The sequence below is a fragment of the Electrona antarctica genome (genome assembly GCF_951216825.1).
Source record: "Electrona antarctica genome assembly, chromosome: 14".
Lineage (NCBI taxonomy): Eukaryota > Metazoa > Chordata > Actinopteri > Myctophiformes > Myctophidae > Electrona > Electrona antarctica.
In genome coordinates this window covers 23,152,183-23,224,271 of record NC_136795.1, presented here as the reverse complement: position 1 = coordinate 23,224,271, position 72,089 = coordinate 23,152,183, and the positions used below count along the sequence as shown (strand labels likewise).

At 42.8% G+C, this 72,089-nt stretch overlaps 3 protein-coding genes across 4 annotated transcripts in view; all 3 read left to right on the top strand.

Moving 5' to 3' along the window:
• Positions 1-9,047, top strand: part of tsen54 (TSEN54 tRNA splicing endonuclease subunit) — a 12,724-nt gene extending 3,677 nt beyond the window's left edge. The window contains exons 5-13 of one of the 2 annotated variants that reach the window (XM_079519443.1): positions 1,281-1,379; positions 1,462-1,514; positions 1,621-1,728; positions 2,142-2,295; positions 2,604-2,852; positions 3,639-3,858; positions 5,225-5,285; positions 5,768-5,881; positions 7,615-9,047. In XM_079519443.1, coding sequence (XP_079375569.1) covers positions 1,281-1,379; positions 1,462-1,514; positions 1,621-1,728; positions 2,142-2,295; positions 2,604-2,852; positions 3,639-3,858; positions 5,225-5,285; positions 5,768-5,881; positions 7,615-7,765 — 1,209 coding nt within the window. In that variant the 3' untranslated portion in view covers positions 7,766-9,047. Of the gene's footprint in view, positions 1-1,280; positions 1,380-1,461; positions 1,515-1,620; positions 1,729-2,141; positions 2,296-2,603; positions 2,853-3,638; positions 3,859-5,224; positions 5,286-5,767; positions 5,882-7,611 lie in introns of both variants that reach the window. The other variant, XM_079519442.1, reaches the window with a different exon arrangement.
• Positions 9,048-15,163: 6,116 nt separating this feature from the next.
• On the top strand, positions 15,164-17,254 carry LOC306936813 (5-hydroxytryptamine receptor 3A-like). The gene is made up of 6 exons (XM_079520437.1): positions 15,164-15,191; positions 15,303-15,475; positions 15,955-16,103; positions 16,306-16,516; positions 16,626-16,782; positions 16,935-17,254. The coding sequence occupies exons 2-6, from the start codon at positions 15,325-15,327 to the stop codon at positions 16,960-16,962; spliced, it is 696 nt and encodes a 231-aa protein (XP_079376563.1). The 5' UTR covers positions 15,164-15,191; positions 15,303-15,324; the 3' UTR covers positions 16,963-17,254.
• Positions 17,255-46,514: 29,260 nt separating this feature from the next.
• On the top strand, positions 46,515-66,033 carry LOC306937087 (uncharacterized protein; the record flags this gene model as incomplete). Its single annotated transcript, XM_079520757.1, has 15 exons — positions 46,515-46,692; positions 46,804-46,962; positions 48,442-48,577; positions 53,318-53,373; positions 54,262-54,422; positions 54,527-54,571; positions 54,776-54,885; positions 55,483-55,655; positions 56,471-56,634; positions 56,743-56,953; positions 57,063-57,215; positions 57,355-57,566; positions 63,755-63,943; positions 65,411-65,455; positions 66,007-66,033. 15 exons carry the CDS (start codon positions 46,515-46,517, stop codon positions 66,031-66,033), a joined length of 2,019 nt encoding a protein of 672 aa, XP_079376883.1.
• Positions 66,034-72,089: the final 6,056 nt, after the last annotated feature.

Genomic DNA, 72,089 nt, shown 5'->3' with positions numbered 1-72,089 from the left:
ATAGAGTATAAAGAAGGATAGAGACCGGACTGGAGCGTTAGCCCCGCCGCTATTCATTTCAGTGTAAGTTGCTCAGTGGCGTTTTGAAGCACCCGGAAGACTTCCGGAAGTATAATTATAACTCAATGGCTCGAGCGAGCGGAGGTTTAGCCTAGCCTAGCCCCGGACCTCAATTTCTCACGTGACGTCATGAACGTCAGTCCACTTCCATTAAGTGCTGCAATTCCACATTTCGCCAGTAGGTAGTGGCATCTTCAACGTTGGATAGCCTTACTGGGGGCTTGGATATAACCCTGTAATTCCCCCAGTCTATATAGACCAATATCCATTTGCCATTGTTAAGCCATTATAATGTTCGTTCTCTATTTCACCTGAAAAGCCTGGTCTCGGCTAACTACGGTAATCGATTAGTCGATACCTAGTCAACTAAGGAGCGCTGCATGAGTCCGTGATTATATCCAAGTTCCAACTGAAAACAGGTGCTCTTTGGAGAGGGATGCATCGTGGGGTGTTAACGATTTAAGTTCCTTTGTAGACAGTGACAAAATTAAGTCACTAGAGGGCGTACTATCCTCATGTCTTGGTGGTATATAGTGCCTATAGACGCCTTAAGAGACAATGTCACACTGATAAGAAACAGCATGCTGCCCGCATAAGGGCTGCAGAAGAACACCACCTCTCATAAGATGCAATGGAAAAGTTCTAACTGCACTCTTTCAGATGCTGTTTTTCTCCCAGTGTGGAGGAAGAATGATTAGGATTTTTATTGTGATCTCTCGCCCTTGAAATATATAGTCCTTGGTTTCTGTTGTGTTTGAACAATAATAGCAATTCAAAACAAAACCACACCTCCAGTCGCTGTCATAAGAAAGGGAGGTGCACTCATGATCACGGCAGCAGTGCCTGTTTGTCCACGGCTGCACGCGCACCTGCAGCGCATCAAGTATAATTTATGCTTCGTCCCGCGATGGTGTCGCGCACACAGACCTCTACGCTCACAACAGTCGCATCTGTGATGCGATGTGAGCTTGTATATCAGCTGTTCTCTGTGATATATATATATATATATATCTCTCTCAATACATTACACATACATAGTCAATACATTTGGAGGATGGTTTTCCAACATCAATATGTTACCTTTATGTAAATACGTTTAAATCGAATATCACATTTCTTCCATCGAGGATAGTACTAGAGAACATAGAGAAGGAGTCAGAGTTGTAGTGAAGAGCACTTCTTGGCTATAATGGATGCCTTGTGTGTTGTTGTGCTTTCAGGGAAACCTGCAGGTGTTTTATCAGGACCTTCCTCTATCCATCCAGGAAGGATATGAGAGGTTTCTGTCCTCCAAGACGCTCACACTGCAGCAGTATCAGGTATCAGGGATGAGGGGAGCAGTGCTTCTGTTAACAGCAAAAAATATTTCTCACCTAATCTCACAACTTTTCCATCACCAAGGTGTTTGGCCATTTGAAGAGACTTGGCTACATTGTGAACCGGTTTGATCCCAGGTAATCAATCAATACTTGTGTGTTTTCTTTTTACAACGTCATGCTTGACCTTACAATGGGGGTGTGGAGGATTTGGAGGGGACAATGATTTTGGGACTCTTCACAGTACGGTGTCATCCTCATATGAGAACCAGCTGAACCTGGTGTCTTCTAAAGACCAAGCAAGGAGGCATCAGAAGAGGAAAAGAAGTGACAGCCCCTCCTCTATGCCAAGGTACCGTTGGCACAATGGATTTACGTAGAGCTGATAGTTTGATTTATTTGTTAAAAATGTGGACGCTAGGTGGGCTTGTTGCCTCTTCCTGGCACTTTTCCTTTTTATATTTTGTGTAGAGTTGTTTTTACAATTTGTGCTAAATAAATGAATCAAATCAAATCAAACACATACTGTAGCTGTAGGGTTTGTCCTACTGTATAATGCTTTGTTTTATTAAAACAATGGATGTGAAGTCAAATGCATTGTGACATTATCTGCGAAATCACAGATAATGACCGATATATCAGCCAGATATTGGTGTATTTCTAATATATATTAAATATAATATAATAAATATTGCCTACAGTATGTATACATAGATCTCCTGTAAAAGGGAGGTTTTGCATATGACAAAGTGTGTCCTCTTGCAGCCACACAGAACCTGAGGAGGGATCTGTCTGTGACAGAACAGAGGTGGGTGAACATGACGACACACGTGAGGATATGAAGACCCCAGAGTGTCCTGCAGACCTTCCAACCCATGATACTTCAGAGACCCAGAACGTGCTGCAAAGTGACCCCAGTGTAGGCCTGTTACATTACATAATAGTCAGAGCGCAGTTATTTGAGCTAAACTTTGTCGTTTTGCATAGCCGTCCGAATAGTTTACATTCAGAAGATTCTGAATGAAGATTCAGAAGATTATTTCTTTAAAAAATACCGTAAAAGGCAGATCTACAAGCTCAATAACGTGTGTGGTTTGAGCTGTTAGATCTGTTATTTACTAATTCTTTGATCATTTTGGATAAAATTATTTTTAAAGTAATATTTTTTATTTGTGTTTCATGCTAAAACACAATCAATCTTCAACTGAAATGTCATTATGGTGACAGCCCTGTCCCCGCAACGAGGGTAGGAGTTGGTGGGGGACGTCCATAGAGCCGGGACCACCAGAGCAGTCCCCCAGGGCCGCCTCCTCTGCTCCACGCTGGGACTTCCACTGCATTCCCTTCCCAGACCTGGGCTCCAGGCGGAGCTCCTCCAGGAGGCTGGCCTCCCCGGACCCTTCCCTGCTGCCTGGGGCTCTGGACGTGGGCGACTGTGACGTCGCCCCCTGGCTGCGCAGGCTGAACCTGCGGGAGGTGAGGATGAGTGGGGGACAAAGTGCTCAACCCCAGTACTTGAGTCAAAGTATAGATCATATATTGGTCAAATGATACTCAACTACAAGTGAGAGTTACTTTGTCAGATTTGTTCTTGAGTTAAAGTACTGGAAAATAATGAAGTATTCAAAAGTAACCTTTCCAGTACCTGGCACAAAACAAATGATTTTGGGGGTCCTCGACACGAATAGATTTAGAAGGATTTTTAGAACCGGCCTCAAGTCTTAATCGGTTGGGTCACAGTGGCACAGTCGGTAGTGCTGTCGCCTCACAGCTAGAAGGTCCTGGGTTCGATTCCCTCCTCCGCGTCATCGGTGCCCATACCCGAGGCGGCGTTGGCAAAATGGCCTTTCTGTGTGGAGTTTGCATGTTCTCCCCATGTCCCCTAGGGTAGGTACGCTCACAAAAACATGCAGTAATCCTGGTCTCTAAACTACCTCCCCTGGCCAGCCGGGGCGCCTGATGGAGGGGAAAGGAACTGGTCGGAATAACGTGATCCTTCCACGCGCTACGTCTGGCCGGGGAAACTCTCCCCTGTCAGGTGAAAAGAAGCAGCTTGGACTCCTCATGCATAGAAGGAAGCATGAGGTCAGTCCGCTGCCCCCCCCCCAGGTTGGCAGAGGAAGTATAGCGCCCAAGATTACATTAGATAATTGACACTGGGTGAAAAAATTAGTTACAAAATCGCGGGATAATAAGTCTTAATGGGTTAACCCACGAGTACTGTACTTAAATAACTGTACTTAACGTGCATGTCCCCCACAGGTGAGGATGTCTGCGGGGGAGCGCAGGAGGGAGGAGGACAGGCACAGGTACAGGTGGGACGTCAACGAGGACAGAGAGGTGAGACGCTGCAGCAACTGGACAGAGTACCACCAGCTGCAGGAGGGGAGGAGGAGACGCCGTCGCCACAGCAACAGGCCCCCCCACCTATGGGAGGGGTCTGTCGTTCCCTTACACGACCCCAACCATTACACCCCGACTGGTACGATCACACACTGACACACTGACAAATGACAGATTTTTTGGAATGTTTTGGGTATGATGTGATTGTGAACAAACGTATCACCCATGTTTTAATGTTCTGGGTGTGATGTGATTGTGAACAAACGTATCACCCATGTTTTAATGTTTTGGGTGTGATGTGATTGTGAACAAACGTATCACCCATGTTTTAATGTTCTGGGTGTGATGTGATTGTGAACAAACGTATCACCCATGTTTTAATGTTTTGGGTGTGATGTGATTGTGAACAAACGTATCACCCATGTTTTAATGTTCTGGGTGTGATGTGATTGTGAACAAACGTATCACCCATGTTTTAATGTTTTGGGTGTGATGTGATTGTGAACAAACGTATCACCCATGTTTTAATGTTCTGGGTGTGATGTGATTGTGAACAAACGTATCACCCATGTTTTAATGTTTTGGGTGTGATGTGATTGTGAACAAACGTATCACCCATGTTTTAATGTTCTGGGTGTGATGTGATTGTGAACAAACGTATCACCCATGTTTTAATGTTCTGGGTGTGATGTGATTGTGAACAAACGTATCACCCATGTTTTAATGTTTTGGGTGTGATCTGATTGTGAACAAACGTATCACCCATGTTTTAATGTTTTGGGTGTGATGTGATTGTGAACAAATGTATCACCCATGTTTTAATGTTTTGGGTGTGATCTGATTGTGAACAAACGTATCACCCATGTTTTAATGTTCTGGGTGTGATGTGATTGTGAACAAACGTATCGCCCATGTTTTAATGTTTTGGGTGTGATGTGATTGTGAACAAACGTATCACCCATGTTTTAATGTTCTGGGTGTGATGTGATTGTGAACAAACGTATCACCCATGTTTTAATGTTCTGGGTGTGATGTGATTGTGAACAAACGTATCACCCATGTTTTACCTAGTTTTTTCCTATTACGAGAGTACGTCAGCAGTCAGCACTCTCCAGGCACCAGGGATGGTGTTTTGCTGGTCTGAAATTGTTGATTCAACTAGTTAAATGTGTGTGTCTGTGACGGGTGGCAGGGTGCTTTGTGACTTAAACCATTTAGTTTTTACCCTTTCAAGACGGGAACCCATTTTGGGGTTCGTGTTGCTATGTACAGTATATAGGAGCATCATTTTTTTGTAATCTTTCTTTCAGAAAACTTCTGAATTTAGAATTGCCCTCAGTTCTAAATGGGTTAATATAATGTGAACATGCCAAAGCAATGTCATTGTCAGTACAAATCACCCACTCGTCACACTATGCCTAATATGTCTGATATCAATCTTTTTCATATGGTTTTGCTTGTAAGATATGAGTAAGAGAGTGACATTTCTTTGTCTCTTTTCTCAGCTGAGCTGCTTGAAAAAATCAGCATAGTCAAATCATCAAACTTGCTGGACGGAGCATCCAGGTAATGTTTTTTAACTTTAACTTTGGATTTCAGATGTCACAATGCATTTCACCATTGTATTGTAAAACAAAGCATTATTGAACCATTGAAACCATACAGCTACAGTATGCATTTGATTCATTTATTTAGCACAAATTGTAAAAACAGCAATACAAAAAACAGTACATAAAATATAAAAAGGAAACATGCCCGGAGGAGGAAAGAAGCCCAAAGGGCTTATACGAGGCCTCTACCTGTATAACACAACAAAAACATTAATAGAACATGATTTGCAAACAACAATAATAAAATTGGCTGGCACGCATGGTTATATTGGATTACAATTGACATGATTGCAGATGCAGTATAAAAATCTTCAATTTAGTTGAAAAACATATTACAGATTATGCCAATGACAAGATGTGTATTTTACCACAGTTACGTAATACATAATAACACAGTATTGAGGGAATATGGTGACCTTGTGCTTTGTGTGTGTTCAGTTTGACAGGCGACAAGGAGTGGAGGATAAGCTTCGGTGTTTACCAACCCGACACGGTGGCCGACTTCAAAAAGAGCAACCCGGGGAAACCCTATTCCCACCTGTGTGTCTGCAGGTAAGCAAGTCACCACCACTAACACGGGCTGTTTGCTCATGATTGATTGATTGATTATTGTATTAACAGTTTGCAGAATTACAGTACATTTCAAGCACAAACTCAACACAAAGGCTGTTAACTGTGAGTGGACGACCCAATTAAGCATTACACTTGTTTACAACAGGGTCCACCATGTTCAATTCATCAAAACATTTAGAGACGTACAAATAGACACTTCTATATAGACAAAGAACAGAACAGGAATTCATCATAGACCAGCTTACCGGAAACAACTGACACTAGTTAAACTAAATAACCACGGCCTTGGATTTAAGCATACGCTGCTTTCGTCCTGCTTTCAAGTCCTGTTCAATTCACACAGTGTACATTTATTTAAAATGTATTAAATTGATTTATGTCCAAATAACGCCTTATAAAGGACAAAGAAACTCTTAAATTTGCATTCAGCGTTCATACAAATTCCACAGTCATTGAGCCAGGGAGTATCGTCACTTTTCAAGTAATAAACGTTATTTATAGGGGAACAAATCCCATAGATTTGTTTAAATTACACACTGGTATCGGATCAATACTCGGTACTGATGGCATCAATATCAGGAAGGAAAACATGATATCAATGCATTTCTATTCTGGAATGAATCTGGTGTAATCACATGTCTAGTCTGGTTAATTCTGGTGTAGTCAATGCTCAGATGCAGCTGTCATTGTTTGAACCCTATAGCATCCCTATTCTGTGGGTTCAAAATAGCCAATCTACAAGCTCAGAAAGTGACACGTTGTGAACAAACAAGTCTATGAACCTATATATGAAACCTGTGAAAACCTTTATTCTGCAATACAATTTTATACAATATACAGTGTATATATAGTGTGTGTGTGTGTGTGTGTGTGAGGTGGTACTTTGCTTTGCACCATCTCTGCCGGAAAAAAAAGCATTGACTACTACAAATACAAATTGGCCGCTACAATAACCTTAATAATATAGAAAATACATCATAAATAAATACTGAAACCAGATATAATCATTAAAGAAAGTTTATGCATGCACTATATGTACTATGTAAACTCTAAATTTCCATTTTACAGCCATTCAGTTGCAAAACATATATATTGTTTTATTTATTTTTTATAATTTGGGGACCCCCCCAGGTTGAAAACCCCTGCACTACAGTATAATATAGCATCATGCATCTTTTGTCATGTTTGAATACATATTTGAAGGTTTTCAGAAAACCTAGATCAGGATTTAGAAGGCGTTTTCGGCCTCAGTCCTAAATGGGTTTGCCGTCACGTGCATGCACACATGCATGCACACATGCATGCGCACACATGCACATGTGCATGCATGCACACATGCATGTGCATGCATGTGCACATACCGGCTCAGCTCAGTGCTAGACATCTGTTCTGGGTGTAAATGAGTGAACGTAGCTACAGTCTATCAGTAATTATAAATGCATACTATTACATAGTAGATCAACTTTGAATGTATACATTCATACATGTCACCAATTAAAGAATGACTAAATTAATTCAGACTACTATTTAATGTCTGTCTGTCTGTCTGTCTGTCTGTCTGTCTGTCTGTCTGTCTGTCTGTCTGTCTGTCTGTCTGTCTGTCTGTCTGTCTGTCTGTGTCTCTCTCTCTTTCTCTCTGTCTCTGTCTCTGTCTCTCTCTCTCTCTCTCTCTCTCTCTCTCTCTCTCTCTCTCTCTCTCTTTCTCGTAGCAGCTTCCAGGGTCCAGTCCCTGACCTGCAGACTGTCAAACTGCTGTCCTTCCAGAGCAGGGACGTTCCTGTCACCTTTGCTGTGGTGGACCATGGTGACATCTCCTTCTACACCTTCAAAGACTTCCATCTGCCTACTGACGTGTTCCCCTGAGGACAACAATACAACAATCCTCTTCCATCTGCCTACTGACGTGTTCCCCTGAGGACAACAATACAACAATCCTCCATCTGCCTACTGACATGTTCCCCTGAGGACAACAATACAACAATCCTCCATCTGCCTACTGACGTGTTTCCCTGAGGACAAGAATACAACAATCCTCCATCTGCCTACTGACGTGTTCCCCTGAGGACAAGAATACAACAATCCTCCATCTGCCTACTGACGTGTTCCCCTGAGGACAACAATACAACAATCCTCCATCTGCCTACTGACGTGTTCCCCTGAGGACAACAATACAACAATCCTCCATCTGCCTACTGACGTGTTCCCCTGATGACAACAATACAACACTCCTCTGTGATGTTCTACTGACGTGTTCCCCTGAGGACAACAATCTGCCTACTGACGTGTTCCCCTGAGGACAACAATCTGCCTACTGACGTGTTCCCCTGAGGACAACAATACAACAATATGACTCTGTGTATACTGTACATACTGCATCTGAAATAACAGCTCCTTATTCAGGATATACTGTATATTTATATACGTGCCTTTAACTACTTTAGCCATATTCAAAAACATTCAAAAAAGAAAAGAAAAGTAGCTGATCTGCAAGTGATCTAGATCGGCTATATTTGAAAATCTGTGAAACGTTTTTGAAAAGTGGTTAATATCCTGCTTTCTAAATTCCCCATTTGTATCTACAGTATCTGCCCACAAATGTATAGATTTTCTAGTGAATCAGGGTTGTTAGTACATTGGTACTACATTGGTAGTATTCTGAACATTGTCAGAACTTTCCAGCCAGGTACATTTATTCCACAGTTGTTCTGAAATGTTGATGTTCATGTAATTATGACTCTCTTGTTAAAAGTGCCAGAGCTCTCAGGATCATGATGTAAGATTGCAGTTTATACTCACACTCATCGCAGCTGACAGGCCTCCTAAACATTAGCCGTGATCGATCATATACAAAGAATCTGTGGAAACGATCCACAACCAGAACCATTGAACATATTATGTTACTGTGGTCCTTGGGATGGTATCAGGAGTTTTTTTTTGTTATGTCTCTGTTCAGAAACTACTATGTAGGAACTGAACTACTCTGAAGTATTGAGCACGGAGTCTCTTCAGTGTTTTTGATGGTTGGACTTTTGTTGAGAATATTGAGTTTTTTTTCTTTTTACAATTATTGTCCACAAAGCTACAATCGAATCCTTAAGTTCTATGCCAGTTGTCTTCCTCTCTTAAAATAAAACTGTAGTAGGTAGGTATCTATAGTTTATATGATGTACATTACTACTACACGTAGTAGTCTAAATCAACTAGTGATAGACATGTTTATGACATGGTGTGGAAGCGACCTACAGTACCTGTGAAGAACAGAGTTTGTATGACCTTAATGTACAACCTATACTACGGACACTAAATATGACCTATGAGGCTATGACTTTGGTAATTATGGATTATTGACAATTGTGAAAGTAGTCGAACCTCTCTGGGTTGACAGGAAGCTGCTGTTCATCTCCGTATCTCACACTGGTCAGATCATCAGACAGGATGAGTTGTCGACGGGCAGTGTTTCAGATGTTTTAACACCCATAGAGTTGCAGAAGCACAGTTGAACTTTTCTCTGCTGGCTCCACCTTCGGCTGCAGTCACTTCTCTCCATAGACCAGGTTTCTCAAAGTGGGTGTCGCAGAATACTTTGATAATATTTGGAATTCATCAATGTCTCTTCAGTTTAACCACTAAGGGGTGCCCACACTTTTATTGACTTGAAAGCTACTTTTAAAATGACCAGCTGCTCAACAAGATCTACCCACCAAAACCAATACTGAAAATAGTTTAAAAAAGTACCTGAGGGGGCTTTGGAATAGTGGCACTGGCGTTACATAATGCTACTGACGTTTGTGCGAAACACAGTATTGGCTAGTGGGTTTGAGCTGACAGGCCCTTTTTATATCAATCAAGTGAAGTCAAGTGGCAGAGGCCAAATATATTTTCTTTCATTTTTACATTATAAATTTATTTAGGGGCATGTCATGTGGTCTACCTGTGTGATCTATAGATCGTGATCCCTTTTGGGCACCTCTGACGTAGACCCTCTATACTTAGTAAAACGGACTGAGTTAAAACTGCACTTGTTTTTCAGCCTACAGTACACCAAGTCTCTTCACCACAAATAGCTGATCTAGAAGCTCACAATGCGTCACAACACAAGCCAAAAAATAAACAAATAAACCAAAAAAAAGAAACTAATAATGCTTAAATTAAACAGAAATGGGTACAACAACTCTAAATTGAAATGGAAAACCTTTTGACATGACAACCGCATTTGGTGAAAGCATTCTGAGAAGACCATAAGAATAGTACGTTTATGACAAAAAGACAGAAGCCTATACCAGTAAGACCTAAGGGCGAGGTCACGTGCACGCATCCACATGGGGAAGGATCAACATAATGGCATGTCAGAACAGGTTCTTCTGGCATACAGTATATCCATATAGGGAGAGCTAAGAACAGAATAGCAGTCCAACTAGTGTATTGTCGGTACTGTAATGTTCCAGGTTAGATGTCATTGTGGTGTCAGAGCACACATACAGTAGCCCAGCAAACAACACATTCAATCACCCGGATTAATGACCTTTTCAGTAATGCACTTGAAGCAGAAGCGAAGATTGATTGGATCATGTGGCTGATACCTTTATTTACCCATAGCCAGCTGGCGGATTTCCCAGGTAAATCATTATTTCACTGCTGTGCAGATGTTTCAATAGCATTCATGACTTAGACAATATGCATTGCTATTGTACAAACACTGTCATGTTATTACGACATCTATGTTTTTGAATATAATCACTCCTTATCTTCCTATAAAACAAGTGGCCAGCCCTCTGCACAGGCACACTGCAATGCTGTTTCCACGGGCAGTAGCTTTCCTAGTCCTGATGGGTGAGTTATTATGTTAGTTGGTTATTATTAAATAACATAAGGAGTTATTTTATTGAAGTTAGTTTTGGTGTTACCCTGCTGCTGTCATTTCATGGTTCATCTGGGTCAGTCTGTCATCAGAATATGACTTTCTATTGAGTGCTATATGAGGTCACTGACTGTTTTAGTCAGGGAATATTTGCACATGATATGGAAAATCTGGCAACACATTCCTTACCAAGAAATGTCCACCATTTCAAAAAAGAGTTTTCTAACACTTTTCAAAAGGTTGAAATTCAAACCTTTGCCTAGCGGAAACCGCTGAAAGTTGCCGTACCCGCAAATGTTTCATTCTTCCATAATTATAAGTAGCTTGTGAATTAATTGCAACTATTTGTTTTGCACCAAAGCTATACTTATTGGTGGAATGATGGATCTGCAGCCTCTTCCCTGACCATTCGCAAATGTCTTTTTTCTGGAGCTTTTTAACACTAAAAGGGTAGAAGAGAACAGCCAAGGATGCCTTGGGTTCCAGTCTCCCCATAGGATCCTACTCTAATCAACCTCCATAAGTGGCTGTGTACCTGCTGCTATCTGTCTAAATATTTTTATTTTTTTCCCCCTGGAGCTGGTTATTTTGGAGAGGGGAGAGAGGAACAACGCTGGACTATCCGGGCCTTAATGATGAGTCAATTGAGAGCCGGGGATCCCTGGGAATGTTACTGGTCTTAGAAAAAATCACACCCGTGTGAAGTGAGTGGTGCAACTCCGTGTGGGGGTCCCCAGGGGGAAAGCGGGAGTTCCAGGCCCACAGGAACGTGGCCAGGGTGCCGGCCCGGTTCCGGCGAGCCGCACTGCGTCCGAAACGGTCGAGAAATGACAGTTAACATGCGGAGGTCCCTGGGGGGGTCCTTGGGGGTCCTCGGAACATCCAGACCACCAGGAACGTGCCCAGGGGGCTGGCCCGGTTCCAGCAGGCCACCCTGTGTCCGAAACGGTCGAGAAATGACAGAGTTACCGTGTGGGGGTCCCAGTGGGGTCCCTGGAACATCCAGACCCCCAGGAATGTGACCAGGGGGCTGGCCCGTTTCCGGCGAGCCGCCCCATGTCCGAAGCGGTCGAGAAATTACATTGTTACCGTGTGGGGGTCCCCGGGGGTCTCTTGGGGGTCCCTGGAACATCCAGACCCCCAGGAATGCGCCCAGGGGGCCGGGCCGGGCCCATGACCGTTTCCGGCAAGCCGCGCCGCATCTGAAACGGTTGAGAAATGGTGAAAACCAACCAAGCTATTTTCATGCTTGGACAGACAGACCCAGGGACAGACAGACCCAGGGACACACATAGCTGTGTAATGGAGTGGTTGCACCACTCAAAAATATCAAACAACCAGACACCTGGTGACATATGGATATCTCTGCCTGTCTGACATACAGATATGGAGGTCTTCGAACTGTCACGACCAAAGGGAACAGAATCGCCCAACAATGCCCACCTATGAGCAGTAGCACTCATCGGCACTCTTTTTTATTCTATTTTCTTATGCGTCAGGAATATGGTGAAGACATTCTTTTGATAATGAATTTGTTCCTGGATTTGAACAGTATTTGTCAGTCAATTCATCAATATTGATGCCTTAGGCCGAATCTGGGAACGCCTTCTAGGGCCTGACCTAAGGTTTCTAAAAACCTTCAAATTCTGATTAATTATTTTTTAAATAGTTATGTTGCTACATGTATAGCAATAGCTGATGAGACGCAGAGAGCGCGCCGGCATCAAGGGTAGAACAACGTATACGTTGCATCAGGCATCAATGGGTTATAACAATATTGTTTAATAGTATTTAACAGTATTTGTCAGTCAATTCATCAATATCTGCTCTGTAATTGTGATTGTTGTTCCTTGTCCATAGCAGGTGTTTCTTATAGTCATGGTGTGGATTGTTCATACTTTGGTCTGCTGGATTACTTGAACCTGACAAGCAAAAGCGATGTGCACGCAAATGTTCGACCTGTGAAAAACTGGACAACACCCACCCTTGTTGGGGTGGATGTTATGATATCTGGTATCCTGGAGGCGGTAAGGGCCCATTTAACTGCGTGAAGATGTCATGCCACTTTAATGTAAAATGTTACTTTCCATGTGTCTGCTAAAATAACCGACTCTGTGCAGGATGCCATGTCTCAAACCCTCACCTGCCATTCCTGGATCATGATGGTGAGAATTGTTATAGGAGACATTAATGCAGCAGGTGTGATGCATGGTATTAAGAAGATTAATTATAAAGTGATTACACTAGTTGTCACTGTCATTGCTAGTCAAGTAAAGTCATACATTTAACATATTTTATATGACAGATGTAGACTCAATGTGTTTAATAATAGAAACCAGAATAGGCAAAGATTAACTAAAACAAAACATACTGTATACAGTAGGCGGTAGTATGGTTTGCCATCTCTTCTGTTTTTATATAGATGTTGCTATTGCTGCTACATTCATTCTTAATTCTTGATTCTTATTTTTTTATTAGCTTTATTATGTTTAAGTTTCATAGTATTGTTTTTGCGGATCTCACATGGCTGCTTGTATTTGGCTGCTTGTATGAGTAGTAAGTAGTAACAAATAAACCATCATTCTATAGATTATTGAATTACTGTTTAGATCATTCCTGTTGCTTTGTTACAAAATTCTCACATAATAATGCACATTATCTTCATGAAGCTTTATTTGGAGAGCTTTTTTAAATACATCTGCATGGGGACTAAAATAATCCTTTCTGTACACAGGGCTGGACAAATGAAATTTTGTCCTGGGATCCAAATGAATTTTGTGGAATAGATGATCTTTACGTTCCAAGAAAAATGCTGTGGTTCCCCGATATAGCTATCATTGACGAGTATGTAAAAGGTCTGCTCTTTACTGCAATTAAACTCCCATATGTTCATTGTTTATTGTCACAGCAGGGTCATTTGCAATGACAGTCTGCTTACAAAAGATTTATATTTGCCAAATGTGATGTCTGTCATGGCCTGACGCCTCTGTGTAATCGCACACGCACACGCACACGCGCACACACACACACACACACACACACACACACACACACACACACACACACACACACACACACACACACACACACACACACACACACACACACACACACACTCACTCACACAGTAGTACGTACTATACAATATATGGCCAGATCAAGCCTTTGCGTGCATATGCAGTGTGCAGACATAAACAAATGCATTTTTAAAGGACCATACCAGTGGTCACACATCACATGTTTAGTCCACATAAGAGTTACATTGTCACGTGACCCAGCATGGCATGGTGTGATCGTCACTATTCAAGTTGCACCTTACAATGAGAAACCTTGTAGCTTTAACAGCTGTAACAGACAATTTACATCACAACCATAATTTATCTGCTGGCATTTGTCTGAGACACCATGATGTAATGGTGATTTATCTCAGCAAGGCAAATGGCTTCTTGGTTAGAGTGGGTGACAATGTTATCACACGTAAAGATGAAATTACCTACCTAGGTTCCATCCTGGAGGCTAATCTTTCCGGTGATAAAATGGCCACCAACGTAATCAAAAAAGTCAACCATAGAACAAGATTCCTCTACAGGATCTCCTCACTGGTCAACAAAAACACCTTGAAGACCTTAACAGGAGCCCTTGTACAGGGTTTCTTTGACTAGGCATGCACCTCCTGGTACCACAGCACCTCAAAGGCCCTTAAAACCAGGCTCCAGACTTCCCAAAACAAACTGGTCAGGCTCCTACTTGATCTAGCCCCCCGAACCCACCTCACCCCTGCCCACTTCGACAGGCTGGAATGGCTTAGGGTCGACGACAGAGTACAGCATCTTGCAATGGGTCTGGTCCACAAGATTCGATACACCACCAAGATACCCATGTACCTGTCTAGATACTTCCTTAATGTTAACGAAGTCCACACCCACAACACCAGAGGGAGTGCAACGAACCATGTACAACCCAGATTCGGCACAAACAAGGGACTAAATTCTTTTCGCTCCTATGCCACCAAAATGTGGAACGCCCTACCAACTGTCATTAAGACATGCGAATCCCTTGACTCCTTCAAAACCGCTCTCAAAGGGCACCTACGGATGGCTGCAATTCGAAACTGGCCCCCGTAAAATCTGAACCCCCCCTTTTTTCCCCTCACTGTATATATTTCTTTTCCCTTTTTACCTCCTTTTTGATGAATTCCTGTTCTGTCTATAGAAGTGTCTATTTGTATGTCTCTAAATGTTTTGATGATTTGAACATGGTGGACCCTATTGGAAACAAGTGTAATGCTTAATTGGGTCGTCCACTCACAGTTAACAGCCTTTGTATTGAGTTTGTGCTTGAAATGTACTGTAATTCTGCAAACTGTTAATAAATTCTTCAATCAATCAATCAATGGTACCTTGAATGTCTCATTGTGATTATTTATACATGGTAATTTAATCATTGCTCTGCAGGAGGCTAGCCTGCATATATCTATAGCCTGCATGACATGACAAGTATGTGTATATAATTCACTTAAAGTCTTTCCTCTGCTCCTATCAGTGTACCTGATAGTGGGTCCACTATGAATGGTCCGTACGCCAGGGTGCTTCCCAGTGGTGAGATACGAGCGTCTCAATTTCGCAGACTGACCACCATGTGTGATATGGATCTGATGAACTTCCCCTTTGATACTCAAACATGTAGCATCACCTTCATATCCATTATCCACACAGGTAAGTCATGCTAACGCTCATTTCTCGAGGCAGACTAGCTCACTCAATTTTAAAATGCAGTGCTGAACATGTAGGCTACAGAAAGCGGATGTACTGCCTCTCCCCACTTCTGTTTCACCTTTTTCGTCTGCGAAATAAAGTAGCTTATTATCAGTATCAGGCAGCTTAAAGAACAGGGGTGTCTATCCAAGTATTTTCAATGCACTTCTAGACCCCTGTGACGGTGAGATGGATTGCTGAGGAGTTCAGAGTGCAACACCTACAGTACCATCAGCTCCCAATATAAATATATCTTTGTAAGCATTAATGATAGCTTCCTGTGTGCAACTTCTGCACGGTGGAGTTACAGACTGTGTGTGTGTGTGTGTGTGTGTGTGTGTGTGCATGCATGCTTGTTCTCTCATTATGTTCTCATTTCTGATCAATACTTAATTATTTATGCCATTGTTTACTGATCAAAATTACTTTCATCTTCTCAGACCGAGGCATAATGTTGGATCGATTCTTGAATGGCTCTGAACTTACCCAGATTTCTACACAAAACATGATTACGCATGGAGAATGGGATCTCAAAAAGATCACCATTAATAACTCTACTCAAGGTTGCCATTCAAGACTTACTTATGAGGTATTAAAAATACTATTAAATACTATATATATATATATATATATATATATATATATATATATATATATATATATGTGTGTGTGTGTGTGTGTGTGTGTGTGTGTGTGTGTGTGTGTGTGTGTGTGTGTGTGTGTGTGTGCGTGTGTGACAAACCATTTCATTATTATCTTCTTAACTCATCTCTCTGGTCCTACAAATCCAGATCACCATAGCTAGGAGACCGATGCTGTATGCAATGAACTTCATACTGCCTCTCCTCTACTTCCTGGTTCTGGACGTGGCGTCCTTCTTCATCAGCGAGGCCAGAGGAGAAAAACTGGGCTTCAAAGTCACCCTCCTGCTGTCCATCTCTGTCTTACTGCTGATTCTCCAAGGCATGCTGCCCTCCACCACTGAAAGGTTACCTCATATAGGTGAGGGGATCAGGGGAACCTCTCAAAGTTGGGTCTACAGTGGATAATAAAGCCATGGTCCTGTGTTCCTCTCATAATCAATGACGGTGTCACTCTGGTCTTATTGTAGCTCTGTACTGCCTTGTCATCTTCACATTGATGACCATGAGTCAGTGTCCTGGAGACCATGATGGTAAGCTTCCTGATAGACATGGATGGTTACGTCAGTCAGGATGCTCTGAACTCCACCAACGAGGAAACTCTGGAAGAAACTGTCCTCCACAAAGGTATGTCTCACACTGTAAAAAATATCTCGCCTCACATTGTTCCATGAAGTGAAAAAAAAAGGATTCAAACTATAGACAGAATGTGCTATGAAAGAGTTTTGTATCATCTGTTCAGAATCAAGAGGGGTTTAGTTTATGTCATATCCTTTCAGAACCTGTTGGAGATGGTATGAACGGTGAGGACAGAACAGTGAGTGAGAAGTTCAACTTGGAGCAGCTGAGTGATGCTGTGCTGCTGAAACTGATCCTAGAGGAGGTGAAAGGGGCTCGTCAGGACTGCTTCTGTGCTGCTAGAACAGGACAAGACAAGAAGAAGTGTGGATACTACACTACACTGGCCAGATACATAGATATTGTGTTCTTGGTCATGTACATTATTACCATTGTAGCATTTCTGATGTACATGTACAATGTGTGGGCCAAAGTTGCAGTGAGATATATTTTGTTCAAATAAGTGTTAAATATACTCGGACCCCTACCCCTATTATTTCTTATTTACATAAATTACCTGGCTGCTGTATCCTCATCCTTCACCCCAATGTGAAGCTGATGATACAAATTCGATTTTTAACTCACAAGAATTGTGCATCTCTCATTAAGGAAGCTAATTCTGCTATGCTATCTCAGATAGCCAATCTACAATGTATGTATGTATGTATGTATGTATGTATGTATGTATGTATGTATGTATGTATGTATGTATGTATGTATGTATGTATGTATGTATGTATGTATGTGTGTATGTATGTATGTATGTATGTATGTATGTATGTATGTATTTGGTTAAAATGGGTAAGGTTTTAAAAAAGGCAAAAGCATGCTCTGTTGCACTGGCCTAAAAGTGGGTCCTCTAAAACTGCTTCAACTTCTGAGAATGTGTTTGGTTCATTAGCCACCAGATGGCATACCTTATAAGTATGTATGTATGTCTGTCTGTATGTCTGTATGTATTTAAAAGGGGGGCTTTTTTGTAAAATCCCAGCCTACAATACCTTAATATATTTAAAATCCAAAGTAAGGTTACCAGTGAAGGGCAACCTGCCTATTAATAAAACATGCACGAATATCCTAGACTCCATCGCACCATACAAAGTTAAATTCCCCAAAACAACTGGCCTGCACTGGCTCAACGACCATACCAGGGCAATCAAAAAGCAGTGCAGGAGAGCAGAACGGAGGTGGAAAAAAGACAAGTTAACTTCTTCCTTAACCTACCTAAAAGATCTCATGTCTAACTATGAATCAGCTGTGAAAGATGCCAGAAACCAATATTTCTCAAAGCTCATTGCTTCACAATCACATAACCCTAGAATACTGTTCCAGACAATTGAGTCCGCAATGGGCCCTCCTCCAAGTCAGCCCTTAGAAGCCTCCCCAGAAATGGTCAACAACTTTGTCTCCCACTTCGTGGAAAAAATAGAGGGCATCAGGCTGAAAATCTCCTCTGCACCCACAGTCTCCTCGGATTGCCCCCTATTAACAACCAAATTCCCCCAGTTTCAACAGATCTCCATGACAATCCTAGAAGATATAGTCTCTCACATGAGCGCCACCTCCTGCCCACTCGACACCATTCCCACCAGATTCCTCAAAGAGATTCTCCATACGGTTGGTCCAGACATATTATCCATCATGAACTGCTCTCTGTCCACTGGCTCTTTCCCAGCAAGTTTCAAGAAGGCCTTGGTCCAACCACTACTGAAGAAACCCTCCCTTGATCCCCTGGTCCTGAATAATTATAGACCAATTTCTAAACTCCCATTTTTATCTAAATTGTTGGAGAAGATCATGTCCATTCAATTGCTTGATTTTATGACTTTTAACAGTACGTTTGAGGTTTTCCAGTCTGGTTTCCGAGCACTCCACAGCACAGAGACAGCGCTTTTAAAGGTCACCAATGATTTACTGCTCACTGCGGACTCCGGTAACTGCTCTGTGTTAATTCTTCTTGATCTTAGCTCTGCGTTTGACACTGTTGATCACTCCATTTTAATTGACCGCCTAGAAACCTGGGTTGGCATTGAGAGCGTAGCCCTGAATTTATTCCGCTCCTATCTAACGGACAGATCATTCTCTGTGGTGATCGGAGAAGCCTCTTCCTCTCCAGTCCCCCTCACCTGTGGTGTACCACAGGGATCGATACTTGGCCCCCTCCTTTTTTCTATTTACATGCTCCCCCTTGGCAATATAATCCGTAACCATAATATTCAGTTCCATTGCTATGCAGATGACACGCAACTATACATTCCTCTACAACCCGGTGTCACAGGTAATCTGTCCAGTCTCCTATCATGCCTTTCCGATATTAAAAACTGGATGTCAAATAACTTCTTACAACTGAATGAAACCAAGTCAGAAATCATATTCTTCGGTCCCCCTAATTCCACTCAGCCATTCATCTCAGAACTCGGTAGCCTATCCCCTAACGTAAAAGAGGTCGCCCGTAACCTGGGTGTGCTTTTTGACTCCGGCCTCACTTTTAACCCCCAAGTAACACGAGTAGTGCAGACCTGCTACTTTCAATTGAGGAACATAGCCAGGATCAAAAGCTTCCTGACACCCGCAGATCTAGAAAAGGTAATCCACGCTTTTATCTCGTCTCGTTTGGATTACTGTAACTCGATTTATTCTGGCCTGTGTAAGAAGGCTATATCCCGTCTCCAACTCGTTCAGAATTCTGCTGCCAGACTGCTAACTAATTCAAAAAGACGGGACCACATCACCCCCATTTTAGCCACCCTTCACTGGTTACCGGTTAGCTATAGAATTGATTTTAAGATTTTACTTTTTACTTTTAAAGCTGTAAATGGTCAGGCCCCCCAGTATGTCTCTGACATGCTGGCTCCTTATAAGCCTATACGTTCACTCAGGTCCTCTGACAAAGCGCTCCTTGAGACCCCCACAGCCCATCGTATCACAAAAGGTGGCAGGGCATTTGCAGTCCGGGCTCCCAAACTATGGAACGCCCTACCTATTCATTTAAGACTTGCAACATCTGTGTCATGTTTTAAATCCCTTTTAAAAACCCACCTTTACGTTAAGGCCTTTTCTTAATTTCTTTTTATATACCTTATTCTATTTTTGTGTGTATGTTATCGTGTTGTAGCTGTGACTACGTTGTTGTTTATTTTTTACCCTGTTTTGTAAAGCACTTTGTGACTATGTCTTGAAATGTGCTATATAAATAAATTCATTATCATTATCATTATTCACTGGGGACTATGCAAGGCAGAGGCGTCCACCCCCCTGAGTCCAAGTTAGACTAGACCGCATACCTAAACCATGGTCCGAACCCATCCTCTAAAATACAATGGTAAAATGGATATACTTGGTAAAAAATGGACATTAATAAAACAACCTAAAAGAGTAAAAGTTCACAGCAATGCCTGGATACAATTTATTTAATTGAACAGAAAGATGAACATAAAAATGAATGAGGTGTGAGTGTACTATGTGGGTGTTTGATAGTCAGCTTCTTTCATTTAGACCAGTGGGTGTTACTGTTTGCAATTTATTAATCCATCTATGCTCCATTAGTTTCCGCTGTCCACTGGTCCATCGGACTCCACATTCCAGACCTGAAACGATGAGGTTAGCGATGGGATGGGATTGAAAGTGTGTGTACAGGGTAGTGTGTAGGTCTGCTCGTTTGATGTGATATAGGTGTTGTTTGAGGCGTGTTTCTAATGTGTGACTGGTTTCTCCTATGTAATGTTTATGACATTGTGTGCAGGTGATGATATAAACTATATTGGGGGTGGTCAGAGACAGGGGATCCTGAATGGGGGAGGAAGTGTGACTATGGGGGTTGTTGATGAATTTGCGGGGCTTAAAATGGAGTGTATGTGGCTGTGGGGGCTTGGGAGGTAAAGTGGAGAATGTGGAATGCACAAGGAGGTCTCCCAGGTTCCTGTTCCTTCTGAGTGCAGAGATGACCTGATGTGTTTGTAATGGGGGGTAGGATTGTTGTGTAGTGGCGAAGTTCTGTTTGAATTTATGGTGTAGTGGTTGGAGAGTATGTGAGAATGTAGTTATTAATGGGACTAGTGTTGTAGTGGTAGAGGAGCCGGTGGACTGTATAGAGTGAGAAGAAGAGTTGGAGAAGGGAGGACATAGAGGAGAGGGTAATGCGTGGGCCCCGTCCAGGTCCGTCCCTGTCCCCGCGCCAGAGAGAGGCCTCTGCTCCTGTTGCATGCTCTGATGTTGCTGGGGAGGAAAGCTAGGGCTGAGGTTAGGGTTAGAATTAGGGGTGGGAGGGTTAGGGGTGGGCGGCAGAGTGTTAGTGGAGAGTGACTGGGTGGGGGAGAGAGAGGCCAGGGCATTGCTCCTGATTGTACGCAAGAACCTCTTGCTGTAGCCTCTCCTTCTGAGGACTGTGAAAAGTGTCTGTGTGGCTTGATTAAAATGTTCCCTATTGGATGAAATCCTGAAAAACCGAATGATTTGTGATTTGATGATTCCTGCAAAGGTGTGCTTTGGGTGGTAGCTGTGTTTATGGAGTAGTGCGTGTGTGTCTGTGTCCTTAAAATATATTTTTGTCAGTAGTCGTTTATGTGTATGATCTATTGTATGAAAAAATACGGTGGTGTCCAGGAAGTTAATCTCTGTTGGATGAATAATGTGTTTGATGGTTATGGAAGCATGGTGTGTGTTCAAAATCTGTAAAAATGCATCAAACTGTTGTAAGGTGTGTGGCCAGAGCCCTATGATGTCATCTAAAAATCTGAAATACATGGTGGGTTGTAGTGGACACTTTGCCAAGGCCTCTCTCTCCCACTCACTCATGTAGATGTTTGCATAAGCGGGTGCAAATTTCTTGCCCATAGCCGTGCCCTCCATCTGTAAGTAGTGTTTGTTATTAAAGGTGAAATCATTGCAATTGAGACTGAGTTCTAATAGTTGTAAAATGGCATTGTCTGGTCTAGTGTTGTCCGGGTGTGTCTGGAAAAGATTTCTAACTGCCTGTAAACCAGTGGCTGTATGTATGTTGGTGTAAAGGCTGTCAATGTCTATGGTGAAAATGTATGTGTGTGGTGGCACGGCTATGGGCTTGATTTTTTCTAGGAAATCATATGTGTCTCTTAAATAACTGGCGTGTATAGTGGAGAGGGGGTTGAGGAAGTGGTCTATGTATTGTGCTATGTGGTAGGATTCACTGCTGCAGTCTGACACTATAGGTCTGCCGGGAGGCACCTCGAAGGGAATAGTCCAAGTCTGGGGATCCTTGTGGATTTTGGGTAGTAAATAGAATATTCTAGGTCTGGGGTTATCCGGTCCATAGAGGAAGTCGCGTTGTTTGGATGTGATGTAGTTTTGGTGATAGAGTGTTGTAATGATTTGTCTGAATTTGACCTGAGTCTGTGGCTGTATGCTGGCTGCTATGTGAGTGTAGTATCTTGTGTTGGATAGTTGTCTGTTGGCTTCATATGTGTATTGGAAATTATCTAAAATTACTATTTTTGAGCCTTTGTCAGCTGGTTTAATAACTATTTGTGTGTTGTTCCGCAGTGTTGTGATGCTGTTCCGTTCGTCTGTGGTCAGGTTGTCAGGTCTGTCTGGTGATGGGTGGTACTGATTGAGTGTATGGTTATCTAGCTGTATGAGGCCTCGTATCCTGCCGTCCACCTGGGAGAGTTTTGGCTCCCAGGTGGAGGGCAGGACAAAAGGTGTATGTCCGTCTGTCTGTGTGTCTTTGAAAAAGTCTATTAATTTAAGTCTCCTATGGTATCTGTGGGTGTCCCTTCGAAGTGCCTCCCAGTCTGTCCTTGTAGGTCGAGGAATGTAGGCGAGGCCCCTCTCCAGCAACTGGGCCTGTGCGGCCGTGAGACGGACAGACCTGGACAGGTTCAACACATTGGAGTGGGGGTCAGGTGCTAGTCGGAGGGACTGAATGGCTGTTGGAGGTTGAGAGGAAGAGGAAGAGGGGGGAGGAATGGTGATGGGCGGTGTGGGAGAGGGGGGAGGGGGGAGGGGGGGAGATAGAGAGGGAGGAGGAGGAGGAGGGGAGCCTGTTGGGAACAAGGTAGGTACCAAAGGGAGAGGAGAGGTAGGACAGGAATCCAGGCTTCGGCTCCTGTTTAGGGAAAATTTTACTGTGCGCACCAATGGTTAAAAATTGTGACTGCTGTGGTGTGTGTCCAGTGTATGTTGTCGGGTTCTGTGTGAAACTGGCCGGGGTCAACTGGTGGAATGTATGGGAAATGTGTTGATATGTACTGGTTCATGAGTGTGATGTTCTTTTTCTGGTTGGGTGTTAGGAACTGGGAGAAGTTGATGAGGGGAATACGGATGGTTGCGTATCCCAGACCCACTACCAGGCGGGAACTTAAGCGTTTCCTAGGAATGGCCGGGTACTACTGATGTTTCTGCAGGAATTTTTCTGTAGTTGTTTCCCCCCTAACCAGACTAACTAGTCCTAAGCAACCCTTTGTGTGGACAGATGAGTGCCAACATGCCTTCGAGTGTGCGAAGTCTCTTCTCTGCAGTGCCCCAGTTCTGGCTGCGCCAGACTTCTCTCGACCATTCACGCTGGAGGTGGATGCCAGTGCTTCTGGAGCAGGAGCAGTCCTGCTGCAGGAGAGCACAGATGACATCAACCACCCAGTGTGTTACTACTCCGCCAAGTTCAAGAAGCACCAGCTGGGGTATTCAACAATAGAGAAGGAGACTCTGGCCATGCTGCTGGCACTCCAACACTTCGATGTTTATGTGGGTTCCAGCCCATCACCAGTGACAGTCTACACCGACCACAACCCACTGGTGTTCCTGGCCTGAATGTACAACCAACGATTGATGCGGTGGGCTCTGCTGGCACAGGACTACAATCTGGACATCCGACACAAGAAGGGGGCCAACAATGTAGTGGCTGACGCTCTGTCCCGCGAGTTAACACATCAAATTCATGTGTTAACGGTTAATACTTGTTAATACTTTTTCAGTTATGGTTGAATAACCATTTACCCATTTAAGTTGAACATTGTAAAGTGTACATGTTCATTTTTATGGGAAGGGGTGTTACGGTCCTATGTGGCCCTACAGTGTTTTTGTCTGTGTATAATCTAATGTGAGTGTTTTCCAGTGCTGATGATGGATGGTGGGAGTGGCAGTGGAGATTGGAGGCGTGTCATGGAGATGGTGACACATCTGGGCCTCATCACCAACCAATATAAAAGGAGAGAGAGAACAGCCCACAAGCCTCTTTTGCCATTGTACCAAACACATGCTGCTGAGACCCTGTGCTTCTGTCTAGCCAATACTAGTCAGACAAAGTTGTTAAAGTTAAACTCATTATACACCACTGTCCAAGTATCCCAAACCATGTGCCTGTGTGTAACACAATAGGAGGGAAGCTGTATAGGGTAAGGGTGTGATGCTATTTCTTTTGTGCCCCAGTTTTGACTCATTGTTTTCTGTTTAGTCAGGGAGCCTAGATTGTGATTTTCTTTTTGGTGTAGTATAGCTTGTTTATTTTCTAGGTAGGGTTGGGGGGTGTTTTGTTTGTTGTTTTAGCCTTGGCCACCCTGACGACATAAATATACAGCTTGCCCTATGTCTTGAATTGTGAACTTTTTCCTCAATAAATGTACACCTTTGCTTGAATGGGTTTGTGATCCTTGACATCACTCATATATTACTCCTTTGGAGCCAAGACCCCATATATGGTCATAAGGTTCGTAATACCTGTCTCCCTAGAGAAGACAGACTATGACCTGACAGACTGTGTCCGTCATAGGCAGACCTGTCTCCCTAGAGAAGACAGACTAGTCTCCCTAGAGATGACAGACTATGTCCGTCATAGGCAGACCTGTCTCCCTAGAGAAGACAGACTATGTCCTGTCTCCCTAGAGAAGACAGACTATGACCTGTCTCCCTAGAGAAGACAGACTATATCTGCACTGTACACAAAATTAAGTGGAAACTGAGCTACATTTCCCAACCATCTGTCCACTGTACCAAGACATCAGAGACACATACTTCCCACAGATTACAATCACCCACAGAGATTTTGAAAACATGACTAATGACAAACTCCCATATCTGCTGGTCGAAGTATAACAATGTGCAAACAGCAGCAAGATTTGTAAGCTGTTGAGAAAGATATCAAATGGAACACAAGTTACACAACCACCCTAAAGACTAATCATTCTGTGTATACCTCGAGTGATCTTGGTACATAGCATTTTTTTTATTGGAGATTCTGACTTTCAATTGTACATAGCCTACATTTTGTTTTGATTGTATTGTTCCACTTTTTTCTTTGGCAATAAAGCCCATTGAATTGAATTGACAACATGGATGTTAAGTTCATAAGTCGCAAGTCTGATCGGCCCCTACAAACGCTCCCGCGCGCTCAGATCAGCCAACACAGGGAAGCTGGAAGTACATTCACTAAAAACACCGGGACAACGCTCCACACGTCCCAAACTCTTCTCCCTTCTGGCTCCAAAACTATGGAATGCAGTTCCCATTGCAATCAGAACTGCAGACTCACTCCCAATGTTCCGCCGTAGTCTTAAAACCCACCTCTTGAGACTCCATCTTAGCCCGTTTAGCACTCGCCGTCGCACTTGCCCTAGCCTCGACAACCTTACAGCCATATGCAAAGGCTCAACTTATGTAAATTAGATAGCATGTAGACATAGCACTCTAGTGTATGTGTAGTTTCATTAGATATTCCACTGTTAGGTTCTTAGCTAACGTATGATTCATGATGACTATTCTTATGTATTTGATGTATTACCATGTTTTGTTCTTGCTTACTGTAAAGATTAAGCGTCTGCTAAATGCCTAAATTGAAAATTGTATAACCATCCCCTCTTTTTACTTATGTTATGTCTCTATGTATTTATCAGTGAAATAAAATTAAAAGATTATAAAACATATTGATGATGATGATGATTCCCATAAGGCTTTGGTGCACTGCTCCTCCTTGTGGATATAGGGGGAGGGCTGTCTTACTGAGACAACATGTAGTCCAGGAAGTAAGTGAGCCCAGTGTCCATGACATCATGGACACTTTGAAATACTCAAATTTCTAAAAACACATAGGCCTATTACCCACATAGAAACCCCAGAAGGTGTTTCTTGTCTCCCAAACATCATCTGGTTGCAAAAGGGGTGAAGTGGCCCTTTAAGGTTGAGGAACCAGAATCACAGAACTCCTATTATGATTGGAAATGGTACCAGACTGACACCAAATAATGCTGCCACGGAACACCAGCTTCCACTTGGCCCTATTGCAATGTTTGTACGACAAACATGGTATCTTTCCATGGGGGAACTGTTGCTGCTTGGAGCATACACAAACTGTTGACCCATGCTCAGGTGCCAGTCATACACCTGTGACTGCATGGCAGCTGAGTGTCTGGCACGTCACTCAAAACAAGAGTGATTATCAAAAGAAGCATAATGGGGACATTTAGCCTATTGGGGCCACTACCCAGGCACGTGCACAGGGATTTGGAGGGACAGGGCTGGAATTTGAAAAGGGCACTGGTTTCGATTGGGATTGTGTATATATTTCATTGTGTGGCGGTATCACACACAGAAAATAGGCGATTCAACGCATAGCATTGCAACGCGTTGTGAGCTTGTAGATCGGCTATAATTATGTGTGCCTGCACTGCAGGATAGTAAGAAAGGGGCAATTCTCTTGAATGCTGCCTTCTAGTACGGCATGGAGAGGGGTCATTGTAGTTTTTGTCATAGTATATGCTGCATCCATGTGGCAATTAAAATCATTACAAGCTGTACCTTGTTGTAAAGGTGACTAAATCAGTTGCCATCAGTTGATGAGGTTTAAAAGCCTCAATTCATAACGTAAACACAATAGCATACACGACACAAGTAAATAAGTAATTCATAATAACCTAAACATAATAGGCTACACAACAACACATTTAACCGCTCAAAGTGGAGAGCGGACAAAGCACTCCTAAAAGTCCCCGCTATATATATATTTCTTTCCCTGCCTAAAACATGAGCCTGGTCCTAGCCCAACTATCTATCTTCACCGCCGGCGGTCCTACGCAGCATGCGAACGGCACCCACCCCCCAGCCGTGAGTGCATAAAAGACCAGTAAGACGCCCTGAGGGCGAGAAGCAGGGTCAGATCAACATATGGAATGAATGATGTACTGGCCATATATGGAGCATGTCTTGAGTGTACAGGGTTTAATGAGGTCAGATCAACATATGGCATGTCAGAACTCAGAACAGGAAAGACAGGTGTGGAGGATCAACATATGGAATGTCAAAACAGGACAACAACTCCATATATAGAGATCTAAGGGTTTGAGGTTTGAGGTCAGAAATGGAGTTGCTGGCTGGCTCCATATGCAGATCTAGGTGATGATCCAGTCTTCTCCATGTATGGTTATCCAGGGTTAGATGGTCAGTGTCGTGATCTTCATATATGGAGATGGCTATATTGGCGTGACATGTCACAAGGTGTGACCATAAATGGAGATGTGATGTCACAAGGCATGACCATATATGGAGGTAGATGAGGTCAGTGTCGTGATCTTCATATATGGAGATGGCCATATATGGTGGCGTGACTTGTCATGAGGTGTGACCATAAATGGAGATGTGATGTCACAAGGCATGACCATATATGGAGGCATGATGTCACAAGACGTGACCATATATGGAGGCGTGACACACTGACAGGAAATGCGCTATTTCATAGTAACTGCAACCTTCGGTCGCAACAACATAGCTCAGCTGGTTCCGCCAGTAACGTGGACTGAGCTCCGCTCTCCAGACACGCCATGTCGTACTGAGCAAAACTGTTTTATAGTTTCTCCTTCCTCCAACCAATTATGTCCAGCTGTGAATGATCAGCGTGGTGCACGTCTCTCACACTCAGGTGACGGCCATCAGTCTGTGATTGACACAGTGACACTTGTCATTTCTGACGTCACTCAAAGTCAGGTTCACTACAATACAATACCCTTATTGGTATTTTTTAAGGGGAGAAATAATCAACCAAAGTTAAGTTTACAAACTTTTTGTGGGCAGTTTTATATGGCTACATAACATGTATGAGGATGTACAGTCAGATGTAGTGTGCCTGTGGGTGTGAAATAATGCAGGTAAAAGCAGAAGATAAGAGTGCAGCAGATGCAGGTACGTGGTCAAGCTCAGGTTAACGTGAATTGGAAAGGAAAATAAATATATAAACAAAATCAAGACACATTATTTTAATTATCATAATTTTAAATAAAATCATTCTGTACAGCATGGCGACAACATTTTGAGAAGATGTTCATAAGAATAATACGTTTAGGACACTTGTTTTAGATTTAGGACAAAATAGAAGTATAATGGTATGTAGGCTACAAGACCAGTTCATGACATGCCTGCATACATCAGTATGTATGACAGAATAACGGAAGTAAATGTGTTGGCATCACATTTAACAGCAATTAAAGTGCATGTGTGAGTTCTGTAAATAATGTCCCAGGTTACATGCAATGTCAGATAACACATATAGCTCTGCTCACATGTAACTCAGCAAACAGCACATTCAATCACCTGGATTAATGACCTTTTTCATCAAAGCACTTGAACCATTATATACAGTTCAGTGGCCTTGTTGTTAGAGTGTCCGCCATGGGCGAAACACTCTGAGTGCCCCCCTGCTTGGCACTCAACATCAAGGGTTGGGTTAGTTACTTGAACTTAAGTTGAACCATAAGGGAAGATAGAATTAGATCATGATACCTTTATTTTGCCTGGCACTGCCAGCTGGCAGATTCACCAGGTTAACCTTTATTAAATGTTTTTGTTTGTGTACAAACACTGTCTGTGTTTGAACATGTGCCAATCTTGACGGTCCACCTACATGTGGCCAGCTCTCTGCACATTTATATCTAAGAGGATACCACGCCAGAGAAGTCAGAGCGCGGTGGTGACAAAAACGTTTATTTACCAGCCCTCTGCATTGGCATTTAAAAATGCGATGCTGTTTCCACAGGCTGTATCTTTCCTCATCCTGATGGGTGAGTTGTTAAATTAGTTAGTTGGTTATTATTATTAATTACAGTTAAACTGCTGCTGTGAGTTCATGGTTCATCTGAATGATGGTTGACTGAGGCAGGTCTCACAGATAGTCACCGGTCATTTGGTGGATGTGCTCTATAATGGTGAGTGTTGCTCTTTGTCCATAGCTGGTGTTTCTTATAGTCATCATGGTTCAGAATCATACTCTGCTCTGCTGGATCACTTGAACCTGAAGAACAAAAGTGATGTTCACGCAAATGTTCGGCCTGTGAAAATATGGACAACAGCCACCCTCGTTGGGGTGGATTTTATGATAAATGGTATCCTGGAGGCGGTAAGGACCCTTTATGATATTGAGCGAAATGCATGGAAGTTTTGTGCAACTTTATTGTAAAACGTCACTTTCACTGTGCCTTCTAAAATAACTCTGTGCAGAATGCAAAGTCTCAAACCCTCACCTGCCATTCCGGGATCATGATGGTGAGAATTGAGACACTAATGCAACACCTGTGATGTTATTATACGATAGATTCTAAAGTGTTACGGTTTTTGCTAGAAATATCACCATGATTTTTCTTATTATTGTTTTGATGATTCCTGTTCATTCATTCATTCATTCATTTTGAGACTAAACTAAACTGAACCTTTCTGTACACAGGTATGGAACAATGAATTCCTCACCTGGGATCCTAATCACTTTGGTGGAATAGATCATCTTACCGTCCCAAGAGGCATGCTGTGGTTCCCAGATATAGTTATCATTGAGGAGTATGTCAAAATCAGCATGTTACTGCAATTAAATCCTCATTTGTTAAATTTATTTTTGTATTGTCCATTGTCCTTGCAGGGTAATTTGCAATGACACTCTACTTCCAAAAATATAGTAGGCTATACATCTCCTCCATGCTGCCTCGCTCTGTCTGGTTGAATGAAAGCAAGAAGAACACCCTCTTTCAAAAATGTACTCAATGTTAGCCCATTATTATTATTGCTGAATGCTGACTGCTTTACAAAGGGTGTTATTAAATGTAAAATATAAAACTTTCGCAACACAGTTATCTATAAACTCTTAACTGAATCTCTCTTCTGCCCTATCAGTGTATCTGACAGCGGGAGTACTATACATGGTCCGTATGTCATTGTGAATCACGATGGTACAATACAAGCAACAGAATCTCGCCGATTGACCACCATCTGTAAGATGGATCTCACTGACTTCCCTTTTGATACTCAAAACTGTAATATAACCTTTATGTCCATGATCCACTCAAGTAAGTCATGCTAACACGGTTAAACGTGTGTGTGTGTGTGTGTGTGTGTGTGTGTGTGCTCGCTCGCGCGCAGGCATGCATGCATGCGTGTGTGTGTGTGTGTGTGTGTGTGTGTGTGTGTGTGTGTGTGTGAGTCACTGTGTAACAGTGTTCATGTTTGTTGTCATTACATGTTAATTTATGATCAACACTTAATTATGTCATTGTTTGTTGATCTTGAAATTGTTTTCATCTTATTAGCCCAAAGCATACTGTTGATGGATCCATTTTCTAATGGCTCTGCACATACCCAGGCTTCAACAGAAGGAGAATGGCATCTGAAGAATATTACCATTAATACAAATTATATTACCTTTGTAAATGGAAAAGTTCATGGAATCCTTACTTATAAGGTATTAAACAAGCACGCACGTCGCACGCACGCACGCACGCACGCACGCACGCACGTGCGCACACGCACACGCACACGCACACACACAAATTCAATATGTTCTTGCCTCATCTCTGTGCCCTTACACATCCAGATCACCATGGCTAGGAGACCGAATCTGTATGTAACAAACATCATACTGCCTTTGCTCTACTTCTGGCTTCTGGATGTGGCTACCTTCTTCATCAACGATGCTAGAGGAGAAAAACTGGGCTTCAAAGTCACCCTCCTGCTGTCCATCTCTGTCTTACTGCTGATTCTCCATGACATGATGCCCTCCACCAATGATGGGTTACCTCATATATGTAGGAGAACTTTTCACACCTGGGTTTACAGAATATACTGGAGAATAAAGCCATGCATTGTCCTGTGTTCCTCTCATCATCAATGACGGTGTCACTCTCCCCTTGTAGCTCGGTACAGCCTTTACATCTTCATACTGATGACCGTCAGTCTCCTGGAGACCATGATAGTAAGCAGTCTGAAGGACATGGGTGGTGACGTCAGTCAGGATGCTCTGAACTCCACCAACGCCTCTGAGGAGACTCTGCAAGAAACTGACCTTCACAAAGGCATGTCACACACTCTAAAAAGATACTCGCCCATACTCGCTCCATCAAAAAAAAGAGAGTAAAAAAAGAAAAGAAAATACCATAGACAACAATGGTTTGTTCATCTGTAGTTAATTCATAGATACAGTATATCCTCATAATTGATTATACCTTTGGATGAATTATATCGTCCATTCACAACCTGTTACAGATGGTGTGAATGATGAGGAGAGAACAGTGAATGAGAAGTTCAACTTGGAGAAGCTGAAGAACTGCTTCCGTGCTGCTTGGACAGAAGACAAGAAGAAGTATGGATACTACACTACACTGGCCAGATACATAGATCGTGTATACTTTGCAGCATACTTTATTATCATTGCAGCATTGCTGGTGTACGCGCACCTGGTGTGGTTTAAGCTTGCATACGAATAATAGGATTATACATAGACTAAAATAGATGACAATCACATATGATAGATATACATATTTATAATGTAGATCTCCCTGTGATGGATGTCAAACATGTTGTTCTTTTCTTTCCTTGTGATTTGCATTAGTATTCAGATTTAGTATATTTTCCTGTTTCAGTGATGTATTGTTTCCTTTAGTAATTATTTCCATTGATTTGATTGTTATTGCTGTTGTTTCTGTCAATTAATTGGTTTGCCCCAAGGACAATGATGCCAGCGGGGCGGAGTTTCTCTCTATAAAACATACGTGTAGCTTACGCACAGGGTCAGGCCTGGAGGTGAGGTCAGTTCGCCTGTCATTTAGGTGCGACATCTGTCCGTAAAAAGGAGACACTGAGCAAAATGAAGAAACTTACGGGATTCTTCAGACCAGTTCATTCAGCAACAGCACCAGCGCTATACTAGGTCCGTGAGGTTGGCAGTTGGCACCCTCAAATCCTCAATTCCTCAAATTTTTGCAAGATGCAAACTATCTTTACTTGCAATTGCCTAACACAATTGATGATTTCAACGGCACAAATTAGAGCACATCGAGGTTGAGTGCAAGGCTCACAAAGCTCACGACCTATAACTTAAATTATGTAAAAAATGATACCAGCACAAATTATGAAATTTACGGCACAATTCAGCACAAATGCAGCACTAAAGAATGACACAATTTTTATTTATTTGTTCATCATAATGGGAAATCACGGGGTGCCAACTTCACGGACCTGCGCCTACTACAGCGGCTGCTGCTGGCGCAGTACAGAAGCCGCTTCTGAAGCAGCAACACTGCCGACAACACAGCATGAACCCCCCGACTCCAATAACTCCATGCAGTGATGAGGAGGAGGGGGAACTGGGAACAACAAGTCCCCTATCGGCTCCAGATGAAGATGATGACGATGAGCAGATTGGTGCCTATAAGTCAAGTGCCTATAAGTCTTGGATAGTTGCATTGTTTTGTTTTGCCGCCGGGTGCAGTGTCAGTGTGGGTAGCCTATATCGGTTGTAGCCTAATATATTATGCACATTAAAGCGTTTTGGATAAAAAGCGCTATAGGCCTAATAAATGCACCAGTTACCATTTAGGTGGTGGTGGTGAACGGCGACATCGTGGGGGAGGTCGAGACTCGAGCCGGGACCACCCAGTCCCAGTCTGAAGCAGATGAGGGTGAAGCTGGCACTGCCCAAATAAACACAGAGGCTGAGGATTCCTATAACAGTGACCATGCAGGGGTAACGTTGATGACAGAGTTCAATCATACTGGGCTAAGAAGTAGCCTCGGTCCCAGGCTTACTTTTCTGCGAAAAGAAGAGCCTGGTCACAACGTAAGGCAGAGAAGCTATCGGGCGGATGTATCCTCCGGAACATCAGTCAGATGTATTTCCCCCGGATACGATATTTTCCCGACCAATCACAAAACTTGTTTCATTCGCGGAGAATGTAAACTGATTTGTAAAGCATCAACGTCATTTCCTTGGGCAATACTTCCGCTAAAATCCCGCAACTTCTTTTCAGCGTAGGTCTTGCCCAGGGTGGCTAAGAAGGGGCCTGTCAAAATGAGGAGGCGGACACCAAATCATTAGAACTGGGAATCCTCGACATCCCACTTCCACTGTCATCAGCCATGCTGTCCACCCTTTGTCCCGGCAGTCCTGGACAAGTTGTTGGTACTTGGTTTTATTTCTCTCTGCCGCTTCCTCACAGCCCTCCTCCCACGGGACCGTTAGTTCCACCAGGATGATTTTTTTCCCCTCTGGAGACCACATAATTATGTCCGGTCTCAGAGTGGTGGTCAGTACCGCCTCTGGGAAGTGGAGCTTCCTCCCAAGGTCGAACTCCATCTCCCAACCCTGGGCCGACTGCAGGAGGTTCTGCTTGGCTTGGCCTTGGACGACTGGTCTATGCCCCTCTTTTACAAAGGTGATGTTGCTCAGCGGTGGTCTTGTTTTGGCTAGATGTTTCTTTCTCCTCTCTTGCTCCAAGATGTCTGCGAGCAGTGCCAACACCTTGTCATGGCGCCACCTATATCTCCCCTGGGCCAATGCAATCTTGCACCCTGAAAGGATGTGCGCCATAGTTCCTTTACCGCCACACAACCTGCACAGTGGGTCCTCCCTCATTCCCCACCTATGCAAGTTGACTGGGGTCGGTAGGGTGTCCTACACTGCTCGGAGCAGAAACGAGATACGAAACGGCTCCCGCCTCCACAGTTCACTCGACGTGATGGTCCTCTTGGGAAGGTTCCACCTTGTCCAGGCACCTTGAGTTGCGAGCTCGACGGATTTCGCTCTTCGCTGTTCTTCCTCAAGGTTTCTCACTTCGTCCAGGATCATGGTCCTCTTTTCCCTTGGAGTGGACTTTGACCACTGCTGGAAATGCGATGTTCCAAAACCCTGTCTTCCAGTGCACGGGTTTCCTATGGTGTCTTTGGTCCTGAGAGAAGCTTCTGCCTGGTGATCCTGCCGGATCTTGTTCTTATTCCTGCTTCCCTGACAAGTTGGTCTCGGGAGTCCCTATATGTCAGGGAAAGTCTGCACTTGGCGACCTTAAACTCCTCCACAACTGAGGACAGGGGGAGCTGGAGCTGACCCGACCTCATGTAGAGCCCCACAGATGTAAAGCTTGGGGGTATTCCCAACCATCTTCGAAGGTGCGTGTTGAACTTCCTGTTGCTGTTATAGGCACTTCGTACACGGTGAGAAGCCACATAAGTCTTTGGAGCAGGCCGTGTTGGTAAATCCAGCACTTATATTTCTCAGGCAGGCCAGACTTGTCAATCTTCTTCAACCATTCTTCAACTTGTCTTTCGGTGCTGGAGATGCTGTTTTTATCCGACAGGGAATCATCATACCACTTTCCAAGGCATTTAATAGGGTTCCCCTGGGTGTTCGGGATCACTTCCCCTTGAACAAGCAGCTTGAACCGTGCAGTTGTCCTGCCCTTTTGGATCACCAAACTCCTTGATTTCTTGGGCTTGAAGATCATCTTTGCCCAAGTAGCCATACGATCCAGTTCTGCCAGGACCCATCTTGCCTGCACGTGTGTTGGTGTTATCACGGTAAGGTCATCCATGAATGCCCTGATCGCTGGCTGTTGACTTCCTGCTGCAGTCTTTGGTCCTCTTGACTTTATAATCACTGCAGAGATGATCAGGTTCATTCCCATGACGAACAAGATGGGAGAGATGGTACACCCTGTTACTATTCCTTTCTCCACTGGCTGCCACTTTGTTGTAAACATGATCGACTGGAATCGTAACTTGATGTCTCCCAAGTAATTGGTGATCATTCCCTGGATGTGATGTGGGATGTCGTAATGGTCCATAGCAACTTTTATCAAGTTATGGGGAATCGACCCATATGCATTAGCAAAATCAAGCCAGACAACTGTGAGGTTGCCTTCTTCTCCTTTGCTTCTTGGATAAGTTGGCTGAGGACCCCTGTATACCCAAAAGTGATTTGGTGAAGCGGTAGGGGTCTTTTTTGAACTGGGCTCGTGCATAATAATAATAATAATAATAGTAATAATAATAATAATAATAATAATAATAATAATAATAATAATAATAATGGTATAATATATATGATATGGTTTACTATTCTTATATAGTACATATGTGTTATGGTTTACTAATAATGGTCTACTAATAATATATGATATGGTTTACTATACTTATATATTAATTACATAATATGTATATAATGTATGGTATGGTTTACTATAATTATATAGTACGTCATAGTTCCCCTTTTGTAATGCCATTAGTACTCTTCTTCATTTCTGTATCTATCAAAACATTTTTTGAATTGGTTTATGTTTCCACAGCGCTTTAGTTCATCCTCCAGCTCATTCCACAGAGTGACTCCGTAAGAGGAGATGCTGCTTGTTTTCAAGTTTGTACGCATCACAGGTTTTTTGAAGTTCAGTGGTCCTCTAAGATTGTATCCCCCTTATCCAGAAATTTGTCTTGTAATTTGTAGAATTTTAACATTGACCATATCTGTGAACTTCAGAAGGTGTGATTGTAAAAACAGTGGGTGTGTGTGGTCCCGGTATCCTACATTGTTTATTACTCTTAGTGCTCTCTTTTGTAGTATAATCAGTGGATTTATGGTAGATTGGTAGGCGTTTCCCCAATACCTCAGAGCAGTAGTTCAGGTAGGGTAGGATCATTGCGCAGTACAGCGTGTGCAATGAGCTGGGGTTGAGTAGGTGTTTTGCCTTATTTATGACCGAGATGCTCTTTGCCATCTTGTTCCTCACATATTCTATATGGGGTTTCCAGTTTCTAGAATCACTCCCAAGAATTTGTTTTCAATCAACTGGATATCCGTTTGTATCTGGCGGTCGGACCATACAATTTGTTTTACTTAGATTTAAGGATAATTTATTTCTATCAAACCAGAGTTTGTATTTATTCATTTCTGCTGTTAAGACCATCATGAGCTGCTGGATGTCCTCCCCTGTACAGAACATGTTCGTATCATCGGCAAATAGTACACACTTCAGTACACTAGACACAGAGCAAATATCATTGATATACAAGTAAATTGAACAGTTTGGGACCCAGGACAGACCCCTGAGGGACTCCACACATTATTTTCATACTTCTAGATTTACGGTCTCCAAGTTGAACAATTTGTTCTCTATCTTTTATGTAGCTTTCAAGCCATTTTGACACGACACCTCTGAGGCCATACTTTGACATTTTCCAGGATATTGATCAATTGTGTCAAATGCTTTCTTCAGGTCTACAAAGACTCCAACTGTGTACATCTTTTTATCTATTCAGTTACAGTAGTTCAATCAGTGCCATTGCAGGCGATCTGTTGGCTCTAAAACCGTATTGAGTTTCTGTTAATACGTTTTTTTCTACAAAGTAATCCAGTCTCTCCCCAAATAATTTCTCCAATATTTTTGAGAACTGTGAGAGCAAGGAAATGGGTCTATAGTTTGTAAAGTGTTGTTTGTTTCCTGTTTTGAAGACTGGGATAACCTTTGCTTTTTTCATTTGATTTGACACCATTTCTGAATGAGAGGTTGCATAATACATGTAAATGGTTTTATTATGGTGTACATGATGTTTTTAACTAATGACATGCTCAGGTCATTGTAGTCGGTGGATGTCTTGTTTTTGCATTTACTGACAGCTTCCATAACTTCCTGTTCCTCCAGAGCTCTCAAGAATAAGGAATTTGGGTTACAGAAACCCCACTCATCGGCTGGCACATTTACCTCTGTCTCTGATGTTTTAATTTCGCTTGTGAGAGTAGGTCCTATATTCACAAATAAGTCATTGAAGCCATTTGCTATGTCATTTAGATTGGTTATTGTTTTCCCATTGTCAATGAAGCATTGTGGGTAGTGTGTGGATAATGATCCTTTTTTATAATTTTATTCAATATGCTCCATAGTCCCTTTATATTATTTTTATGATTTTCTAGTAAGTTATTATAATAATTTGTTTTACTAGCTCTAGTCATGCTTATTACTTTATTTTTATATATTTTATATTTAATTTCAGTATCTATAGATCTATGTTTTAAGTATTTTTTATATAATGTGTTTTTATTGCATGCATTTTTTAATTTGTAATCCACGTTCTTTTTGTCTCAGTTTTCTTCTCTTTACATCTCTGGACAGGGCAGTTTTTGTCATATAGTTCTCCAAATGTGCCTATAAATGAATTATATGCCATGTTGGTATCTTCTTCATTGTAAATATTGTTCCAGTTTTGAGCCAACAGATCCTGCCTTAGGGCTTCGATGGTAGCCTCTGTTATTAGGCGTTTGTACCTAGGTATAGTTGCAACATTTTTCTTTTCATCTTCACATTTGTATGTTGCAAATATTGTAGATATGCAGATGCAGCTGACAATTATGTTTTTATGTTTTTCTCTACATATCTCAATAGTGATACATTCTAGCACATTATCAATAACAATAGACATATTTTCTATAACCTTATATTCTATGTTGATGTCCACATACAGGGCAACTCCGCCCCCCGTTTTATTTTTTCTGTTCCTATAATTTAGCTCATACCCATCTAGAGGAAAGTCAATACCTCTGTCGCTATCAAACCATGTCTCAGAAACAGCAATAAAATTAAAGTGTTTTTTTCTGTTTATTTAGATAATCCCTAATTCCCCCATAATTTGCATACATGCTTCTACTGTTAAAGTGTATAATTGATATATCATTACCAGGTGGTATCATATTTAGTTGTTCCTCAGTATAATAGTTGCAATCCTTTTCTATGTCATTAAATATATTATTGTCCGGGTCTATGTGTTGTTCAAAGTCATATCTGTCGTATTCAGTGTATTTAAATGTCTCCAGGTTCCAGTTATCTGGATTCTGGAGACTGTCATTGTTATAGCTCATATTGTTTAGCTCATCATCAGACTCGTACGATTCCATTATTATATAGTTGTACAGGTATGGCTTACTTCATTTTGATATACGAATAGCTGCGCCCATGATAATAATAATAATAATAATAATAATAATAATAATACAATAATTATTATTTTTCGATGATTTTTCCATGATTCGAAAAATTATGAAACACTCAGTTCCAATTTCCAAGAAAACCATGGACACTACTTTTCCAGAAACAAACGCTCCACTGGGCCTTCAGGTCAAGAGGTCACACGCAAACCCTCACTTTTGTTATGGTTAGTGAATCTGGAAACAATCCAAGGAAGTCACCAACGACATAAACATAATGGCAGTTACGGATACACTGTTAATAGTATATAATACACGCACGCACGCACCTACGCATGCATACATGCACGCACGCACGCACAAACGCACGCACGCACGCACGCACGCACGCACGCACGCACGCGCACACACACACACGCACGTACACGCACACACACACACACACACACACACACACACACACACACACACACACTGGTGTAATTGTTGTGAGTGGCACTTATCCCTCTTTGCAGAAACTCTTTCTTTCTGTCCTGCCTCTGTCATCTCAAACTGTTACTGTCATTACTTGACCATTTAAAGCCCTATTTTGTTCATTCATGCCATTTCTAATATGTTCACAAATTCTCATATTTTAGTATATATTTAGTATATGACATGCTCAAAATATGGACAACAGACCTGAATGGAAACACGACCGCAAGGACTTTTTCCGGTGATACCATTGGACGTGTGTTTGACTGTACCCTGTACTGATTACATTTATGTTTGACTACCCTGTAGGCCTACTGATTACTTTTCTGCCAAATTTATTAGACCTTTATTAATCACGCAATATAAAACATAAAACCCACATATTTTGCAACTTTCCACATATTTCACAACTTCCCGCAATTACACAGCATAAAATCACAAAAACCTGAACATTTCATCGCAAAATCAAAGATTTTAGCGTGCATATAAAGGATTTTTGCACGTGTTTTTCTGGAGGGTCTAATTAATCAGCTACGATCACCCAACCCCTGTTCATCCTTCTAACAAGCCTGTGGCCTCTCCTCCCCAAGTGAATAACCGCCGTATAGGAGGGAATGGGATCGGTAATTCAACACACCCATTAGAGTCTGACCACCCATTAGACTGACTGCAGCCACAGCTGCCACACGAAGAAGATACACGTTTTAGGGCTCAACACTGCTGATTGAGACAAAATACGCACAGTCACACTGAGACACCACTGGAAAGGCATACGCACACACACGCACCCACGCACACAGGCTTTCAGCTGCCACACTGCACATTAAGCTGTTACAAATACGGGACGCAATTGATGTAAGTTTCCTTTCTTCTGCTTTCCATCAGGGGTGAGTTCCAGTTTTGTTAGTCAACATCCTTTGGTACGGATTCATGTATAATGCTGAAAGAGTGGCCAGATACAGTCACTTGTGTTTATTAAGGGACCAAGCCCGAAGAGCTTGTATTTCTATGTATTTTTTCTTATTATTCTTCTGCCTAACCACTCCAATGACATCTGTCTGTCTGTCTGTCTGTCTGTCTGTCTGTCTGTCTGTCTGTCTGTCTGTCTGTCTGTCTGTCTGTCTGTCTGTCTGTCTGTCTGTCTGTCTGTCTGTCTGTATACATGTATGTATGTTTGTATGTATGTATACATACAAACATACATGTACTGTATATTTATTTGTATGTATGTATGTCTGGGGTATGAACAGCTGCAATACCGCTGGGTGACCTAAAGTGGCACTGTTGAGCAGCCTAAAAGGGCCATTCACACTGAACACAATAACTGCAGCCAGCCAGTGGTGTTGTTGAGCAGCCTGCACACGGGTGTGATTTTTCTTATTGCTCGGCCCCGTCTTATCGCTGCTTGCAACTATATTATTTTTGTTTGGTTTTGTTTTTAAAGCTGTAACACTTTAAAGTCCTACACCAGAATTCGGTGCAAATATAATATTACTGTTGAGCTATGTAGGAAGGTGAGCTATTTAAAATATGAGCATCATGCAATACCACTCGTCCAGTAGTTGTTCTACCCGTCCAATGACTATAAATGTCTCAGTAGAAGAGCAGGAGATCAACCAACAACAATCATTGCAGATATACTGTATATCGTACTGTATGTGTATAGTTGTATATTATGGTTGAAATATTTTAGTCACTAGGAAACGGTATGAATTGCTGCTCTAATTCTACAAGCATTCATATTTCAGATATGCCTACAATCTTTTCAGCTTTCTGTTGAATAATCAGATTTTCAAACTCTTCACAAACTGACACGTGACACAGAATGTGCAGGTCTCAATCTGTTCTGGAAAGCAACAGCTGCAGCTTTTATAGAGTTCAAACATTTTACAAATTTACAAAGGTCACAAAAAGGGGAGAGACGGTGCATCTGGTTCCTCAAAGAAAGACACAAAAGCTAGACTGAAGCTGTCACTTGGTTTTCATAACAGTCCCTTGCATTATGTACACCGAGATAAACATGCATATGTACACTGAGATAAACATGCCATAGAACATTTGTCAAAAGGCCGGCCAGTATATCAATCAATCAATCAATCAACCTTTATTTAAATAGCACATTTACACAAACGAAATTGACCAAAGTGCTTTACAGTAGACAAGTATAAAGACAGAGTATAAAAAACATAGTATACATAATCATTAGAATCAAGAACAAGAGAGCAGACAACATTAAAAGCTAGGGAGAAAAGGTGGGTTTTGAGAAGGGATTTAAAAGTCTCTATGGATTGGGCAGTTCTAATGTGGGGGGGAAGGTTGTTCCATAGCCCTGGGGCCGCAACAGCAAAAGCACGGTCACCTCTTGTTTTACGGGTTAGGTCTGTTGGCATGGTCAGTAGTGACTGGTCAGCAGACCTCAGAGCTCTAGGTGGGTTGTGGCGATGTAGGAGTTCAGACATATATGGGGGAGCCAGGTCATTTAGGGATTTAAAAGTAAATAAAAGGATCTTGAAATCGATCCTTTCTTTAATCGGGAGCCAATGGAGGGAGGTGAGGACTGGTGTGATGTGGTCAAATTTTTTGGTACCGGTGAGAAGGCGGGCAGCAGCGTTTTGAACTAATTGGAGGCGTCTGAGTGCGGATTGGTCAATTCCATAATAAAGGGCGTTACAGTAGTCGAGTCGTGATGAGATGAAGGAGTGGATAACGGTTTCAAATTGATTGTGGGGGAGATAGGGTTTGACTTTGGCGAGTAGGCGGAGTATAGATTTTGTGTCAGAGGAAGGCTCACATCACAACAGTTAATTTAGTTAAACTCAGTCACATACAAACGTTATACTGTCGGTTAATGTGAGGTTAGGGTCAGGGATTTGGGGGCCTTTTGTGGGTATTCTTCTGAGGTAATGATTGTTCAGTCAATATACAGTACATTGATCAATGATCAGATCCATATCCATGCAAAGGTCCATCATCACTATTGGCTGAGATGAACCTTCCTCTGAATGAGCCAGATTGGTCAAAATATCAATGTATTGAGTCTTGATCACAACACTCACCTTTTAACAATATTATTTAAAAAGTAAAAAGAAAAAGAATAGCAGCTAATTACTTTTCTATGACCTTGGTTGAGACGAAGAGGCATCTAAAGTCCATCATTTATTCTGGCCCCAACCCGAAAAGTCCTATCTGTCCTGAGTCTCCTGACCCCGGGCCCTTATCCATACTTTATGGATAATTATTATGGACTTAGATGGTTCTTCGTCTCAACTGCTCAATTCAAAGTGTACTTTTCCCCTGCCTAGAAATGTAGTGGAGTCAAAAGTACAATATTTGTCTTTGAATAGTAGTGGAGTGAAAGTAATACATATCCAAAAATACAAAATACTCAAGCAAAATAATGTACTTTCCTACTGTCCACCACACTGAGCAGATGTATCTTTAAGCAGATCTCTAATCGATTTGCTACACAAGAATGCCAGGGCTGTTCATGTGTTAGGCCTTATTGCTGTGGTGCCACTCCCCCTTGATTCATTGGGGTTCACATTGCCTTAAGGGTGTTTTTATTGTCCGCGTGTCTGTCAGTCTCTGTGTCTGTGAGCATGTAACCTCGGGCACCACTGAAAACTCTCCGTACGCCAAGCAGGGACGGCTCCAGGGAAGGCAAGGGGTGGGGGGTGGCGGGGCTTAGCCCCCCTAAACAAACCCAAACAAGCCCAATAGACGTCACTCGCTCATCCCCTGGTTCTGCCTGGTTCACGGAAGTAATTTCTCTATGGAGAATAACATGGGGTCATCTTAAAATCATTTCATATAAGCATTGTGGTCCAAAAATAAACAAGCTGTCTCTGCGTTATTGTCAGGGAGGTGTCTCTGTATCGTTTGCGACAGTCAGTCACTCATATATGATACAGTCTGTTTTTAGCGAAAATGTAACTAATTAAGCAGCAGTAACATTAAGTTGATTCTTCATGAGTGAAATGGCCGAGATGACATTTTTTTCAAACACAGTTATTTTATGAGGTGATCTAAAATCCCCCTATGGGGATTACAATGTAAACAAAAAGTACATGAACCCGTAGATTTGCGCCCTCTACCGATATTGACGTCAGACTTCGGTGCTCTATTGACTGACTTCTATGTAAACCAAGATGCATTACACCCCCCCCCCTCTAAATAGCCAGCACCCCATATACTGTAGCACCCCCAGTCAAAACATTCTGGAGCAGTCACTGACGCCAAGGAAGAACCTCTGAGTGCCACCATGAGACCGATTTGAAAATAATTGGGGTGAGGTTTTTCCTCTGCCTACTAACAGTGTGTGCATGTTTCACTGCAATCGGACATGACATGCATTTCAATCACCTGACCACACTGATTTGTGTGAGTTTTGGACAAAATCTGTACGAGTAGTAAATGCATTTTGAGAATTGTGAGCATGGCCTATAGAGTGTCGCTGTACCTCCCCCTTTCATGACGACGAGAGCCCCGGAAGAGAATTCCCCATAGACTTTTCAAAAAGTATTTATTTAAAGACTCAACACGGCTCGTGACAAATCATGACAATAAACACAATGTTTTGGGCATCATGTGGATTAACAAACTTTTCATTAAAGCACTTGAATCAAACAACAGAATAGTATAAGGGAAGATGAATTGGATCATAAATCTTGATGTTTCCAAGGGATTACTGAGTCATACAATATGATCTGCTCCTAGTATACAAGCTGTCCTATTATTACTCAAACAACAGAATAGTATAAGGGAAGATGAATTGGATCATAAATCTTGATGTTTCCAAGGGATTACTGAGTCATACAATATGATCTGCTCCTAGTATACAAGCTGTCCTATTATTACACAACCATGTTTGAACAAATTATCTCTTTCTCCATCCAACAAGTGGCCAGCCCTGATCTGCACAGACACACTGCGATGCTGTTTAGACGGGCAGTAGCTTTCCTCGTCCTGATTGGTGAGTTATCCAATTAGTTTGTTATTATGAAATAAAATGTAGCTTATGTATTACACTGCTGCTTTGAGTTCATGGTTCATCTGGCGGACACTTGAGTGAGTTTAGTCACCGGTCACTGGTTGACTGTACTATTTTGCCAGTCATTTGGTGGATGTGCTCTATAATTGTGAGTGTTGTTCTTTGTCCGTAGCAGGTGTTTCTTATAGTCATGGTGTGGATTGTTCATACTTTGGTCTGCTGGATCATTTGAACCTTTCAAGCAAAAGTGATGTGCACGCAAATGTTCGGCCTGTGAAAAACTGGACAACACCTTTGCCCGTTGAGTTGGATCTTGTGATATATGGTATCATGGAAGCGGTAAGGACCCTAGCTGATATTGATTGAACTGCATGAGGATTGCATGCCACTTTAATGTAAAATGGTACGCTCCACTGTATGCACTTACGAAAAATATCTAATAAAGTGATCCCGGTTTCGTCCAGAATGCGAAGTCTCAAACAGTCACCTGCCATTCCTTGATCAAGATGGTAAATTGACAAGTTGTTATAGGAATTGTTGATAGAAAACTAAATGTTATTTTGGAGGTGAAGTATAACTGTGGGGACTAAACTGGACCTTTCTGTACACAGGGCTGGACAAATGAATTCCTCACCTGGGAACCAAATGAGTTTTGTGGAATACCTAATATTACCGTCCCAAGAGACATGCTGTGGATCCCAGATATAGTTATCATTGAGGAGTATGTAAAAAATAAGCTTGTTACTGAAATTAAATCCTTGTTTAACAGTTTGTTATTGTCCATTGTCACGTCAGGGTCATTTGCGATAACATTCTGATTATGGAATATATATATACACACCATAGCGCCTAAACTTTGGAACACACTTCCCTTAGAGATCAAGCGCCCTGAATCAGTGTCCTCTTTTAAATCCCTTTTGAAAACACACTTTTATAGATTAGCCTTCACTGCCAATCTAATACTTTAGTATTTTTTTACTTTAGTAGTTGTACCCAACCCAGGAAAAGGGAGTAAGGGACCCAAAGTCAACAGCTACGTCACTACTGCAACACACTGCAACGCCGTCTTACACACTACACTCACACGGCAGTGACATCACACACTTACCCTCCGCGTCGTTCGCCCGCTATCTCCTCATGTCGCGCCGAACGCCGAGCCTCAACACCACCTGCGGAACATTGGTCATTGCACTGCCACCAAAGTTGCCTCCCTTCCACACTCACCAAGTCGCCTCCCTTCCACACTCACGCCACAATCGCCCCAAGCACCCACACCCCCGCACGCACACACTCACACACACGGAACACTGTCGCCAGGTCTATGAAAACAAGCCCAGAAAAAATGCCATTCAACATTCAATTCGCGAACCTGGCAACATTGTAAGCAAGAAGCACAACACACACACAGTCCCACACATGCACACACACACTGATTCGAACTCGGATGGACAGCGGCGCGATTACATACACAGTTTAATTCATGCAAACACGACAATTGCACCACCACAACGCGGGGGGACTTTCACTGACAAGTGAGTGTGTGTGTGTGTGTGTGTGTGTGTGTGCGGGGGGGGAATTTTGTATTGCATCGCGAGAAGTCAGCGAGTGAGTGTGTGCTAGTGCGTGTGCGTGCGTGCGCGCAGTACACATACTATTTACCCAGCGTGTGCGTGTGTCTACGATGTGTAGCCATCCGTTACATGTGACACAGCTGAAACATGCAGTGGAGTCTGTCAAATCCCGCAATTTCCTTCCCATATTGAGCTGCAACGTAACTCTAGGATACATACATACACACACACATATACATATACAGGCTATATATATTAGGCATGTGCCGATGAGACATTTTGGCCGATATCGATATCCGATATAATTATAATTAATTGCTGTTTCCCCGTCAGGTGAAAAGAAGCAGCTCTCCTCATGCATAGAAGGAAGCATGAGGTCAGTCCGCTGCCCCAACAGGTTGGCAGAGGAAGTGTAGCGCCCAGGATTACATTAGATAATTGACACTGGGTGAAAACATGGGTTGCGAAATTGTGGGAAGAAAAAGAACAAACAAAAACAACAACAACTAGAAAGTCCAGCATGACCATGTGGTCGTCCTACTGTATTACTCCAGCTATAACTGGAGATTTGATCATTTACAAATTGCATGATGGCATGTTTTTCCATGCCTTCTTCCAAATGTGACTCTATACACCCATTGACTATGGTACTGTACACTTAATGTTATTGCATGCTGACCATTTTACAAAATGGTGTTAAATGTATGTAGCATACCAATGTTTTGAAAAAGTCTTTCCATAAATGATTCACTTAATCTTTCTTCTGCCCGTCAGTGTATCTGACAATGGTGGTACTATAAAGGGACCATATGTCAGTCTTCATTCCAGAGGTTTGATAGTCACAACTGAAACTCGCAGATTGACCACCACATGCAATATGGATCTTCTCGACTTCCCGTTTGATACTCAAAAATGTAACATCACATTTATATCCATGATCCACTCAGGTAAGTCATGCCCAAAATGGTGTGCATGTGTGCATGTTTGTTACCAATATATTGTCATTTATAATCAAGACGTCATTATGTCATTGTTTGTTGATCAAATGTTCTTTCATCTACTCAGAGCAAGACATAATATTGGATCAATTCTCTAATGGCTCTGAAGTTACCCGGTTGTCTACGGAATACATGGTTACAAAAGGGGAATGGGAACTCAAGGACATCACCATTAATAAAACCAGTGATAGCTATGGCGAGCTCAGTGCTTCAATACTTATTTATGAGGTATTAAACAACACCTGGTCTGATAACAGTCTGGCTCCCACTTGGATCTCAGAGTTCATGTGACCAGTCTATTGCTGTTCGCCTGACGTATCTATCAGTCTATTGACTCTAAATTTGGGCAATTGGTTTCAGCTGGCTGTCAATCGGTTCACATACTGGTCGCATGAAGACTGTGATAAACAAAGCTACACTGTCCAATCCTTACGATGCCATAAAATTGTGAAACTAATTAAATATCTTCTGCCTCATCTCTGTGACTATAAATCCAGATCACCATAGCTAGGAGACCGATGCTGTATGCAATGAACTTCATACTGCCTCTCCTCTACTTCCTGGTTATGGATGTGGCTACCTTCTTCATCAACGATGCTAGAGGAGAAAAACTGGGCTTCAAAGTCACCCTCCTGCTGTCCATCTCTGTGTTACTGCTGATTCTCCAAGACATGATGCCCTCCACCACTGACAAGTTACCTCAGATAGGTGAGGGAACCTCTCAAAGCTTTGTCTACAGACTACCCTGGAGAATAAAGCCATGCATTGTCCTGTGTTCCTCTCATTATCAATGATGGTGTCACCCTGCCCTTATTGTAGCTCTGTACAGCCTTGTCATATTCTCATTGATGACCATGAGTGTCGTGGAGACCATGATGGTAAGCTTCCTGATGGACATGGATGGTTACGTCAGTCAGGATGCTCTGAACTCAACCAACGCCTCTGAGGAGACCATGGCAGAAACCGTCCATCTCAAAGGCATGTCATTCAATCTAAAAATAAACTAAACCAAAACCAAAACTAGAAAAATTGCTCCTCGAAGCACAGGTCTCCGCCAGGTCAGGTAGCTTATTGTGGACCAGCAATGTTTGGAATAGTGAGGGAATTCAGTGAGCCGGATCATTCAGGGTTGTTTAGTAAAAGATCTGTTCATTTTGGTCGTTATTTACTCCTGGAAGCTGGTTATCTCCCCCTGCACAGACCCAGTCAGAAGTGTCTCACTCAAGTCAAGTCGTTCACGTTCCAGACTCAACAGCGGAACACCATGTGACATACCTTGAAATCTATAGGCAAAGCCAGGCTGACCGTCACCTCAGGCTATGGGATTGTTGTTACTGGCCCTGGGAGGGATGGGATTTTATATGTGAACTCGCTATAGGCTTAGTAGTCTAGCAGTTATCATCGGATATTTGCGCTCGTAATGGCTAAATATGGCATTAAAAATATGAATTTCTATCGAATATTTTAGTTACAATGAAATTGAGTTGACGTGTTTTTTAAGGGTAAATTGTGTTCTGTGTGGTTGCAGACCCGCAATCTCTCCCGGTCACCAAGCCTGTGTACCGATTTGTGTGATGTATAGTAATATTAAAAAAAAAGTTTTGCAAAAAATCGGCCTCCTGGTTCCACTATAACAGGACAAGGTGAGAAGTGGGTGGCATTTCTTTCTCAACCTAGTAGGAATGTGCTACAAAGTTTCACTGCAATCGATTTGAACGAGCCACTCCTGCAGGAGACTCCTGCAACAATTGGCCTCCCAGTGGTGGCACAATAAAAGGCAGATGCAGGGCAGAGGTTTTTCCTTGGCCTCTAGGGAGTGTGTGTGCAAAGTTTCACACCAATCAGTGCAGTTTTAGGTAAAAGGCTTTCGGCTAATCGTCCTGTTATAGCGCCACTGTGAGGCCTTTTTCCTTGGCCTAGTGGGAAAGTGAGTTCACGGTGGTTGCAAGCTTGTGTTCATCATTTGAGGCATTTTGTTAAAAACGGACCACCTCTGCAAACCTTGGAGGCCAATCAGGATGTAACATGTAAAAAATTGGACAGATCAGTCTTGATCACATTATAGAAACTATAGAGTTACTGTGTACCAATTTACTTGATGTTTGGACAAATGGAGTAATATTAAATATATATATGTGTGTGTTTTGCAAAAATCAACCTCCTTGTGGCGCTTTAACAGGGATGGGGGCAGCACAAACATATCATGCGTAGGGCAACCAACTGGTCAGCAGCATGCAGCCCTGCATTCAGGGAGTGTGAGTGCACAGTTTCACGTTGATCGGTGCCAGAAATGAGCTGTTTATATGACGGATGGACACACGGACAGGGGGCAAAACATAATCTCGGAGAGACAATAAGGATAACCATAGACTGTTGTTGTTCGTTCATCTGTAGTTAATTCATAGATATATCCTCGTGATGGATTATTCTCTTTGATTCATTATTTCACCCTTTCAGAACCTGTTGCAGATGGTGTGAATAATGAGGACAGAACAGTGAGCGATGCTGTGCTGCTGAAACTGATCCTAGAGGAGGTGAAAGAGGCTCGTCAGGACTGCTTCTGTGCTGCTAGAACAGGACAAGACAAGAAGAAGTATGGATACTATACTACACTGGCCATATACATAGATGTTGTTTTCTTGGTAATGTACATTATTACCATTGTAGCATTTATGGCGTACATGTACAATGTGTGGGTCAAGCAGTGGTGGACAGTAACGGAGTAAATGTACTTGAGTAATATACTTACAGTAAGTACAGATTCTGAGGATCTGCTTTACTTGAGTATTACATTTTTTATACTTACTTGATTACTCTTACTCTGGTTAGTCTAGTACATTTCAAAGACAAATATTTTACTTTTACTCAACTACGTTTCTAGGAGGCTGTAGTGTAAAGTAGCCTACTGAGTACCTTTTATTGTCTAGGCTTATAGTGGTTCTACAAGCAAGCACATCAGTGCATGCAGTGTGGGTGGTTTCAGAGAATACTGGACAACTCACCCCGGTGAGTTGTCTTCACTTTCTGACATGTCGGGGTGAGTTGTCTGTACTTTCCGCTGGGGCGAGTTGGGTGAGAAAGTACGGACAGCTCACCCCGAAAGTCCAGACAACTCACCCCGGTGAGTTGTCTTCACTTTCTGACTTTGCGGGGTGAGTTGTCTGTACTTTCAGTGGCACCCATTACAGTAGGCCTAATGCAATTCCGGATCTAACTATCGGTTCCTACAGACGTGCGCAGTCACGGCTAATTATTTATTTATTTAACAGTAAAATCCGGTGAAACACTTGTAAGTAAGGAGTAGAGCGTCTCTCTCTCTCACTCTTAGTTATACATTAGCATGTGAGAAATTACAAGTGACCTTATATAACCATTCAGCCATCTGGAGTAACCAAATTAGGAGGGGTTCAGTTCACATTTCTTCAGAAGTTTAAAACACACACACACACACACACACACACACACACACACACACACACACACACACACACACACACACACACACACACACACACACACACACACACTTAAATTCAGGAAGATAAGGTTGAATTAATCTAGATTATATTAAGGATAAATGGGATGAATCATTCAGATTATACAAGGAAATGAGTGGAATCAGAGGTTTAAAGACATTTTCAACAATTTAAGATCTCCATTTGGCAGGAATATGCTTGGAAGATGGAAACAATGTTGCACATTCATCTAATCATATGGGTAGGCTACTGGGTAGCCTACATACAAACAATAATGTTTGTATTTGTAAGGTTTATTAAATGTATGAATTTGACCTTGACATACTTAAAGGGGAATAGCACTCATTTTCGACATTTTACTGTGTCATAAATATATTTACATCTGTAGCCTATATTGTGATTGTGCTATCATGCCTTGACTTAATTATACTTATATATTATTGTAGAAATTGTTGTTGTTGTTCTGAAAATAGACTACTTCAATATCCAATAGGAACTATGTCACCATTAGTTCAGTAAAGTATATAAAAGAGCTCAAAGGCTACATATTCAGTCAGACAACTCACCCCGAAAGTGAAGACAACTCACCCCGAAAGTGGCCGAAAGTGAAGACATCTCACCCCCGAAAGTGAAGACATCTCACCCCTGGTGAGTTGTCCGGACGTTCGGGGTGAGTTGTCCTGACAACTCACCAAAAGTGGCAAAAGGGGTGAGTTGTCTTGTTACCGTTTCAGAGAGTTACTTCTCTCAAACAACAGTTACAAGGTCCTATAAATTCATTGTGAAAACTTTACAGCAATTCATCGATACTTTAAGTATTTTTCAAAGCCATTGAGTGATTACCAACGCGCACTTCCAAACTCGAACAATTAAATGATACGTAGCTTGCAGAGTTAGTTCAGGCATATACCGTATACTCGAGGGGTTTCATGCCGTGCTCAAGGGCGCATACACACATAATATACACTTAATATGCTGCATTACTTGTGGGTGTATACGTGTGTGCAAGTACCACACGTCATTAGCTGATTTGGCAGTCAGCTGACCAATTGGGCGGGCTACTTAAGCTTAGCCTGGCTAATAAGCCAGACCGACTTAAGCTCACTAGACCATAGATATATATATAAGAAAGCTAGATGGCTCACCCGTGCTGCTGGCCAATGGAGAGCGATGTCGCTACGTGGCGGCCATCTTACTTCGGGGCAGCATAACATTGTGTCTATGGGCATGTACTTTTTAAATAACCATAACCGGGAAAAGTCCCGTTGGGGAAAAAGTCCCAAAAGTCCCGTTGGGGAAACCCAAAAGTCCAGTTGGGGAAAAAGTCCCGTTGGGGAAATAGTCCCAAAAGTCCCGTTGGGGAAACCCAAAAGTCCCGTTGGGGAAACCCAAAAGTCCCGTTGGGGAAAAAGTCCCAAAAGTCCCGTTGGGGAAACCCAAAAGTCCCGTTGGGGAAACCCAAAAGTCCCGTTGGGGTAAAAGTCCCGTTGGGGTAAAAGTCCCGTTGGGGAAAAAGTCCCAAAAGTCCCGTTGGGGAAAAAGTCTCGTTGGGGAAAAAGTCCCAAAAGTCCCATTGGGGAATCGACTCTGACCATCGACTCTGACCATCGACTCTGACCATCGACTCTGCGCATCTGCATGCGCGTTTTTCATGCCTGGATATGCCAAAATGCGCGCACGCGCGTTTTTCATGGCTGGAAATGCCAAAACACGCGCATGCGCGTTTTTCATGCCTGGAAATGCCAAAACGCGCGCATGCGTGTTTTTCATGCCTGGAAATGCCAAAGCGTGCGCATGCACGCTTTTCATGGCTGGAAATGCCAAAACGCGCGTGTGCATGCGCGTTTTTCATGGCTGGAAATGCCAAAACGCGCGCTTTTCATGCCTGCAAATGCCATAACGCGCGCATGTGCGTTTTTCATGCCTAGAAATGCCAAAACGCGCGCATTTTTCATGGCTGGAAACATTTGCCTGGAAACATTTGCATGTTTTCCCAGTCTGGAAATGTGAAAACGCGCATTTGCATGTCTTCCCAGTCTGGAAATGCAAAAACGCGCATTTGCATGTTTTCCCAGTCTGGAATTGCGAAAACGTGCATTTGCATGTTTTCCAACTGCGCAAATGCAAGTTTTCCCAGTCTGGAAAGGATTAAAAACCTGGTCATCACCACATAGATTCTGGTTCAGTTCAGTTCATAACCATCACCTGTTTGAACATATTTGATGTCTTTATATCTATATGTAATTAACTTTTAAAACTTAAATAATAATAAAAGGTATATGATGATGTTGATTCTGTGTCATAACTTCACAGAGAGATGACTATAAATGCCTGCTGCAAGCTGGCATGCACCCAACCAAAATATAATCATAACATTTGCTAAACATGTTTTCTCTAACACACTCACATTCATGTATTGTATATTTAATTATTTATGCATTGAGCTTGTTTGATTGATTTGATGGTATTGACTGTGCAAACATCTGACTGTCGCGTCTTTGTCTTTTGCTGTTGGAAGGATGGTAATAATGATACCTGCTCATCAGCTGAGCAAATAGCTTGCCCTGTGTCAATAATCACTGCACTGCACACCACACAGGCTTAAGCTCCTCAGTAAAGATGGTTCTTGTCAGTTGTGCTACTGCTAGGCCTACATTAATTCATTAATTCATTAATTTAATTAGGTTTTCAGCTGTTTTCATTACGTGTGTCCGCGTCTGTCTGTCCATCCGTCCTTCCGTCTGTGTCAGTGTTCTATATCAAAGCAAATTTTGATTTAGTTATAGTCATAGTAGTTTGACTAAAAATGTATTTCATTTTAGTCACATTTTTGTCTTTGGTTTTAACATCATGTCATGTGTTTTCGAAATCACTTCAGTTTTAGTCTTTAGTCAACTACTGTAAATATCGTAATACTTTTGTCGACTAAATCTACAGTTGATTTTGTCGACTAAAATGTATGTTGAAACTTGGAAGGCCTTGATGGTGTCATAAAGCTTGATTTTACACTTGGTTGCATGCTGAAAATAGCTGATCTACAAGCTCACGTGTCACAGCGCAACGTGTTGGGAGCTTGTACTGTAAATATCTTCAGAGCGCAAGCTCAACCAAACATAAATTAACTTGTCTTTTAGTTCTACTGGATCTCTTCTCCACTAGTCCCTCCCTGACAGGTTTATTATAACCGACTAGTTTGTATTCATTGACAAAACTGTCTTATAGTTTAGTCATCATAGCTAACTTTTTATTGAGGGGCGCCAACCCCTCCTATGCACAGTGTAGGCTATATGTCCGTTTGAGCGCGGAATGTGTTTGTAGCACAAAATGTGATGATTTGATTGGCTGATGATGAAGTATGATTATAATAAGAGCGCCCCACACACAAGTGTGATTTTTTTAGTCAGTGAAAAAAGGTAGTCGACTCGACAGACATATTTCGTCATAGTTTTAGTCGAAGAAATCAACACTGGTTTAAACTTTAAATGGTGGTATACTGTACTATGCACCCACAAAGCACTATAGAAGCAAACAATAGAACGTTGCCAAGCCCTGTGAATCATGCCTTCATTGTCAGGGACCGTGAACCATTCCTTCATTACACAGCCACATATAAATTGTCCCATTATTACACATATTTGAACATATAATATGACATGACATGATGACAGGGCGTGACATCACTGACATGAGGCGTGGTCAATGCTGTTTGACCACTCAGAATAGCCAAATGGCATTGATCACGCCTCCAGGTCTTAAGTTAAGTAATAAGACCTGGTACTTAAGACACGCATAATACTGCCCAATATGTTCAAGCAGTCTCTACCTAGGCTATATAATGTGTCCTGCCCTCTGCACAGCCTCAGGCACATCACGATGCTGTTTCCACAGGCAGTAGCTTTCCTCGTCCTGATGGGTGAGTTAATTTTGTTACTTGGTTATTATTGAATAGAAATATCAGTATTTTTGAGTGGTGCAACCACTCCTATAGACAGCTATGTGTGTGGCTGGGTCCGAGCACGAAAATGTGTGTGGCTGTGTCCGAGCACGAAAATGTGTGTGGCTGTGTCCGAGCACGAAAATAGTGTTATAGCGTTTGTTCACCACCAAGTGTCACTGTTGCACAGCCTAACACACAGACACACACAGGCCAGGGAGGAGGGCTTGTACAGTACAGTACAGTACAGTACAGTACAGTACAGTACAGTACAGTACAGTACAGTACAGTACAGTACAGTACAGTACAGTACAGTACAGTACAGTACAGCACCATTCACTTCAGACAGGTCTGATTTTTAAGTGGTGCAACCACTTCCTTAAGTGAGTATGTGTGTGTGTGGGTGCCTGCCTGCCTGGGTGGCTGGCTGGGTGGGTGGCTGGCTGGCTGGGTGCGTCTGAGCACGAAAACAGCATGGTTGTTTTTCACCACCTGTGCGCAACCTAACACACACAAACACACACACGCACATAGTAACTGTATATATGGTGATTTGGGGTGTGCCAGTACAGTACAGTACAGTACAGTACAGTACAGTACAGTACAGTACAGTACAGTACAGTACAGTACAGTACAGTACAGTACAGGGACACCCACACGGTAACTCTGTCATTTCTCAACCGTTTCGGACGCGGGGCGGCTCGCCGGAATCGGGCCGGCACCCTGGGTGCGTTCCTGTGGGTCTAGAACCCCCCCCCCCCCGGACCCCCACCACTTACAGTACTTATTACACTGCTGCTGTGAGCTCTTAACTGTTAACTATTGTGCCAGTCATTTTGTGGAGTGAGTTTTGTTCCTTGTCCATAGCAGGTGTTTCTAATAGTCAGGGGGTGGACTGTTCATTCTTTGGTCTAATGGATCACTTGAACCTGACTGATGCGCACGCGGCAGATGTTCGGCCTGTGAAGAACTGGACAACACCAACCTTCGTTGCGACGGAATTGAATATATTTGGTATCCTGGAGGCAGTAAGAACCCTTTATGATGCATGACGATTTTTGTGCCAACGTATTGTAAAATGTCACTGTCACTGTGTCTACTAAAAATAACTAGTGCTCCTAAATCTGTGCAGAATGCGATGTCTCAAACCCTGACCTGCCATGCCTGGATCACGATGGTGAGAATTGTTAGACATTAATGCAGCATGTGTGATGGTATTAAGATAAATTATGAAGTGATTAAACTTAGAAATGTTGTTATAATAATTATTGTTCGGATAATGTACCGTTGCTTTGTTCACATAATGGGCAAAGCAGATGTTTGATGTCATGATTTTACAAAATGTTGGGATTAAACAACTGAACAACCTTTCTGTACACAGGTCTGGCAAAATGAATTCCTCTCCTGGGATCCAAATGAGTTTTGTGGAATCGATGGTCTTTTCATCCCAAGAGACATGCTGTGGCTCCCAGATATAGTTATCATTGAGGAGTATGTAAAGAAGTTGCTCATTGCAGCAATTAACTTGTTTATTTTGTTTCCTTTTTAGTTTTATTTTATTTTCCAAGGTCACAGCAAGGTGTGTGTGTGTGTGTGTGTGTGTGTGTGTGTGTGTGTGTGTGTGTGTGTGTGTGTGTGTGTGTGTGTGTGTGTGTGTGTGTGTGTGTGCGTGCGTGTGTGTGTGCACACACAAAGACACACACACACACACCGCACCGGTGGGCTATATTTAAAGGTATATAGGGGTAGCAGAGGTCAGAGCTCGTCAGAAGAACGGTAGGTTCTGACTCAAGAAAGACTGTTGATGTTTTACATTTGAAGTGAATATGGATCAAAAGCTCAGTAGCACCCATCCTGACCTGATGGGTGCAGCGAAACTAACAGTACAGACACTGATGCATCTTATTGGACTTGGTGAGCAGTGTTACAAAGAGTTTGGCTTGATCATCCCCAAATTGCATAAGTCGGAGTCGGCTTCTACAACAACAGTGTGAAGGACTTTCATACCCTCTAAAACGTGTAACTGTGTCATATTATTATGAAGTCTTCTTCCTACAAACTATTAATCTCTCTTCTGCCCTATATCAGTGTATCTGACAGTGGAGGTACTATAAAGGGTCCATATGCCCATGCGAATTACAGCGGTATGATCGTTACATCTGAAACTCGCAGACTAACCACCATGTGTAATATGGATCTGATGAACTTCCCGTTTGATACTCAAAAATGTAGCATCACCTTTTCATCCATTATCCACTCAGGTAAGTCATGCCAAATTTGCCAATATGTGCATGCATGCATTGTTGTTGGCATTATTTCCACATTATTTTTGGAAGCCTTGGCGAACTTGCAATCTTATGCAAAGGTTAACATGTAATTTAGATAGCATATTATGACTATGTAGACAGATAATACTACTACTACTACTACTACTACTACTAACTACTACTACTAATAATAATAATACAAAAATATATAATAATAATAATAATAATAATAATAATAATAATAATAATAATAATAATAATCTTTATTGTCCCGAAGGATATTTGTCTTCACAGTCTGTTCAAACACATAGCACATAACACCAAGACATTACAAAAACTATCTCCGTTTGGAACCTCAATATCTACGCTTTAGCTCCGAGATGAGGTTCCGTGGCAGCCTGGCAGGATATCCCTGCACAGGTCGAAATGGGGTTGAACCGAGATACAGATGGAAACAACCACTTACAAAGAGATTGTTTGTCAGCCAGTACCATGTTTTCCCAATGCAATCTTACGGAAGCAGTACTGCACATGCAGATGGGGGTATATTTTTATTTAAGTCCGATTTAAGCTTTTCTGACTTGTTCCACCACTGGAGAACCAATTATATGAAGATAGGTTGAAAATGGGAATAGTGGTCCTTTACACTAAGATAACATGGGTGAAGGAGTGGTCTTTACACTAAGATAACATGGGTGAAGGAGTGGTCTTTACACTAAGATAACATGGGTGAAGGAGTGGTCTTTACACTAAGATAACATGGGTGAAGGAGTGGTCTTTTAAGATAAGATGTACTTTCATCTACTCAGAGCGACACATAGTGTTGCATCAACGTGAAGATGCGATTGAACTGACGAAGACATCTATAAAGTACATGCAGACCCAAGGGGAATGGGATCTCAAGAAGATTATCATTCATAAAAGCAGTCCTACCTATGGCGATGACACAGGTTTTACAAAGCTTACTTATGAGGTATTAAAGAATACAATAATTATTATATTATGAATTATACATATTTTTAAATTAAAAAAAATACATAATGTTCTTCATGTCCTCATCTCTCTGGTCCTACAAATCCAGCTCACCATAGCTAGGAGACCGATGCTATATGCAGTGAACATCTTACTGCCTCTCCTCTACTTCCTGGTTCTGGATGTGGCGTCCTTCTTCATCAGCGAGGCCAGAGGAGAAAAACTGGGCTTCAAAGTCACCCTCCTGCTGTCCATCTCTGTCTTACTGCTGATTCTCCAAGACATGCTGCCCTCCACCACTGAAAGGTTACCTCATATAGGTGAGGGGATCAGGGGAACCTCTCAACGTTGGGTCTACAGTGGATAATAAAGCCATGGTCCTGTGTTCCTCTCATAATCAATGACGGTGTCACTCTGGTCTTATTGTAGCTCTGTACTGCCTTGTCATCTTCACATTGATGACCATGAGTGTCCTGGAGACCATGATGGTAAGCTTCCTGATGGACATGGATGGTTACGTCAGTCAGGATGCTCTGAACTCCACCAACGAGGAAACTCTGGAAGAAACTGTCCTCCACAAAGGTATGTCTCACATCTCGCCTCACATTGTTCCATGAAGTGAAAAAAAAGGATTAAAACTATAGACACAATGGGCTATGAAAGAGTTTTGTATCATCTGTTCAGAATCAAGAGGGGTTTAGTTTATGTCATATCCTTTCAGAACCTGTTGGAGATGGTATGAACGGTGAGGACAGAACAGTGAGTGAGAAGTTCAACTTGGAGCAGCTGAGTGATGCTGTGCTGCTGAAACTGATCCTAGAGGAGGTGAAAGGGGCTCGTCAGGACTGCTTCTGTGCTGCTAGAACAGGACAAGACAAGAAGAAGTGTGGATACTACACTACACTGGCCAGATACATAGATATTGTGTTCTTGGTAATGTACATTATTACCATTGTAGCATTTATGGTGTACATGTACAATGTGTGGGTGAAGCAGTGGTGGACAGTAACGGAGTAAATGTACTTGAGTAATATACTTACAGTAAGTAGCCTACAGATTCTGAGGATCTGTTTTACTTGAGTATTCAATTTTTTATACTTACTTGATTACTCTTACTCTGGTTAGTCTAGTACATTTCAAAGACAAATATTTTACTTTTACTGCTAGAACAGGACAAGACAAGAAGAAGTGTGGATACTACACTACACTGGCCAGATACATAGATATTGTGTTCTTTGTCATGTACGTCATTACCATTGCATCATTTCTTGCATACATGTTCAATTTGTGGGTGAAGCAGTGGTGGACAGTGACTTGAGTGAAGTAAATGTATACTACTGTAGAAATAAATGACAATGATGTGAAATGGGTATTATTTACGATGTAGATGTTCAAGTGCAAACAACTCGTCATATTCATGCCGTGGTGTCAAACGGCCTATAACTGTCTGGAACCTTTTCTGTCTGATCGTGTACATCTGTGTGGATCTGTCTGGCCTCAAAAGTCAAAAGTAGTAGACCAATCACAGCTCCGCTCACACATACAGTGAACCACAAACGTCAAGCTTCTTGAGAAATGTTTATCTTATTATTATTATTATTATTATTATTATTACCCTTATTATTATTATTACTCTTATTGGTTATAATGCACCTTGCCATGGTGCAGCGTGCCGCGACTCCCGATCCCGACAGACTTTGCTGCGTGTCACCCTCACGTCAGCCTACTTTCACCTGTCTCACCATCTCTCAAATAAATGCAAAAAGGCAAAAAATATCTTAAAAAAATAAAATAAAAATCAGCTGTCTCTCCACGTCAACTCCCTTCACTCTCATTCGTTACAAGCTATCTCACTCACACCCACATTCCCTCAGTGCAAATCAGGTGGCCCATTTAAGCAGTCACTATTCTGCATTCACTGCTGACACATGTAGGAGTTGTTCACACAAGCGACAAGACACAGATAGATATCTCGTCCTTGGTACAAAGAGCAAACAAACAAACAACAGCATGAAAGAACAAACAAACAACAGCAAGAAAATCCGATGTAGGCCTAATGGTCACTACAATAATGTCACTCCAAATTAGTCACAGTATTTGAAATAACTGATTAAATATGTATTGAACCACCAGTAAATCGTCCATGAACCACGAAGGCGTCCTGGGACCTCAGGTCGGGCATGCCTGTTTTAACTTACTAATGATCAAATGAAACAGACAAGGCAGGTCTTCTACACACTACTTGGACAGAAACATTATCTGGACATTTTAGGCTACTAATACAGCTCCTTTTGGCAATGAAGTGACACCATCGTGTGATGGCGTATACAGCAAGCAGTCTCCAAAGTGTTATTGTCTCCACCAGGCCGAAGGCATGGGGAGAGAGTATGTTTTGCACTCCGTCCGTGTGTGTGTGTGTCTGTCCGTCCGTCCTTCCGTCCGTCTGTTACCAGCTAATCTCCGGCACCGTTAACCCGGTCGATTCCAAACTTTGCACACACACTCCCTGGATGCCAACGATGAACCTCTGCCCCACATTTTCCAGAACGGCCTGTTATAGCGCCACCATGAGGCAGCTTTTCACATGTTTTACCTAAAACTGCACCGATATGCGTGAAACGTGGCATGCACACTCCCTAGAGGCCAAGGACAAACCTTTGACCTGCATTTTCCGCATCTGCCTTTTATAGCGCCACCAGGAGGCCCACTTTTGTAAAACACATTTTTTTATATTACTCCTCCAGATTCTGTCAAAAAATCTCACAAATCGTTACACAGTATCTCTATGGTCATGTGCTCAAGTCGGATCTGTCCGATATTTCATATTCCATCCTAATTGGCTATAATTGGCTTTCACAGTTTGCAAGATTGCCCCGTTTTGAACAAAAGCCTCAAATCATGAACGCAGCATGGAATTTATGTGAAACCTTTCACACATGTTCTTACTAGGCTGAGGAATATATCCCACCCTTTTCACATTGGCCTGCTATAGCGCCACCAACAGGTTGATTTTTGCAAAACACATTTTTGGAACAAAATGCCTCAAATCATCCAATTGCCATCAAAGGCGTATGAAGAAATGGCACCCTTTTCACATTGGCCTATTATAGCGCCACCAGGAGGCCACAACCTGACCTGGCTTGGTGGAGACCTGTGCCCCGAGGGGCACTTTTTCTAGTTATTGCAATGTTTTTATTGTTATGATTGAGTCATTTCATCCGTTTTACATATTTACAAATATTACAAAGAATAGAATAACCATGATAACAAACACAATCAAACAATTAGTAGCAAATCAAGTGGCAAACAGAGTGGTACCGTAAAGTGAGTTTCACGTTGTTTAATGCAATCATATAGGACTTTTCTGTTTGGATTTACCTTTATTTAAGAGGGTATTTGTACTATAGTAAAGCAGATGACACAATCATCGGAGCACAACCTCCATAACTTATTTTGGATGGATCTTTTATTTAATAATAATAATAACTCACCCATCAGGACGAGGAAAGCTACTGCCTGTGGAAACAGCATTGTGGTGTGCCTGAGGCTGTGCAGAGGTCGGGACACATTATATAGGTGCAGAGAGTGTTATGCGACATGTGTTGTCTCATGTCACGTCCTGTCATGTCACATATGTTCAAACATGTGTAATAATGGGACAATGCATATGCGGCTGTGTAATGGAGGCATGGTTCACAGTCCCTGACAATGAAGGAACGATTTACGGGCCTTGCTAACGTTCTATTGTTTGCTTCGAGGGTGCATAGTATACCACCATCTACAGTGTGCCACGCCATGGTCTAACGCAGGGTTTCTCAGAGTGCATGCCGTGACACCCTAGGCTTAGGGTGCAGTCACACAAGTCCAGGGGTGCCACAGAATACTTATTTGTTATTAAAAAAATGTTTTATCCACGAGTCAAAGAATTGTGTATATTATAAACAAATAAAAAATATTTCTGTATTGAAACATTTTGAATCTGCCTTTTAATTTGAATTAGTATGACTTATTGCTGCATAGGGCTGCAGAGGCAATTGTCTAGTTAGTACATCCCATTCCCCAGAGATATATAGGAGCGTAATATACTGTAGGTGCATCGTAGTGTACATCCTATAAGCCAGACGGACGGATGCCTGATTTGCTAGTTCAGATCTTTATATCCTCGTGGTACTTAAGTATCCCATAGCCTGGAGGGACAATCACTTTGATTATTCAGGCCTTCAACAGCGAGTGTCTGGATGACAGTCTGTGAACAGTGAATGCATACATGTGCAGGTCATCAGTTTCAGCATGTTGCACACATTGAAGGACCGGCTTCCTCTGACCCTTCCTGTTGAGCAGCGTTTCCCATGACATTCTCAGCTCAAGACCCAGAAGTTAAATTTGGCCTCTCCCGCCTAGACCCAAACTTACAAAAAAAGGTGATTAAGTAACCACTTAAGTAAGCCACATTTCACAAAAGCTTGAAAATGTAGATCTGCTTCTTTTTAATGAAAATATCAGATAAATGTTTTTTTTTGCTTTTGAAATAATTATACAGGACCCAAAATGTTTGGGCCTCAGTGTTGAAGTGCACGTATGGTAAATGGTGCATTTATAGACTATAGCGCCTTTATCCAATGCGCTTTACAGAGATTGTGCATTACATTCACCCATTCACACACACATTCACACACCGATGTCAGAAGAAACCATGCAAGGCACCAACCTGCACATCGGGAGCAATTAGGGGTTCAGAGTCTTGCTCAAGGACACTTCGACACTAAGGTCACATTCCCACCTAATACTTCGGTAGACTCGATGCGAATGGGCGGAGAAGTTGGGATTCTTGCATATTTAATTTGCTGCGGTTTGCCTTCACACTGCGCTGTATAACCACAGCAATTGGAAACGCAGCAGGGACCTTATCAATGTGTTCAATAGCCTACACAGTGAAATCTATGGTGTTAAAATTATACTCATAACGTGCATGTGTCGTGCCGTCGGGGACTGTATCTCTCTCTCTCTCTCTCTCTCTCTCTCTCTCTGAGCGCACTCAGCGCACTGATCACAGAGACAGACAAAGTCCTCACACAGTGACAGAACTCCATGTTTACGGCACGCACAGACAGACAGAATATTCTGTAGGCTATACACTGCAGTGTTTTTATGTGTTTCCTTAACCAATTGATTAATGTACTCGTCCTCATTTCGACCAGGGCTTCGATCTCCTCTTTCGACCACGTCTATCCACGGTAACGGGACATCTTTGCGCTGCGTAAAATATGCCTTCTCCGTCTCCAACTGTGTTTAGCTCCTCACCCGCCACATTGTTTGCTTCATTTCCCTTATTTGCTGCGGATTGCATTCCCACCTGCACCGAATCGTAATCAAGTGCGAATGGAAGCGAAGCAAAACCCTCGTTTTTGGTCGGAGTAGAATGCGGTTCTTTGATGCGCATTAGGATTGGTGCAGGTGGGAATGCAATCCGCAACAAATAAAGGAAATGAAGCAAACTATGTGGCGGGTGAGGAGCTAAACACAGAGACGGAGAAGGCATATTTTACGCGGCGCAAAGATGTCCCGGTACCGTGGTCGAATGAGGAGACCGAAGCCCTGATCGAAATATGAGGACGAGTACATTAATCAATTGGAATCAATTAATGAATCAATGAATCAATTAAGGAAACACATAAAAACACTGCAGTGTAGTCTGTATGTGCGTAAACATAGTGCTGTCACTGTGTGGGGACCGGGGAGTAGAGACTTTTATCTCGATAAACTTGTAAACATTTTGCACTGATGTCTGTTCTCAGTGCACTCAGTGCTGTGCCTCCATGCCCAAAAGAACAGTGCGTGGCTGCGTGCGTATAGTGAGAGAGAGAGCGAGGGGGAGAGAGAGAGAGAGAGAGAGAGAGAGAGAGAGGTCCAGTCCCCGACGGAACGACACATGCACGTTAAGAGTATAATTTTAACACCATAGATTTCACTGTGTAGTTTATGAATTGAACACATTGATAAAGTTCTTGCTGCATTTCCAATTGCTGCGGATGACAGTGCAGTGTGAAGGCAAACCGCAACAAATTAAATATGCAAGAATCCCAACTTCTCCGCCCATTCGCATCGAGTCTACCGAAGTATTAGGTGAGAATGTGATCTAACTCTGGGGGAGCCTGGGTTCGAAGGGAACCTTGTGGTTTCCATCCAGTCACTCTACCCCTGAGCCACTGCCGCCCCTAGTAGGCGGAGCTACAGCCTATTTTTTCCCGAAAAAAAACAACACTGTAGGTAAAGGGTATGAGTGTGTCCATCATCCTAGTATCTTACAATAAATGCTTGTGTGTTTCCACAACATTTGTATCTTTTGCGGCATATTGTCAAATGACTGCATGACTTAATTTGGTGAAAAAACATCATATTTTTGGACAGATGGATGGACAGTCACAGGTTGAAAACAGGGATGAAAGCATAGTCCTCTGTTGGCCTGACACAGACAATTAATTAATGTAGTACAACTGACAAGAACCATCTTTACTGAGAAGCTTATTGCAGCCTGTGTGTGGTGTGCACTGTGCTTTTGGCACGGGTCAGGCTATTTGCTCAGCTGATGAGCAGGTATCATTATCATTACCATCATCCATCCAACAACAAAAGACAAACGACAGTCAGATGTGTGCGCACAGTCAATATACAGCAGGTCAAGCTTTCTGAGCAATTGTTATGATTATATTTTGGTTGTGTGCCAACTTGCAGCATAGCAGGCAATACAGTATATATACACATGTAAATGACAGGCGGACATCAGTCAGTAGATAACAGGTCTGGGGTACAGCAAAATAAGCCAAACAAAAGTATATGGACAAATAAGGACAAGTGCGAGCGAGACAGTGCAGGAGAGCAGCAATCAATTATCTTAACCAAAATGCCATGGATGGACAGGACAATGAGCATTCTCTGCACTCTTTGTGCTCTAACTCTGCTGGGTGAGTTGGGACATCAGATCACTTTCCTTCTTTCTGAGTATAATTAACTTTAATCTGTAAAAGCTGTGAAGTTGTGGACACATAAAGGTCCTCGGTCTAGTCGGTCATGCATTAAGGAGTCCTATATGCTGTTTATCAGGGGGTGTCTTGGGAACACAGGAGAGTGTGTGTTCATATCACGCTGTGCTCAGCCACCTCAATCTGGAACAACGGAGCGCTGCACTCGCAGAGCTGCGGCCTGTAAAGAACTTCACACAGCCCACGCATGTGTGGGTGGACATGCTCCTCAATAGTATCCTGGATGTGGTAAGTCTGCTGGACATGCTCCTCAATAGTATCCTGGATGTGGTAAGTCTGCTGGACAGCGCTTGTCTCATGCATGTGGAATGACACGTGGGAGGGACTAAATATACATGTAACATTTGACATTTTTAATCTAAATAATGTCCCACAAATAATGTACACAGGTTGGACATACAGTAGTTAAAAGCACTGTGATTATTGTCTCCACCAGGCGACAATAGTGTTTTGCACTCTGTCCGTGTGTGTGCGTGTGTGCGTGTGTGTGTGTGTGTCCTTCCGTCCGTCCGTTACCAGCTAATCTCCGCCACCGTTGGCCCGATCCATGCCAAACTTTGCACCTACACTCCCTGGATGCCAACGACGAACCTCTGCCCCAAATATTCTTCAACGGCCTGTTATAGCGCCACCATGAGGCCGATTTAGGCAAAACACATTTCTGTAGATTACTCGTACACATTTCATCCATACATCACACAATTTGGTATACACTATCTCCATAGTCATGTGATCAACACGGATCTGCACCATATCCCATCTTCCATCCTGATTGGCTAAGATTGGCTTCCAAAGCTCACATGATTGGTCCGTTTCGAACAAAATGCCACAAATCACAAACACAGTGTGCAATTTCCGTGAAATTATACACTCACATTTCCACTAGGCCGAGGACGACATGCCACTCATTTTTTCCAAATCAGCCTCAGGCCAATTCCTATTTTTAGCTATAACTGCATCGATCTGTATACAACTTATGTATGCGCACTCCCTAGAGGCCATGGAAAAACATTGTCCCTGCATCCCTCCACATCTGCCGGTTATAGCGCCACCATGAGGCCGATTTCGGCAAAACACATTGCTTATGTTAGTCGCACAGATTTCATCCAAATCTCACACAAATCGGTACACATGATCTCTGTAGTCATGTGATCAAGACAGACTCGTCTTGATCACATGACTACAGAGATCATGTGTACCGATTTGGATTTCTCAGATTCTACACTGATTGGCTAACATTTCCTTCCAGTTTTCAGGAGTGGCCCGTTTCGTTCAAAATTCTGTCCTGTCCTGCTCATCCATGCAAAAAAACAAAAACATGTTTATATTACTCCTAAACATTTTGCCAAACATCTCACACAGTCCTATCCTCCTGGTGGAGATCTGTGCCCAGAAGGGCACTTTTTCTAGTTATTATTAATTTGGTTCAAATAAGTGTTAAATAGCTCTATATCCTGATAGAAATCATCCCTCATTCATTTCTTTAGCTATTTAGTAAAAATAAATATTATCCTAGGAGAGAGATCTCATACAGGATAAACAAATGTAATTGGAATACGTGGAAGGTTGTTGGTTTATTATCTTATTTGCCTTTTTATTATGTTTGTTATCGGTGTCTTTGTGTGTTATATTATTATTTGATAAATTGCTCAATAAATGTTAGACATTTCCATGATCTCATGGTACTGTATGTATGACGGTGTCTAAATTAAACCATGAATCTGTCATTGTCTGCAGAACGAGCAGACTCAGACCTTCACCTGCTCTGTCATAGTTGCAATAGTAAGTGTGTGTGTGTGTGTGTGTGTGTGTGTGTGTGTGTGTGTGTGTGTGTGTGTGTGTGTGTGTGTGTGTGTGTGTGTGTGTGTGTGTGTCTGTGTGTGTGTGTGTGGTGTACAAATTAACAGACATCCTCCATTTTTTACCAACTACCCAGCGTCGCATAAAGTGAATCAGTCCGACCTTTAGTAAAGTGATGAACATTTGCATAATTTATTACAATCCAATAGGCCAATATGACTGTGACCATTATGCAGATTGTATACTTTTGTGTTTGGTACTGTAAGTTTATTTTTATACCAATACTTTTGGTTTTTCATTCAAGTAAAAGTATCTTGTTAGAGAATATTCCATAGAATATACTGTTATATGAATGTTACCTGCAAAGTGCACTCTTCAATGATGACTATAAAACACTGATTTCTTATCTTTTGACTTAACCACTCTCACAGGAGAAGTGGACATTTGTGCTCTGGACAACTGCAGTTGTCAAAGACCGTTTGTAGCTGGCTTGAAGGTGTCAGGAAGTGCCTGTGTGTTGTATTTCTCTCCAGGCACCTCCTGGCCTCAAGGTCAAGTAGATGCCTCTGCTATCAGGCCCTGCATAAAACCAGTATTACCAGCCACTGTTACTACCCTCTTCCCAAATTCTGCCATGTTCACTTCAGCCCAATCCCTTTTTCCTGATAATGTGCCTTTATATACCCGATGCAAAGTGCATTTATTTTGTGTTCTTGCGACAACTCATCCTGATCTGAGCGCAATCTCATCATTTGTGTTTTACACTAAGCCACTAAGACGACTACTTTTCAATTATTTTATTTTCTCACAGTTTACATAAAAGCCTGCCTTAGTTAACCTCTTCCACCATTACTTAAATTGTTGTATTTCCATGCAAGTACATGTCATTTTGTTGTCTTCACACAGACGTGGTTCAGTGACTTCTTACAATGGGACCCCGATGACTTCTGTGGAATTGGACACATTCATGTTCAAAGGGAAAAGCTCTGGATACCAGACATCTACATTGTTGAGAAGTGAGTATCATAGTTCTATGTATGTACGGTAAGGGTAGCAGAGTGGCTCACAGCCTCAGCCTGATGACCTAAAAGCCTAACATCTCCGCCAGATTATAAAGAATGCTCTTTAGGCCTAGGGATTAAGATGTTGGCTTTCCCCGCAAGAGATCTGGGTTTGAGTCCTGGACATTGCACGTGTCTGTGTGTGTGTGTGTGTGTGTGTGTGTGTGTGTGTGTGTGTGTGTGTGTGTGTGTGTGTGTGTGTGTGTGTGTGTGTGTGTGTGTGTGTGTGTGTGTGTGCGTGCGTGCGTGTCTAATAAGAAGACAAATGTCTTCATAGATTAACTGATTAGTTGCGACCGAAGGTCGCAGTTAACTATGGAATCGTGCATTTCCCGTCAGTGTGTTGGTCACACCCCAGATGAAAGAGAATGTGACATCATCAGGGATGGAGCACGTGACATCACGTGACATGTCATCAATATTGTCCAGCAACTCTACATCTGACCTCAAACCGCAAACCCTTAGATCTCCATATATGGAGCTGACATGTTCTGACATTCCATTATGTTGATCCTTCCCCATCCATCCTTCCTCTTCGATGTCTTCAATTCCTTTTGACTGATACCTGTCAATTTAAACTCTGGACGAGCCTGCCCCAAAGATATTAGTGTAGCCGCGCCCGGCCGGAAAACTAGAGTTCTTAACAGGCCCGAGAATCCAGATCTGACCCCCCATGCCGAAGCGCCAGCGCTCTCCCAGCAGTCTGCTGTCACCCAGTCCCAGGCGGATGCGTGCACGCAACCTCGCAAGGTCTTACTGGTATAGGTAAGTTCAAAGGTGACCTTACAAACACGTTCATAAATGTTCACAACATGACATGGCTGTAAATGGAAACAGGTTGGATGCATTCAACCGCAATGCATTTTTTAATTATTAAAAATGTCCCTAGTTTTTTGTCCAAGTTATATGCTTTTAATGACATTACATGACAAATTAACCAACATACAGTATGCTAACCTTATCACACAAAATGCCTTGTTGCAGTGCAGTGTCAATTCGCAGGACAATTAAATGATTAAAAGCAACAATCAAATGTTTAGCAGTACAGTTCTTATACTGCATTTGTTTTGTGAATTGCAGTGGAATATTGCCGCAGGTATTTAATTTTAGGCTATGTCCACTGATCCATTGATGTGACTGTCAGTCTAGTGTTGGATTACCATTGGGTCTCATCTTTCCCTTTCAAACCATGTATACAATGAATGGAGTCCTGTCCTATAAATGTGTGTTTACACTTGTTCCCCCTCCGAAGATGAATACAAGCATTCAAGCACATCAAGTGTGTTCTGTTGTGTCAAATGGTCTCTCATCCCTGTGGGCACAGAGTGTTGTCCTTCCTGTAGGCTGACATGGTTCATGTTCACCATGCAGAAAAGACAACAACAAGATGAATACCATTTGTTTGCACTCTAGTCCTGCATTGGTTCCCAAGCTGTTATGGGTCAAGGGCCACTTACGCACTGACTGTGTTATGTGGTCAGATGGGTGGACATTTTCAGTTTATTTAAAATTTCAACCAATTGATTGTGTTCTAGCTTTCCAACCAATCTTCATATAATTGATCATCAGTTCATCACTAATGCTCATGATGAAATTGTAAAATAATAATAATAATAACAATTAAAGTGGTGTTCACAGCAGGTTGTTTCAATGGTAAGAAACTATGGCCCGTATACAAACTAGTGCCGGTGCACCCGGCAGGGAACACTTCCCATAGTTCATCCGGAGCGTGAACACGCGCCACTGCTTTTCGTGAACCTGTCTGTGTTTACAACATTTTGTCAACGGGGGGCAGCAGAGAGCCATAGTCTAGCCTACTCCAGCCTAGAAAGGACTTTCTATGGGGTCCAACACTTAAGTGTGGTTCGGGGACCCCCTGGGATCCTTGATAGGTTTCGATGTGGTCCAACACTGGTTATCAAAGTGTGGTTCGGGGACCCCCATGGGGTCCTTGATGGGTCTCGATGGGGTCCAACGCTGGTTATCAAAGTGTGGTTCGGGGACCCCCATGGGGTCCTTGATGGGTCTCGATGGGGTCCAACGCTGGTTATCAAAGTGTGGTTCGGGGACCCCCATGGGGTCCTTGATGGGTCTCGATGGGGTCCAACGCTGGTTATCAAAGTGTGGTTCGGGGACCCCCAGGGGTCCTTGATGGGTCTCGATGGGGTCCAACACTGGTTATCAAAGTGTGGTTCGGTTACCCCATGGGGTCCTTGATGGGTCTCGATGGGGTCCAACGCTGGTTATCAAAGTGTGGTTCGGGGACCCCATGGGGTCCTTGATGGGTCTCGGTGGGGTCCAACGCTGGTTATCAAAGTGTGGTTCGGGGACCCCATGGGGTCCTTGATGGGTCTCGATGGGGTCCAACGCTGGTTATCAAAGTGTGGTACGGGGACCCCCTGGGGTCCTTGATGGGTCTCGATGGGGTCCAACGCTGGTTATCAAAGTGTGGTTCGGGGACCCCATGGGGTCCTTGATGGGTCTCGATGGGGTCCAACGCTGGTTATCAAAGTGTGGTTCGGGGACCCCCTGGGGTCCTTGATGGGTCTCGATGGGGTCCTTCACTGGTTATCAAAGTGTGGTTTGGGGACCCCATGGGGTCCTTGATGGGTCTCGATGGGGTCCAACACTGGTTATCAAAGTGTGGTTCGGGGACCACATGGGGTCCTTGATGGGTCTCGATGAGGTCCAACACTGGTTATCAAAGTGTGGTTCGGGGACCCCATGGGGTCCTTGATGGGTCTCGATGAAGTCCAACACTGGTTATCAAAGTGTGGTTCGGGGACCCCATGGGGTCCTTGATGGGTCTCGATGGGGTGCAACGCTGGTTATCAAAGTGTGGTACGGGGACCCCCTGGGGTCCTTGATGGGTCTCGATGGGGTCCAACGCTGGTTATCAAAGTGTGGTTCGGGGACCCCATGGGGTCCTTGATGGGTCTCGATGGGGTCCAACGCTGGTTATCAAAGTGTGGTTCGGGGACCCCATGGGGTCCTTGATGGGTCTCGATGGGGTCCAACGCTGGTTATCAAAGTGTGGTTCGGGGACCCCATGGGGTCCTTGATGGGTCTCGATGGGGTCCAACACTGGTTAGCAAAGTGTGGTTCGGGGACCCCATGGGGTCCTTGATGGGTCTCGATGGGGTCCAACACTGGTTAGCAAAGTGTGGTTCGGGGACCCCATGGGGTCCTTGATGGGTCTCGATGAGGTCCAACACTGGTTATCAAAGTGTGGTTCGGGGACCCCATGGGGTCCTTGATGGGTCTCGATGGGGTCCAACACTGGTTATCAAAGTGTGGTTCGGGGACACCATGGGGTCCTTGATAGGTCTCGATGAGGTCCAACACTGGTTATCAAAGTGTGGTTCGGGGACCCCATGGGGTCCTTGTTGGGTCTCGATGGGGTCCTTCACTGGTTATCAAAGTGTGGTTCGGGGACCCCTTGGGGTCCTTGATAGGTTTCGATGAGGTCCAACACTGGTTATCAAAGTGTGGTCCGGGGACCCCCTGGGGTCCTTGATGGGTCTCGATGGGGTCCTTCACTGGTTATCAAAGTGTGGTTCGGGGACCCCTTGGGGTCCTTGATAGGTTTCGATGAGGTCCAACACTGGTTATCAAAGTGTGGTTCGGGGACCCCTTGGGGTCCTTGATAGGTTTCGATGAGGTCCAACACTGGTTATCAAAGTGTGGTTCGGGGACCCCATGGGGTCCTTGATGGGTCTCGATGGGGTCCTTCACTGGTTATCAAAGTGTGGTTCGGGGACCCCTTGGGGTCCTTGATAGGTTTCGATGAGGTCCAACACTGGTTATCAAAGTGTGGTCCGGGGACCCCCTGGGGTCCTTGATGGGTCTCGATGGGGTCCTTCACTGGTTATCAAAGTGTGGTTCGGGGACCCCTTGGGGTCCTTGATAGGTTTCAATGAGGTCCAACACTGGTTATCAAAGTGTGGTTCGGGGACCCCTTGGGGTCCTTGATAGGTTTCGATGAGGTCCAACACTGGTTATCAAAGTGTGGTTCGGGGACCCCATGGGGTCCTTGATGGGTCTCGATGGGGTCCTTCAATGGTTATCAAAGTGTGGTTTGGGGACCCCCTGGGGTCCTTAATGGGTTTTGGACATCGCTTATTGCGAAATACCTCGCCATGGTAACGCATAATGGAAATATTTTGATAAGCATACCATTCCTGGCTGAGCCACACGTGTTTGCCTGCATGGCAGTCACACAGAAAAAGAATGGTGTACACGGCAGGCTAATAGAAAACAATCCCACCCGTGTGAAGAGAAGCTCTTATCACGGACAAGTCTATTACAGCCATTAAAGTCTAGAAATGTTCATGTAAAACTATTGGCCGTGCACACAGTGGCTATTCCCAAGTGCCTAGTACAGCTTAATGGAGCCTATTAAAGTCTAGTACAGCCTATTACACCCTATTCTAGCCTATTCCAGCCTGTTCCAGCCTAGTACAGCCATCTAAATACCCCCCCCCCCCCCCCCCATCCTAGTCTATTCTCCCACTAGGTTGGACTAGGCTAGACGTGGGTGTACATGGCTGTCCTAGACTCTACTGGGCTCTAATGTTGTTTTTGGCTCTAGTAGACTGTACTAGGCTGTACTAGGGTATATTAGGCTTTACAAAAGCCTAGAAATGTTCCATGTACAACTATTGTCCGTGCACACAAACTCATGTAAAAACTATTGCCTGCTTACGCAGTGGTTAACCTCAAGTGCGTGAACTACATGGCTGACAAGAGCCTGGTACAGCCTAATAGGGCCTATTAGAGTCCAGTACAGCCTAGTACACCGCATTCTAGCATATTCCAGCCTGATCCAGTCTAGTATAGCCTAGTACAACCACCAAAATACCCCTCTCTCCAAGTCTATTCTCCCACTAGGCTGGACTAGGCTCTGCTGGGCTCTAATAGGCTGTTTTTGGCTCTAGTAGACTGTGCTAGGCTGTACTAGGGTGTGACACTGCCACATAAAATGTGAAATGTGAAACAATGTATTTCCTGGCCTGGTATGAGTATGAAAGAAAATTAAACATACTGGGGGATAACAGGGGAATATGTTTGTTAAACCAAGGTTGAATATTTAACACTGAAATGTAGTGTACGGATATACAATATAATGTGTTGTGTGTAATTGAACCATGGTCATCAATTTTCTGTTATGACAAGGTTTGATCACAAGGGGAGCTGTGGGGAAATGTGTGTGAGAAATATTGCCAGGAAACTATAAAAGACCAGGAAGTGAGGCGCCGAGCCTGGGTTCCATTTTGGGCAGTAAGGAGAGAGTTTGGTGTTGCTAGTTTTCTTTGCCAAACACACTCTTTTAAAAGGCCAATACTATGCCAATTCAGAGGTAAAACGCAGAAAATGCCGGTCTGACCGAAGAACTTTGCCAATGGAAGGAAATAAAGTTTGGTAGGCCAGCTTCTGAGGCTTGGAGCTCTGTCAAACAAACAGAGCTGGTGAACAAAGGACCCAGCGGACCACGCCCGACTTAAAGGTGGGGTGAGCAGCAGATACTTTTTCATTTTTCCGGTAAGCAAGGCTTT

Coding starts and splice junctions, on each gene's coding strand:
- LOC306936813 (XM_079520437.1), top strand. CDS start 15,325: ATGAATGGTCCGTACGCCAGGGTGCTTCCCAGTGGTGAGATACGAGCG. Junction 16,104..16,305: donor ATTCAAGACTTACTTATGAG/GTATTAAAAATA, acceptor CTACAAATCCAG/ATCACCATAGCTAGGAGACC. Junction 16,517..16,625: donor TGAAAGGTTACCTCATATAG/GTGAGGGGATCA, acceptor GTCTTATTGTAG/CTCTGTACTGCCTTGTCATC.